The following is a 61,572-nucleotide window of genomic DNA, read 5'->3' as shown; positions in this document are numbered from 1 at the left end:
AGACAAAACTCTTCAACATTCAAGCTTCTAACAAGTCCAAATCCACCAAATCAAGTGCTTAAGTTAGTTCTACTCCATAAAAACTTTGCTCCTTGTGATAGTAAGTGTGTTGGTGAACTTTGTTTGAAGGATTAAGGTGTTCAACATCCTCCTCTCTCTTGTTTCTTGGTAAGTGAAGCTTGAAACACCCTACTACACCTAATGATGCTTATGTTGTGCTTACTAGTGATAAGAGTGCTGAAATTTCTGGTTTTTATCTTGGTTGGAATTGATTTGGTGAAGTTTTCCATTTTATGATGATTTTTCTGGTTTAATTGGATTATGATGGTGTGGTTGTTTGTGATGATTGGCAATGGACTATAATGGCTCTAGTGGATGTGAAATGTGGTTCAATGCAATCAATTTGGGATTTGGTGTGAAATTGAAAAGTTAGGGTTCTTAATTCCCCAATTCTGTCCGGTTTTTGATCATAGGGTTAGAGGCCGAATTAGACTTTGCTCAAAACATGAAAGTTGTAGGTATTGATGTGTTTGAGGTGCCTGTAACATTTCAGGGCATTTGGGTTAATGTAGAATGAGTTATGACGAAATTACTGTAGCTGTTCTGCTGTGGACAGAATGCGAAAACTGCGATAGTAATTGGCCATTTTGACTGGAATTGGTTGGGATTTTGGAGTTGGTGTCTTCTGATGAAATGTAGCTGAATGTCTTAGCTAACTTATGTCTTTGGAATTTCGGCAATTGGACTTGTATAGACTGAGATATACTGATTACAGTTTTTGGTGATTTGCAAACCTGTTTTGGTATTTCTGGTTTAGTATTTTGCAATTTTGACCTAGTTAAGCTAGGAACTGGATTGAGTGCCCTTCTACATTGTTGTAGCCCTGTTTCATAGCTTCGAAATGGTGGGTCTTACACCCCCAACCGATAACCGTAGGGAATTTGACGCCATTACCGCATTATAAGATCAAACACGGTTTTTCTATCGAGGCTTAAGTTAAGGCCATATCTTAATTTCTGGTTTGCTATCATGCCTACTTATGCATGTGAAACCCTATTGGGGTTGTGTTTAGCATTGTTTGGTGACTCGTTCTCGAGTCTCATTGTATGTGTTCCATGTTCTAGGGCTTGAAGGTAGTGCTCGACGGCTTGGTGATCGTGGTACATGAAATACCACTTACTTGCTTGGTGAGTATACTACTCACTTGATGGATTACTATGTGGCTTGTTAAATGTTATGTGATGCCTTAATGGCTTACTTGGATATTGAAATTGATCAAGGTGAGGGGGTACTTGACCGCCCTCACCTCTTTTGATATTGTCACTGATTGGTTACCACTTTATTGCATTACTGAACTTGATATATTGGTTGGCGAATTCCATTTCATGGAAACTGAATTGATGTCGTTTGGATGATGTCCAACGGCCATACTGCATTACTGAGCTCAACCCCGTTTGGTAGTCAATTGGATCGAGCCGGCGAGGGCTTGGTCGTGACGATTGAATTGCCACGGGGACTGTACTGGGGAACCTTGTGGTAATGAGACCCTTGGTTCCGGTAAACTCGAGTCTTACCAAAAGCTACTGAAATGGAGTGCGGGCCCGGTTGGGGTATGTTGGTGGAAGGAATGGAAGTAAAGAGTTGTCTACGGTTTGGTTTTATAACATTGACGGAGAGTCAATGAGGTTGGTTCAAGATTTCAAGCGTGGAAACGGGCTCTTGAGAGCCGACCGTATCCTTTTACCGTTTTGCTTCATTGCTTATTTGAGCCCTTTAAATGAAGGTTCATTCTTATATGACTTTGATTGCTTATTGGGTGGTATACCACTGGGCTTTGGCTCATTCCGTGTTATTTGTTTTCCTTACAGGAATATACTTGCTTTTGAAAATGGACTGGATAGTCAATTGCCATACTGAGCTTGTAAATGTCTTTTGTATCGCTCTTGAAGTGAAACCCTAATGTATAACGGGTTCATTTCCTTTTGTTAGGCAAATCGAATGTGTACTTCTTAATGAATGGTTTTGGCATGCTATTATGGTTGTAAATGTTGATTTCCATTGTATATATATGTTTATATGTTAAATTGATGTTTGGATGAACTTCGGAGCGATTCGGCTTTCAAACGGCAAAAGAAAATTTTGAACGAAAAGGCTCTGGACTGAATCCGGATTCTGACGTGTCCTGCACTATTCATCTTCGGCGCAAAGTTTCATTTTTTTTTTATTTTTATGATTTTGACTTGTTTGCGTGAAATGGTATGTTCCGGAACGTTATAGAACGACGTAAACTGTACCGTAGTCCTGGCGAGAGCTGGGCAGGCAGTCCGCTAACCCCTTTGGTTCGCCTTAGGGGAAGGTGGGGCTGTCACAGTTCAACTAGGTGTAGTTCAATTTTGGTTTGATTTGGTGCAAGAATTTGGAGTAGAAAGTGATGGAGCAAGGCTGGTTCTTTTCTTTCCCTTGGCCGGCTGTTCTTGGAGTGAGGAGAGGGAGTGTTTGTTCAAATAAAGCTTTCTTAAGAACCTTTAATGTGTGGCCCAAGTTGGTGCAAAAGTCAACTCTTCAATAGTGCGCGTACGCGCGCGTTTTGTGCTGGATTCTTCTCGCGTTCATTTCACTAGTGCACTAAACCTTTAATGCACTCATAATCATATTAATATTATTTACTCTTAATTGTCCCAAAATAAGGGTCTAAAGTCCCTCAATTAAATCGCGCGTGTAAAAACGCGTATCTTCAAATTAAGCGCGTTAAAGCGAAACTTCCAAGAAATTCTTATAACGGTGGTACTAATAACTATCACTTGAGTATTTAAACATAAAATACCTATCTTAAGTCCATCTTACAAGTCTCTAATTTTCCAAGCTTATTGTATTCTCGAATCGATTATTGACCCCAATTGCGTATTCACTATTTTCAATTAACGAGTTTCCAAAAATTAAATTTTGAAACGAGTCACTTTAAAAATATAACGAAGCTATAATTCCATGTAATTAGGTCTAAAGTGGTTAAAAAAAATAATATTCGGATTAAATGGGTAGTTAAATATTTAAATAACTCGAAGTGGAATTTTAAAATAATAAAAATTTTGTAAGACATCACATATATTACTTATTATTTTATTTATTTTTTCTCCTTTTTGGCCCTTTTCTACTTGTCCCTATTCTTTATATTTTTAAATTTTCTCCATTCTCTCATGTAAATAACTGTTATCTTCTCTTTGTTATTAATATCTATATATTAACTAATGTTCTTAAGCTTATTCTTTATTTATTCAACCTTTTTTTTTTGTTTTGGAAGTAATAATGATCATAAAGTCTCTGCTATAACAAAGTATATGTTATCTACGTGAATAGACTATTTCATATATTACTTAAATCAATATGTCTAGAGAATAAAATAAAATAATTTTTAATAACAATAGTATAAAAGTCAAATCTTAATGACATAGTGATTAATCAACTATACATAAAAAATTATTTTCTTTATTTTTTGGGGTAAATTTTAAATGTTAAGTAATTTAATATTCTAGTTCACTAATATCTTTTTAAATAGTGAAATTGCCAGTAATATATACTTTTTGATTGTGACATGCATATATCAATTTTTTACACTATACAATTTGTTTTAAATTTTTTAATAGTATAAATAAATAAAACAAGAATGGAATTATAAATAAAAGATAATTACAATATTATATTAAGCATATAAATTAGTGATACTAATAGGAAAGATAAACCAAAACGTGACATGAGAGAAGTGAAAAAAAATAAAAAAATAAAAGAAAGTAGTGGAAAAAGAGAAAGATAAAACAAATAGCAAGGGCATTTTTATCTTAAAATGTCAAAGCAAAACTAAATGTAAAATTTAGGGGGGTTTAGTGGATTTTATTTGTGAAGCCATTAGATTGTCTATATATTTCTGTAAAATTTATTTTTGCTTATATTGCAAGTTCTTTGTGAGTGTAGAACAGTCGCCATGTGGCTTAAACTTTGTGCTGATTAGCTAAGTGCGCTGAATACTGTATACTCTGAGTTGTGCAATTCAGCCTTGTGTCAATTGCTATTCAAATTTTTATCACAGATTTCATTGTTTGAAAATAAATTTCCCATATATGTTTGGTTACTAAGAAAAATATTGAGAGAATATAGAAAGTTAATGACAGTTATTAGCAATTATTAAAACTTCTGTGAGTAACCAACCGTTTTTCTTCAAAATCCTACAAATTTTGCAAGACACAAAATGCATGAAAATGCGAGAAAAATTTTCAAAATTCTTGCCAACCAAACATGCAAGAATAGCGTATAGCACTGACTTGTGCTATTCAGCCTTTTGTCAATTGCTATTCAAATTTTGATCACAGATTTCACAGTTTGAAATTCGAGTCCAATGACAAGTTTTGTTGATACAACAAAGGATATAACAAATTTGATACAATAGAAGTTACAACAGCTTTACCATGCAGGCACATGATACATCTAGACTGCCTGCCTAAAAGGGATAAAGCATCACAACAGGTAAGAAATTTGGGATGACAGCATGTAAGATATTCCGAGTGTCATGTGAGTTCAAAATATTTGTTAATGCAACAAGAAATAAAAATAAACAAAAAGCCTGTCTGCTCTATGGAATTGATATACATTTTAGTAAGTAACAAATTCTTGGCTCAACCCAAAAAAAAAGGTGTCATGAACAAGGTTCTTGTAGTAATATTTTTTCCCCCTCTGATTTTGACAATCAAAGTAAGCTGCTTTCATTTGTCATATCCTTTAATGCAAATTCCCTTGCTAGTCAAGTTGTTCATTGTCCACTAAACAAAAATATTCTTTTCCTTTAAACAAACTGGCTTCAATTTGTTTTGGTGTCAGTCAAAATTTTATTTCTAACGAACTGGCTACAATTTGTTAAGATACTCCTAATCGCCTTTTTATCTTACATAGTCCTGTTCTAAAAGAATGTTACAGTAATTTTTTTTAACAAAACTCGGGAAGAAAAAACAAATTCGAATTAAGCCACGGGGGATACCAATTATCGTAAATTGGACAATTTCAGGTTGCAAAACAAATATAGGGTAGATTTTATTTCAGACACATTTATGACATTTTCCGTAAGGGAGATGAACAATCAAAGTACATTTCTAATAGTACATAAGAAATGTTGCAAAAAAGCTGGTAGACAAACATTGGTTAATATACTTCCTCCGTCCCATATTTCTCATCTATGATGACAAATATTTTGAAACATTCGGAAATGGAAAGCTACGGAGGGAATAACAGTTTTGTTGCTACTCGGATACAAACTGATCGAGATACTCATCGAGTGCGGTGCATTTCACATCGGGATAGAGCTCCGTTGCCTCCACGCCAAAAGAAGCCTCGATCTCAAAGTTGGCCATTTGTCCCTTCACAGAAAGAGTGTATAACAGAGACAGGATGGATTTTGATGGCATTGAAGCCTCTGCATGAGATACAAGAAAAGAAACCACTTTAATTAAAACTGTAGAATAGGTGAAATTAGTACTAGACGACTATTGTATGAAAAAAAAAAATTCTGAATTGCACGGGATTTTTTGAGGAATAAGCAGCTCGTGCACTTTGTTTCTCTTTGTTAAGTAGCAGACCTCGGATTTTCTCAAGGACTTCCTTCTCTGGAAGGTAAATCTTTTCGAGGGTCTGGCCAATTTTCCTTTCCCACAATGATACTATTTCGTTGCAGGACAGACTGTTGGCAGGTGATCTGAGGTACACAATCTTGTTCAGGGTCCTAGGATCATCTGCTGCTTTAATGGTGTATGCAGCTATATTTTCTTCCTCCGAGAAAAAAACTGCAACGAAACAAAAAATGGAAGAAAAATTAAGAACGGTGATCTCTAAAACATGACACTAAACCAATCAAAAAAATGGAAGCGGGCAAAGCTTCTTTTGGATACCTTTTGGATTTCCATCACCAAGAATGACAATTTTGTCTCTGGGAGGACTTGCAGAGAGAGAGCCTCCAAAGGGGTTAAGGAAATAATTCAAATAACCAGCAAAAACATTACATACTAAATAAGTGTAAGGTATCCCTTCAGCTTCAACAGCTCTGCGGATCTCAGCTTTGGTTCTGTATAAGCTTGCGGCATGCTCAACAACGCCATGCAAACGATCCGCATCATATCCAAACTCAGAAGGTAGAAATCTCTGAAACCGAATACAGCTCTTTGTTTAGGAACTTGTGGGTTGACAGGGATAACGAAAAGAATTTGTTCAACAGCCAGCAGAGATTGGATCAAGAAAAAGAAAAAGGAATGTATAAAACTGCATTGTGCTTACTTTGATGTTACCAGCTTCTTTAATTGCTGCAATTATCTTAACTTGATGAGCCACGAAATCTGCCCCGACTGTCGAGATCACTATATCAACTTGTTTGATTGCATCTACCAACCGCTGATGATCGTGTAGATCTGCCTGTTCAGTTCATACGTCAGTGTCTATAATTTCTTGAGAAGAATTGAAATAGTGCTTAGACAATGGGAAAAAGATACAACAACACACATAAAGAAATCCGACTCCCAAACTCTTGAAGCTCTCTAGGATGGCTGCCCTTTTAGGATCTGAAATTGTGTTTTCTCGGATCAATGCAAAAGTTGGGTGCCCTGCTTTTGCACTTGCCTCCACTAGGTATTTGCCAATGTATCCGGTGCCGCCAATGATCAAAATCTTGCTTTTCACAGCCATTTCCAACTCTAGGATAGTAAACTACTGTTGCAAATTGGATACAATCTGTAATTTGATGAGTTGAAGAGATGCAGAATGTGCTTAGTGACCATAGGCTGCAGCTCCGTGCAAGATTAATTTATAGAGGAAAAAATATTGAAAATGACAGCCCTGTCGCTGCCGTTTCCTTTTGATGCTCTATTGGCCTCTAAAATTTCTAAAATGCTCCGAGGATTAATCCTGTACTCTATGGATTCTTATCGGCAAATGTCAACATAAGTTGGTTCATTTGATAAAGGCGATCACTTCCTTACGAAGAGTTACATGTTCAAATTTTGCTATCGATATAATAACTGTGTTGGTGGGTGATCTATAGAAACCTTGTAAGCAACCTATGGTCAGTCCTAGGATATGTGTGGTCGAAATCAAGCTGAGCGCCCAAACTTTTTTCTTAAAAAAAATAATGGGAAGCATGCGCAAATGCACATGTCATCAAATATTTGAAAGGAAAAAACAAAAAAGTCACATTCAACTTTCGATTCTTGGTTCTACAATATCTTGTAAGGTCATGTAAGGTCAGAAATTATCTTGTAAGATAATATCTTGTAAGGTTAGAAATTAGAATTAAGGTCAGAAATTATCTTGTATGATAATATCTTCTAAGGTAAGGTCAGAAATTATCTTGTAAGATAATATATTGTAAGGTCAGAAATTAGTATTATCTTGTAAGCACTACAAGAATTTTGGTCATCAGTGATAACTACTTTTCGTCACAAATAATCAAAAAGTCGTCACTGATGACCATTATTGACAACATTTCAGTTGTCGCAAGGTCGTCACTGAATCTCCGTCGGTAAAAGTATACAGTGACGACTTTAAAGTCGTCAGTAAATAGAACATTTTTTATGACAATCTATGTCGTCAGTAAAAGATGAAATTATACAGTGACGACTTAGGGTCGTCACTGATTGAAACTTTTTATGACAACATATGTCATCAGTAAAAGCTATAAATCTAGTGACAACACCTTCTCTTGTCAGTGATGCAAGTGATGCATGAAGGGACGATGGTGAGGGCATAGGGGAATTAGTGACGACTTTGTTGTCAATAAACCCCTGATCAACTGTGACAACATTCCCTTATCAATAGACAGTTTTGATTGAGTGACAATAACAATTGTCAATAAAGACATCCTGCCTAGAAAAATACTACTCATTTACAACACCTTACACATGACTTTCCTACTACAATAATATCTAAAAAATGAAAATATCAGCAATGTTTAATAAATAACAAATGTAGGCACCGTTACAATAGAATATGCCAAAATAATATATTAAATATTCAAATGTCATAAATAAGTGCAACATCATAGTACAAATAGTTTCATAAGTTTGAGTAGAACAAATACTACTCATATACGTCAAGGCTGCACTAAAAAACATATTCCTCCCAAAACATTTCCTACGCTTCTGAAACATTTTCTAAACTTAAGACAGCACTATAACCACAGTTTTTGAGCCGACATGTAAGCCGTACTGCTAATCTTCTTCGAAACCTCCAAAATGAGCAATATATCTGCAATAAAGTAGTAAAGTTATTAGTAAAGTTATCAGGTGACAAAAGCAAAACAGTCTCTAATTGCTAAATAAACAACAAAAGTAACAAGCATTCACTAATCTGATACCACCGTAATGAATGCAGCAATTGCAGCAGAAATAGAGTGATAAGGGGGAGAGAAACTAGACTTGAGGAAGAAGAAAGAGAGATATTATTCAAAATGATTTTTCCATGTTGCCCAATCCAGATTTCTGCATTCTTATACAGCTCAAGAATAACAAAATAACTACTTGATTGTTGACTCAGCACAACAGTCTAACTAACAAGGAAGATTCCCTTTAACTACTTGAAGGAAATACATTTCGCATGTACTAAACTGGTATTCTTCAAGTGAAATACTATACTAGAAATACATTAATTCTTCAAGTTGAAACTGACAATCCACTGCAGAGAGACCAAACAGTACTATACTGGTATTAAAGGCTAGACGGACACAAATTAATGGAAGGGGAGAAGATGGAGAAGGGGAGAGTATGTGTAACAGGTGAGCAAGGAGGACTAGGTAGGTAGGTGGCAGTTCTTCTCATGGCTGGTAAGACATAACACATTTGTTTACCCCAATGAAGAAAAAGCAATATTTAGAACTGAAGTCTGTAGAGCTGAATCGGATTCCACCCTGCATGCCATCCGGAGGATTGTAAATGGATTGATGGTCTGTGGAAAAAAAAATTAGTGCACAGGAGTGTGTGTAGGAGGAAAGAGTTGGTGGATTGGATTGATGATCCGAATTTGATTGCTGAAGACATCGGTGGGGTAGAAAAATCTTGTTTCTGCAAATTTTGCCTGGATGTCAAGAAATGATATGTTTTGCTGCAATGGATGGAAACAGGGAAAAACTGGGAACTGTGATAATTGCAGGCCTTTTCTACTACACAAGATGCCTTGGTTGACTACCAAAGAACGAGGAGTGTTAACGGTTGTAAAGAGGAGGTTTGTCACAAATGAAGACCAATTTTGGCATCAGCAATGTTTCTTTAATCTGTCAAAATACTGTCAAAGATGAATAAATCTTCTGTTTTGTTCGTCCATCACTACTATACTACCACTCTGCTATACAAGAGGAATATTCCTTTTAGAATAGTCACGTAATCAAATCAGTAATCTTACAATACAAGTCAGCGATTGATAAAATGTTCACGTAATCAAATGCAGTATTCTCCCAACCCAACACAAGTCGGAGATTGATTAAATTGTTCACTTAACACTTGGGACTGTATATCTTGTTCCGTCAAAAGTTTTTAGCTAACTCATTGGCCATGAAAAGTTTTTAGCTAACTCATTGGCCAAATGACAATAATAATCTTTTCTATTCTTTAGCCCTTCTGTGCTCCTCAAATTAATATCATGAAACAGAAACACTATTGAAGCTTTTTTTTTTTGTGTAATGTTATTGTTTCATGATAACAAAACTATGATAAAGCCACAAATGTACTCCCAGGATCAAAACACCATCTGATTAGAACCTTGTGTTGACAGAAGTAATTCTTAAATGTCCCTCCTCAGTCTTGATTTTTTGCAACATGGTGAAAGACCTGCGAAATCTGCCTTAGGCCACTTTGCAAGTCAGATCTTCATAGCTTATAGTAATTTTATACCAGCTATCCTAATTGCACAGCAAGAGAATCAAGTATTTGGAGCAACTATGAATTTCAGCAACCCACGATGACTAACGAATCATGCGGCAGCTTCTTCTCTACCATTTCAGCATGCATGGGACAGAATTTATAAGCCCCAATGGAGCATGTAGATACACCAACTAATGCCCCAAGACTCAAACCGAGTCACTCAGGACCAAACAAACAAAATCATAATACAAAACCAGAGTTCCAGTAGCTGCTTTTCCCCACAAAAAAAAAATCCATGGCCGAAACAATTTACTCTAAAAAAAAATCAGAAACAAACATTGATTTAAGTACCAAAACTGATGAATTAGGCTTCTGGAGCAGATCATAAATGACAGAAGTGACACAAGACAACCTTATTGACATTCGAAACAATACGTCAGCCAACCAAAAGAGAAAACAAAAGAACTGCTGCAACCAACCTAACTCACTGACTTGTCCGATTTCTTTCAAACGTACAAATGCAACAAAACCATCTTTCAACAAAGAATTTTCGGCTAGACATTACATCGAACAGATTGGGGGTATTAAAAGTTTCATCAGATTTTTGTTCAAATTGAAGTCAATCAGCCCCAAAATTTATCAGAAATCAAGACATTCAACTCAATCAACATATGCAGCATGTGTATTCAAAAATGAAGCCAATTAACAGGAGAATCACACTGGATGAAGCCACGGCAGACCCATTTCACACTCTTGAGAAGAACTGAAATTTAAATAGAAAACTTACAGAGCTCTTGACGATGAAGATCCACGGGCGATGATGGTGGGTTCCGTGAGCGTGCGGCGAGCTTCAATTCCTCCGCCAAGTCCCTCTTCTTTCTCTTAGCCTCTAGCTCCCTGATTGTATCAGCGTAGTTCCACCCAACTTCAGACGATAGCCGACCCAGCAAACAGTACTTGTGACCAGCCTGGAGCCTCAAAACCTTGAGAGCATCAGGGATAACCATCCTCTTGGTTTTATCATAAGGCGGAGGTACTCCCTCGTACACCTTCAACCTCGCCAGGGCAGCTGCTCCTCTCTTGATTTTATGCGGAATCATCCCTCGGATGGTGCGTCAGAGGATTCTAGAAGGGGCGCAGAAATGGATAGGGCTATGGGAAGGTTTGGTGTTCATGCACTTGCGGAGGAATCGGAGGCACTTCATTTTCTAGCGAACGAGACCGTCGGAGAGGCAGATCTCCTCTCATCGGACCACCACCACTTTTAACCGACCTCCTCTCTTTTTTTTACTTTTATCCGCACCCTTTAATAAGGAGAAATTGAGCTGCATCAGTGCCACAGTGGCTGGCGGGCCCTAGGCTGGTGGCGTGCCAGGCGGTGAGGAGCTCAGAAACGATGGCAATGGGGCCGGGCGTGCGGTGGTGGAAGTGGTGGGACGGTGTAATTGGTCATCGTGGCGATGACCGACCGCGAAAGCTCAGGCGGTGACATGGAAATTGACGGCAAGAATTCTGGGCTTATTTAGGAATTCATGATCAAGGACCGTTTTGAAAAAATTTGGATGGATCGAGTTGAGGAAGATTGGGAATTTTTATTTTGGGATTTTGGGTTTGGAATTTTCATTCTCTCCTTGTCGGTCTTCTCTCTCTGCTCTTAGCCGACTTCCCTTGCCTTTATTTTTCTCTTCAATTTCGATTTTTCTCTTCTACCCCAGAGCTCCCCCCTTAATCTTGTGTGCCGCCCCTGCTTTTTTTGTTGTTTGCCCTGAAAACTAACCCTAAAATGAAAAGCCAAGATTTCATTCTCAAAAAAGGTCCATGTGTCTTATTCTTGTCCCTTTGATTTTTCTTTCTTTTTACTTTTTTTTCTTTTTCAAAACCCTAGAATCAAAACAAACAAAATAAAATTAAATGATTAAAGTTTAATTAAATGATAAAAATGACTTAAAAATAAAAGACTAAAAGTAAATGAAATGAATCAAAAAATAAAAGTACCAGTAAACAAAAATACCTTAAAAATTTGGTGTCTACAATGCCCATAAAAAGTTGGTACTTTGAATAGATAATGCTCATTTGCCCATAAACTACACTCCCTGAAGGCTATTTTGTTAATTACTTTGTAGTACTTTGTTATTCCTTTGCTAATACTACTTGGCATATAGTACAAAGGATAAATCTGGCATAAATTTCTTATTCCATTGATAAAAAGACCTGCCTGCCTTATAACTATTGTAATGAAAGATATATCTTTAGAGTTTATAACAAATTATTACTTAAGTTTGAGAAAATTATAAAATATTTATGCATAGTTTATCAAGATACTATTCACAATTTCCTAATAAAAAAATAGGGGCTAAATTGTAAAAGCTACGGTGCCATAATAGAAATAATAAAATTGGTGTATTACATATGGGTGTTAAATTGCAAAAGTTAGAGTGCCATAGTAGAATTAATGAAATTAGTGAATTACATATGAGGCTAAATTACAAAAGTTAGGGAGTAATAATAGAATAAAAGAAATCGGTGTACTACATATGGGGCTAAATTGTAAAAGTTAAGGTATCATAATGGAATTTTTTACAACATTTGGGGCTAAATCGCAAAAGTTAGGGTGGCACAGTAGAATTAATGAAAGTGACTTAGAAATAAGTACTTTAAACAGTGACGATTAATTCTTGTCACTAAATCTGAATCGGTAGAGTGACAGTGACGATATTAGAAGTTGTCACTATATAGATCATTTTAGTGACAACTTTTTCAAGGTCGTCACTGAAGATTTAGTTGCTTTGAGCAATTATGACAACTTTTCTTGTCGTCACTAAACAACCACGTTTTCTGACGACTTTTGTCGTCACTAAAAATGTTGTCACTAATGACAATATTTCTTGCGGTGTAGTTTGTGACGAAAATAATGGGTCGTCACTAAACATTTAGTTGCTTTGATGCAATTGTGACAACTTTAGGTGTCGCGACTAAAGAAGTTCCTTTTGTGACGACTTATTGTTATCACTAAAAATTGTTGTCACTAATAAATTTTTTTTTAGTGATCAGTGACGACAACTAAAAGTCGTCTGTAAATAGTCCAAGCAATAGTGACGATGTTCTTAATGTCGTCACTATTGTGTGTTCTAAACACTCCCTCACTCTTGCTAAATCTTGGCGGGAATTTACTAGTGACGACTTTTCTAAGTCGTCACAAATGAGTTGGCTCCCATTAGAGGTTTGTGACGAGTTAGAAAGTCGTCAATAAAGGATCCACTTTTGTGACAACTTTTTTTCGTCACAGAGAAAAGTTGTCACTGATGACCAATTTTCTTGTAGTGAAGGTCATAAATTAGCTGGACATGACATGGTTGCCCAATGGAAAATAAAAAAGAAATCAACTGAAGTTACCAAATGCTATGAACCTTTGGATCAACGATCATGATAATATCAAATCAATTTACTCCTTTTAACAATTTCTCATAATTGTTTGTGAATTTTTTTTTTAAAAAAATGTTGGCATTGAAAAGGGACAATATATCACTGGAAAAGTTATTAAAATTAAATGTGCCCATATTTCTTTAAATGACTGAAAAATGAGATACATACAGAAGTGGTAGATAACAATTGGAAGAGACTCATGCTACGAGTGTAGTGAATCATTAGTTTTAGTGTCAAAGATGGGAAAATTACGCTTTATTCCCCTATGGTTTAGTATTTTTTTTTTTACATAACTCCCCTATGATTTTAAAGCTATATATAGCCCTCTCATAGTTTGGATTAAAGTGTCAAAATGATGAAATTTAAAATCCATAATGAAATCAACTGAAATATCAAAAATATCCCTATGTAAAGTTGAAAATTATTTATTAACCACAGGGGGTTATGTATATATACTGAAAATTATAAGGGGGTTATATGGTAAAACACTAAACCATAAAGGGGTTATATGCTAAAATATAAAAATCATACGAGGTTAGAGTGTCATGCATATTATGTTTATATATTTTGGTCACTCCAATTATTTTAGTTTTTAAACAAAAGTAATTTCGACATTTTTATAGGTTCTGTTACGGATGATCATTTCCATCACTTTGACACTTTAATCCAAATTATAAGGGATTATATATAGTTTTTAAAACTATAGGGGGTTATGTAAAAATTAGCTATATCACGGGAGGGTAAAGTTTAATTTGCCCGTCAAAGATCAATATTTTCTACTAATAGTTGATCTCAGAGCTTATGTATATGTTTGCTATGGCCAAGTTGATTCATATGCTCATTTGATGATTAACTTCTACTTAGTCCACGCTATAACTTCAAGCTGGCTGCTTTTTCAACTACTATTTTGGCATCTCTTTCCTATTTTTAACACCTTAGTGGTTAATATGTCGGATGATTCATAGAGTTTATGAAACCGGCCACAACCAGTAAAATCCAAACTCTAGAACCGATTTACTATTTTTCTTTTTTCTTTTACAATTAAATGTTTGAACTGAGGTTGAACAGTAAACTAAAAACTTATCATTTGCTTCACGAGGAATTTTATGTCTGTTCGAAACAACTATTAGGCATGATCCAAGAATAATAGAAAAGTTTCAAGTGCATATATGAGGATCTCACTTACTAATTTACATGTTAAGTGAAATCCACTTGGCATGTTATATAAAATCAGGTGGAACCCTAGTATGTTCTCATGGAACCTTTTCATTGGTTTGGAAACAATTATTAGGCATGATCGACATAAAATTTTCCTCCATTTCACTTAGCAATTCAAATTTTTTTAAAAAAAAATTGATTAAATCAAGTTGCTCTTCCCCCATGAGCACGATCTTCTGTCTTTCAATTCCTCTTCAATCGATACATGAATATACCATCGGAAATAGTGACTGAACCCTTCCATCCTTCCCTGGCACTCCCTTGCGCTAGCCATGTTTTGATCCATAGACCATGTCAGTATAATCACAAAAAATGTGGATGTATGACAAGCTTCTCAATGTTCAAATGCCCTATATTCACAATTTATTATTGGAATGGTACTCCCAATTCTATGAAGATAATACTATTATTCATAAATTTTAATAAATGTTAGTTTTTGAAAAAAGAAAAACAGAAAAGAGTAGATTCTCAAAACTATCTAACTCCCATAGTTGACTCAAGTCTCGCCATATTCGTTCTATTCATCCCCTAATACCAAACAAACATACCTTTGTTTTTTCTTTTTCAAATTTCAGCTACCAGAAATAATTTTATAAAGCAAGGGGCAAATATTAACTCAAGGAAAAGTCATGCACGAACCAATGGCTCTCTGTGTACTAGCTTATTCCTCTAATCTATATCTATATGTATTGCAGAAGGGGTTTTTAGCAGAGACCCTCTTAATGGCTTCCAAACTTCTCATTCTTTTTTCTAGATTTTTGTATTTATTTTAATACATAAAAGTAGTGGGTTATAACCAACCTGATCTCCAATCAAATTTAAAATTTAAAACATTCCTACTATCTACATCATAAACCGTTTATAGTTTGTTATTTATACTTTAAATCCTTTTTACTCCTTAATTAAAGACAAATGCTCATTCGTATGCTATTTTAATACAATGTTACATTTTTATAATTAAGAAATATTTATCACCAAACTAACCCTATAACCACCCCTACAAATGAGCTTTGCAAATTACAATCATGTTTCAAAAAAATCACAAATGTGCAATTAAATGTAAAGTTGAGGGGTAAAGTGCAACTAGATGTAAAGATACAATGTATTGTATATAACATTTTATTTGTCAAATAGGTACAATGTTAATATACAAATCAAATATTCCAGTGGTAACATGCATCTTAATCTACAGAACAGACATGCACGATTCGTATTTGGTTGTGATGCTTCTTATCTCAGAGAATTACAAAGGAAGGTAGAATTTCTTGATATATGTTTATTTTTATAATGCTATTTATAAACTATTTAAAAAAATACACTAATTTTGAATTTCGCACGTACTTAATTCTCAGGACAATGGTGATAAGTTGTTCAACCAACGAATCAATTCATGCAAAGATCATGCATTTTTATTTGTAGTACGCACTCCACAAAATTCAATAGAATTAATTAAATTACCAATTTTGGCTTTCGTACTAAAAGTTGATTGGTGTGAAGAGTATTCACACCTTCATGCAAGATTATCAAATCGAATGCATAATATTTGTAAGTATTTCATTTTAACAACATTTAATTACATTCATTTTTATTCATATATCATTCATTTTCTAATATAAATTTCTATTATTTTTTCAGGATCTATCTTTTGAAAATAGGGAGTTTTTGAATGATATATACATTCTATCATATTTCAAACTATTGTTAGACAGATATTACATTTTAATTAAGTTGGTACAATTTTTTAACCTTTTTTAATTCACCCTTTTATTTTCATTTTTTTAATAATGTCAGCACTGTGTGTAGCACGGGTATTCACACTAGTAATTAAGTAGGATGTTAACGCTTATACGACAAATTGTAAATGTTAACAATAGTTGTTTGACATATTATAGAACTCAAATAATTGACAAATGTACACATCTTTAGCCTTACACATCTTGTACCGCGGGAGTTCACGTACATTGAACATATAATTCGAAAATGTGTTTATCAGGAAAAATTTTATGGAAATAAAATTATTTGTTATAAAAACTCAAAAGATTGGGTCTCATGGGACTCCGTCGCAGTACCCAAGTATTCTCAATTCTTATTGGGTATTTGCTGGTTCTAGTCTCATATATGTTAAATATTCCCAACTACTCAAAATCTACAGGTTCAATGTTCACAATGCAAACAATAAGAACCTAAAAACAACCCTTCATATTGTGTAACAAAACGGTGCCTATTGGAGTTCTCGTAATAGCAACAAATGAGAGAAGGAAAGTTTAAACCATTCTTTCCCAAATTGGAGTTTTCAAAAGGCAAATATTAATGCTTAGAAGAGGCTCCCCTGTTCCCTCTCCCAGCGTCCCACATCGTTTGTTGAGTGTGTACATGAGTACCATTTAAGTTCCATGGGTGCAACCAAGAGTCAGCAATTGCCTTTTGATTGTATCTTGTGGGGTTAATTTAAGTGCTGTTTGTGAACTTCTTGTCAAAAGAAAAAAAAAAGACCTGTTGGTGAGGTTAAAACGAGAGTGCTCTTTAGTGCTTAGGAAAGGCTCCCCTATTCCCTCTCCCTGCATCCCACATCGTTTGTTGAGTGTGTGTGTGAGTACCACTGGTTGTATCTTGTGGGGTTAATTTAAGTGTTGTTTGTGAACTTCTTGTAAAAAAAAAAAGGCAAATATCAAAAAAAAAGTCTCATGCACTCTTTCTCTTCTTTTTACTGTGTAAAAAGGCAATATTGCCCATTTATTAGTTGTGTCTATTCGTCAACTGCTGCAATTGCCCTAAGGCTTCACTGTTGCTATTAAAGGGTTCCTTTGCCTTTTTCTTCATTATCAAAACCATTCTTTCCCTACCATTGTACATTTTCTAGCAATGGCAAAAGATTAAAATTGCGAGGGCCTACTAGATCACGTGAAACTGGAAGAAATCAATGATATTTGAAAACCACACGCCTGGAAGAATTCTTGAATTTTATCAATTGCTTCTATCTTCCATAGGTAATATTTTTAAACATTGATCTTTTTCATTATTTTTTTTGTTTTATTAGAAGCATATATGTTACGAGTTTGAACATAACAATTCAATATTTTGATTAGAGATCTTTTTTTTGGATAATTTAAGTTATAAAAGATAATATATTTGTAGAAAAGAGGTCAATTTGCAGTAGTATGCCAATATACTGGCTTTTTTTGGATTGCCATTCTCGGGACAAAAATCTCATGTTTTTCGGAAATATTTCCTTGACTCATTTTCAATGATCTTTTTACTTCATGTACATCACATCTAAAAAAGTGTTACAAGATATACCCTTCCAGAAAATGCAATCCAAACAATATACTTCCATGATCAATCATAGTAGTATTATGATTAGGAACCTATTTTTACGGTTAGAATAAAAAAACTAAAAAAGAAAAATAGAACCTAGACAACAAAATCGATTATGTGACTTGACTTTCATGATTACTTGAAATAATTCTAATTAAGGTGAAGATAACTTGTAGTATGTTGGGTAATTTTTTTCAAAGGTCAAAAGGCTGTTTGGGTACAAAAGAATATGAGTACTAAACTATAGGTTTAAATTTAATTTCATTTAAATCAAAAGAAGGGAAGGATTTAAGCCTGTCAATTGGGCCATTTGAAGCGAGGTTTAACAAACTCAGGTTCCGCTTTTATAGTTAGTATAACTTTTGGATTTCGAATTATGAGTTTTGGATTGATAAATGTGAAACTTATACTTGACTTACAAAATATTCAAATTGCGAGTTTAATTCGAACTTAACTTAAGCTCACTTAGAATTCCTTAATTTTCTTAATATAATTACTATAATTATTAAGTTTTAAACTAATTTAATATCCACATGACCACAACATTAAAACTATACAAGAACCGGTAAGAGTTCATTAAAAAATATATAAACCAAGAATTTTTCAACAATAATATATCCAATTAATTCAATGTACATGTAAAATAGTAATAAAATATGATCAACGGTCAATAAATTTTCAAAGATCCTCAATTTGCTCATACTAAGATTTGTCCTTCTAAATCTTTTGACATAATTTTGTATATTTAATATTCCTTATATATATTGACAAATAACTCATAAGTATTATTATTATATATTTAGATATATAATTATATATATATCAAAATATGAATATATTATATATAATTATATATATAGGCATATTAAAGGGTCGAACCTATATTGGGTTTGATCCTAATAAGGCCCAAACTCTGCTCACATTTAATTTGGGATTATACACAATTTCAACCAACTCAATGAAAAGCCTGGCTCATTAGATTTTTTTTAAGAATCGAGTTCAAGCTGACCAGATCCCATTGATAGTCCTAAAAGGATTGCCTCCTCTACAAAAAAAAAAAAAAAATCAGTTTTTGCCGCGCATCCAATATGTGATAAAAAGTACTTTAAACCGTGGAAAATAGTATTTGCCACAAATTTGCAACGGTTTTGGAGGCGTCTTGTATACAGCTGTCGCAAATGCTTTGCAATAGTTCTGGATCCGTGATAAATACTTTTTACCACAGAAAAATCACAGTTTTACATTCATCATAAAAGAACTGTGATATATATCATTGACTATTTACCACAGTTTTTAACATGGTTCGAAACTGTTACCAATACTTTTTTGCAACAAATTGCAGCCACGGTTTGGAAAGCATTGAGAAAGGTCTTTGTCATGGACTAATTTCACAGTTTTGGTTCTATGGAGAAAGTTTCTAATTAATCATCCTAATTTCCAATGTTGTCTAAAGAAGGGCAAATTATATTTTATCCCCGTATTTTTTTAAATAACCCCCCTATGGTTTCAAAAGCTATACATAACCCCCTCATGGTTTGGATTAAAGTGTCAAAGTAACAGAAATAGTCATTTGTAATGGAACGTCTAAAAATTTCTAAATTACCCTTATAAATATATGACACACTAACCCTATATGATTTTTATATTTTACCATATAACTCCCTTATAGTTTAATACTTTATCATATAACTCCCTTATGATTTTCAAAATATACAAATATCCCTCCTTGGTTAATAAATAATTTTTAACATTATATAAGGGTATTTTTGATATTTTAGGTGATTCCGTTACGAATGATCATTTGTGTCACTTTGACACTTTGATCCAAACCATTAGGGGGTTATGCATAGCTTTTGAAACCATAGAAGGGTTATGTAAAAAAACATTAAACCACAGGGGGGTAAAGTGAAATTTGCCCTTAAAAGAAATATCAAAAGATAAATGTTTAAGATCTATTGTCATAATTTACACAAGTAAAATAGCTAAAGTTTTTATTAAAAATCTCACAAATAAGTGCGTACAAGTTACCAAAAACATAGCATATATTGCACGATATTATGCCAATCCAAAGTGATTACCATTTGAAAGCTAATACAATGGTCTAACCCTTTAGAAGAACATCTCTAGTACACTAACATTTTGGGACCACCCAATAAAGATTTCATGACTACAAAAAACTTCCAAAAACATCTTAGAACGAATGAGCTGGATGAAGTTTTTTACATTCCCCATCATTACTAATCGTACCCTACAAAACAATGTTAAAACTGTAATTAGTATCACATTATCACCAAAGAAGTTAAAAAAGCACAAAGTCAATATTAAAGTACGTTTAGAATCCAATTCATGAGCCCAAGAAAAAAAAATACTAAGATCTGCTTTGTAGCCACTGTCACAACGCATAATTAAACATTGTTGAAATAATCTACTAGCACAGGCTGCTCAAACTAGTTTGCATAAGCAAGTAAACTTGGTTCAACCAACAACTCGGTTGAAGAAAGATATGCAGCACATATCAAAGTTACCACAATGATTAATCAACCGTGGCAAATAGTAGCATAATTACCACTATTTATTGCTGTGACCAACAAAAGTGTGGTAAGAAGTTTTTTGACATCACGGTTGCTAAAACCATGTCAAAAAGTCACTTTTACACACGAATTGAGAACTATGACAAAAGAAAGTGTGGTAATTGTTCACTTTTTTGGTAGTGCTCAGATTTTTGGGCTAATTCATTTCCCACTCAAAAAGAGTAAGAAAGGGAATTTAGGGATCAGATTATTAGAGTGGGGGCTTGCTTGGTTGGATAGGTTAATTTGGTAATTTTGATTATGACATGTATTTTTTTAGATATTAGGAATATGTGAATTTGCCAAAACTTATGTCTTTAAGAATTTTAAATCTTTCTATTACTACTTCTCAAAATTTTCCAAAGGGAGAAACACAAATTTGATTCTCAATGTTTGACCTATACATCAAACTGGTCTCTAATGTATAGCCAAAACAAATCCGGTCTCTAAATTTTCTGATTTTAACTTTACATTTTTAGTCCCTAATGTTTGAAGTTTCAATCAATATGGTCTCTTAAGTTTCTAGTTATAGTTAAGGGTTTTAAAATGAAAGAAATGTTGTGCATTGAATTAAAGATATAACAAATGTCATCCTAAATTCCTATAAAATTTCATAAAAACACTTTATATCAACATAATAACATCATTGAACTTAAAGAGTTTTATTTTTTTTTGAATAAGTTACAATCAAATGACAATATATACATAATATATAAAATAAAAAAGGAAAATTCTAGTATTAATATAAAATTTATTATCATTCATGCTAGTTCTTGCATGACTTGTGCATATAGGCCTTAAATTATTATAGTTAGGAATTGCAATTATAAAAACTAGCAAACATAAATACTAATATGAAGTGCTTTTACTCATTATGGGTTAATCATCAGTTAATTAGTAATAATATAAAACAATGATCACATATATAATACCAAATTTGAGACCAATTATACCAAAGGGAAGAAGTATATGAGACATTAGTGGCATGAATAAATGAAGTAAAAAATAAAAAGTTTAATAAGAATTGCTAGTACCCATTTAAGACAATTGTGTTGTAATTCGCGTCTTATTATCCTAATACCCTCAATATCACTATTGAAAACTTAAGTGACCAAAATGATTAAAATTTTAAATATTAGGGTCCAAAAGTACAAAGTCAAAATTATTAAATAACAATAATTAAATTTTGACCGTTAGTCATTGTTGATTTTTCATCATTATTGAATGCACCTACTACCGAAAACTTTGAGAACCAAATTTATTTTGATTGGAACATTAGAAACTAATTTAGCACATATGCTAAAAATTGGAGACTGCAACTGCAATTCTCCCTTTTTCCAAAAGAAAAGTCTACACTTTTTTTTTGTCTTATTTTTGTGCACACGTCTGAATTTTTTTTTTAACCTTTGATATCACACGATGGTCCAAACTGACTGACATTAGTTAATAGATTTAGTTGTTAAAATGACTTTGTGAATTGTGAGGGGGGGTAATATGTAGAAAAATTCTGTTTGGTAGAATTTGGGTAAAAGGAAAGTGCGTTTGATAAAATTAAAGTTGAAAACTAAAGTGTGAAGTTTGAATTCTATAAAATTAAGTTGTTGAATTGTTAAGTATTAGGCTCTATTTGATAACTCAATTTAACATTTAAAATTAATGGATTCAGATATTAACATGTTTGGCACATTTGGTAACCAAAAATTGTACAACTAAATTAATTAAATGACGCTGAATTTTTTAGGCAAAATTTACTTCAAAAAATAAAGTTATACTGAATTTTCTAGGCTCCAATGTATCACATTTAGTATTTAATAATTAAATAATTTAATGAAGCCAAACTTTAGATTTATATTTTCATTTTGGAAGCAAATTTTGCCTAGGAAATTCAATGCCACTTAATTAATTTGGACCTTGTTTACTAACCCAATTTAACACTTAAATTTAATGGATTCAAATCTTAATATGTTCACATATGTTTGATAACGAAAATTGAATATTTGAATTAATTAAGTGGTATTGAATTTTTTAGCTAATTTTATCAAATGCACTCTTAAACCGTGGGAAATTGAGTTATCAAAGAGGGCGTAAATCATTTAGTATAAATCACGTTTTATATTAGTAAAGTTAGCGGAAGAACTAGGGCATATAACCTCATTTGCCATACAAATTACGGGCCTGTTTGGAAGCCAGGTTTTTGGACAAGTTTTTTACCTACTAGTTTTTTAACAACTTTTGTTACAGGAACCCAAAAAAACTTCTCAAAGTTTTTTACCTACACACTTAAAATATCCAAAGTACAAAAAAAAAAAAAATTCCCTTTCCCTTTTCTTTTCCTTCCTCCCCCGTCCCAACCTACCACCACCTCCGTTGCCAGCCACCACCTCCGCTGCCAGTTTCGGCGCTGATCACCTCTTCCGGTGCCGGTCTTCTTTTTTTTTCCCCTTTTTCCCTTTCCCCCTCTTCCTCCCCTGCCATCCTTCCCTCTGTCTTTTTTTTTCCTCTCTTCGTCTCCCCCACTCCTCCCTCACCACCCTTCCCCTTCCCCTCTAGCCGATCTGGTCGCGAGACCCAAATCGCACGGGGGAGGGTGAGGGTGGCGGGGGAAGTGGAGGAGGGGGGAGAAGGAAAATTGCCCAAAAACAAAATTTTCATTTCGCTGCTTCATCTGCAGGAAAGAGCAAGGAGAGGAGACGGGAGGAGAGGGAGAGGGAAAATGTGAAAAAAAGAAAGGGGCAGCGGGAAGGGGAACAAGGGAGGGGGAAGGGACAGAGAGGGTGGCGAGGGAGAGGGGGAAGGGGCAGAGGGGGTGGTGGGGGAAGGGCGTGGCGGGGCAAAGGGGGAAGGGGCAGCGAGGGTGGTGGGGAGAGGGGAGGAAAGGGGTGGTGGGCCAGAAGGGGAGGGGTGGTGGCCCAAGGGGGGTGGCGGGCAGAGGGGGAGGAACGGGAAAGGAGTGGCAGGGGAGAAGGGAGGAAAGGGGTGGCGGGGGAGGGAGAGGGAGGGGGGAGAGGAGAAAAGAAAAAAAAAAGAAGAGAGGTGGTGCTGGCGGAGGTACTGGAGGTGGGAGGCAGAGGTAACGGGGAATGGGGAGGGGGAAGGAAGAAGAAGAGAGGAAAGAAAAGAAAAAGGAAAGAAAGAAAAAGAAAAAGAAAGAGAAAGAGAAAAAGAAAGAAAAAAAGAAAAGGAAAAAAAAAATTTCACTTTACAAAAACTTCTACAAAATTTTTCACATTACAAAAACTTCTATAAAAAGGTTTTTCACCTTACAAAAACTTCTACAAAATTTTTTCAAAAACTTCTACATTGCACTACAGTAAAGTTTTAGACAAACTCCCAAAAAACTCAGGTTCTACAATGCATTAACTCAATAATACTGGGAATGAAACACCGATAGACTCAGAAAAGAATGGCGGAAAAACTTGTGAAAGAAAAAACAGAAGAAAAAGCAAAAGAATTGGCAACAGAAGCAATGAAAGTGGAACTGAAAACCAAGGAGGAGCTGAAGCCCTGGGAGCAGCACTCTACTGTGATCACCATTCCTCACTTTGACTACAACGCCCCTCTTCTCTCCTCAGTCATTCCCACTCCGGATTCCTCATCACCTGCCCCATCAGTAAGGCCTCTCATCCCATCTCTTCTGTCCAGAAAGCTATGTTATATTTTTTTGGCTATTTTTGTACTTTATTGGCATTTATTTATGTAATTTGCATCTGGGTTTCTGAAAATTTTCAATTTGATTGTTTGGGATAGTCTGGGCAGTGTGGTGATTGATAAAAATGCTTCCTTTGTTATGTAGAGAGGGAGAAGAGTGCAACAAAAGAAGCCATGTCAATTCTTGAAAAGGTAATGAATTCTGCTAGTTTTGTCTCTTGTCCGTTCTCTGGAATAATGTCAAAATCAGGAAATTTTAGACATAAAGAAAATTCATGCTGACTTGAGAATCAAGACAGTTAAATTGGTTTAGTGAACTTGGTTTTATGGGATTCTTAAATTCTGGGAAAGGTTGGGAACTTGGGGTATTTGGAAGTGAATAAGACTGTAGCGAACTTGAATTACTGGTATAATGTGTTCACTGCTATAATTGTTTTGGTTTAAGATGAAAGTAGCAATGTTACGGGATTGGTTGCTAAAGAAAGAGATGTTCGAAAGATTAAGCATAAGTAAACGGCGAATGGGACGGCGACTAATTGATAAAACTGAGGAAGTTTGGAGAAGATAGGCACAAGCATGTTGTGTTGTTCAAATGCATTAGGTATTGAGAGGGGGGTGGTGCAAGCAAACTAAAGTTGTTTACCATTTTAAACGTGATAAATTTTTGGAAATGAAGTGTAATGCTAATGGTCTTCATTTGTGAGAATAATGGCAAAATTATGCATTTAACACTATTTCCATCTGTTGAACTTAGTCTAGGAAAAACGTTTATGATTTTTGGGTTCTAAACTTGATTAAGATTTCGGTTTGCTGACAAACAGAAGGATAAGATGTCAATTATCCTGCCAATAGGTTATTAACATATGAGTCTAGTAGCTGGTTTCAAATTTTTTTGCATATGATCTTCCACTTCATCCATTTATTTGTAGCCGGTGCATTTTTAGGTCACAGATTTCTATGGTTTAGTCCTTGTTTACCAGTCTTATTCAACTTGTTTTGCTTACACTCTGTCATTTGTCACTTGGTTCAATCGAGTGACTGCTTAAGTCTGCTGTGCCTTCTTGAGTAAATGACATGATTCGACATCCAAAATGCATCACTGGTTAAATTCTTTATCACTCACAGCTCTCCAGTATATATATATGAGTTACCAATTTCTTTGAATTTGAAGAGGCTTATGGATACATAGTAACCTTAGCTTAAGCTTGAGCACTTAACTCATACAGGTTAGGCACAAATTCATCTTACTAATACAGAACCTTTGGGTTGTTTTCTTTGAAAATAAATCAGAAACAATAGATAGAAGATATGCAATATTTTCTGGCATAAGAAAATTTTTTTAAATATAAAAGTGTTAGCCCCGATGCAACCAAATACAACCAAAATACTCAACCAGACAAGTAGTCAAGTAAATACAATGACAAAGAATATAAGCAATTTTAAAGCACAAAAATAGAGTAACAATAAAGTAAAAGAAATTCAAACCAATCAAACTCCCAAGCTTCTTCCAAACTTGGAGTTGAATCCACCAAATAGCTTCTTTAATTGATGGTAGTGCTAACCAACTTGTACAAGTGAAGGCTCACTCCTTCCTCATCCCAAACATACTTTGGTTGAGCAAAGGAATTTTACTACTCTCCAAGTAAACCCTCAACTAGCTACAATTGAAAGCTTACCCACTCAATTAAGAACTACTTTATACAAGTGAGGCAACCTTTATCAAGGTTTTACCACTCCAAGTGATAGGTTCACCTTCACCAAGGTTTTACTCCTCCTAGAGAGTAACATTCACTTGAGCAACCTCACAACCTAACTTTCCCAACCCCTTATACAACCAACAAAGAATATTTCTACTCAAAGATCTCACTTGCAAGCTTGTATTTAGTGTTGGCAAAAGTCTATGTCTTCTTGTGTTTTGGGGTATTTATAGAAGGTGAGAAATGGCTCCAAAAGGCTCTCCAACGGTTAAATATTAAATGCTGTCGAAACTAGCCGTTGGCCTGTCGGACGTCCGAACCATGCGTCCGAACCACCTATCGGACGTCCGAACCATTTGTTCTGCGTCCGAACCCTGCGTCCGATAGAAGTCAGAATGTTCAACTTTCATTCTTTTTGTGTCGGACGGCCGAAGCAATGAATGAGCGTCCGATCCAAGCGTCCGAAGAGTATTGTCGTTTGTCGGACGTCCGATCCTCTATCGAGCGTCTAATCCTCTACGTCCGAACCTTCATATTTCTTAACTTCTCTTTGATTCAAATCTTTTCGATTCTCTTTTGGATCAATGACCTGTTCTAACAAATTTCTCACATAAAAACATTAGTCCAAATCTACATTTTGGTTTGTTAATCATCAAAACCAAGGACTGATCAATCAAGGTCAACAATCTCCCCCTTTTTGATGATGACAAACAAAATGAAGATTTCTTTGATCAAATAAGTTCAAATAAAACTCCCCCTTAGAAAATGCCAACATACAAAGAAATTTCAATAAATCCTACTCCCCTTTTTGGCATCAATCAAAAAGCAAACTCCTCCTTTATTTTTCAAATCAAGACCATATTGAATGTCAAAACTTTCAAATGTACTTTCAACCATTTAGCACTTTTTGGATCAAATCTTCATGATGTACCTAAGTATGAGAAATTTCATTTGGTATTTTTTCTTTATAGGGTCCTTGGGAGTTAGTACAACATGATCTAGCAATCCACATGGATTTCATACCTTTTTTCATATTTTTCTTTACATAGCAATCATTTTGCATATGTCCAAATTGGCAACAAAAGTGACACATGATAGAAGTATTTTGCACATAAGTGGATTTAATGCAACTAATTTTCTTACTTCTTATCATAGCAAACTTATTTGTGCCTTGAAAAGATTTGCTTTCTTTTGTTTGAGAAAACTTTTGTTTTTCATTTTGGAGAAACTCGTTCAAGTCATTAATTCTTTTCTTTAACAAATTTTGTTCCTCCAACATTTTTTCATAAAACTTTGTTTTCTCTTCCAACTTCCTTTTCAAATTATTTTTGCAATCAAAAACACCTTTTTGATTTTTCAAATCATCATTTTCCATTCTCAAACATTTGTTTTCTTGAAAAAGTTTGGAGTTTTCTTCCAACAAATCATTTATTTTTGTTTTCAAATCTTTATTTTTAGCATAAGATTCTCTCAAACTTTTATGCATTTTAATCATAAGAATTTGCACATCATCATCTTCATTATCTTCATCACTAGAAGAGTGATAAGAATTTACCTCATCTTCTCCAAAGGCCATTAGTGCCATTTGGGCCAACTCTTCTTTTTCTCTTTTTGAATTGCATTCATCCCATGTAATTTTGCAATCTCCTCTTGAACTTCTCTTGTTGAAGATCTTCTTGAAACTTTTGATGTGAGGAGTTATATCATTGTCCACTTCCATGTTTTCATTACCCATGAAGGATGGGTTATCCCCCACTTGAGATGCTTTAAAAGCTATGCCTCTCTTATACATTCTTGCATTTTCTTCCTCTTGCACTTTGAATTTCAGCTTTAATTCATAAGAGGTTAGGGAATTCACAAGAGATTCAATGGACATAGAATTTAAATCCTTTGCCTCTTCTATAGCATTTATTTTGTTTTCCCATTCTTTTGGTAAGGCATTCAAAATCTTTCTATTTTTCTCACCCAAAGAATATTCTTTTCCAAGCAATTTAAGATCTTGAATAATGTCACAAAATCTACTACACATCTTATCAACATTTTCAAGAGGATGCATTTTGAAAAATTCATATTGAGAAACAAGCAAAGATTTCTTTTGTTCTTTAATATCTTGGTTACCTTCATAAAATTCACACAATTTATCCCAAATATCTTTAGCTGATTTACAACCTTTAATTCTACTAGATTCATTTACATCTAATGCATTGCACAATATATACATGGCCTTGGCATTCAAAGAAAGGTATCTCTTATCTTTTTCATTCGATTCTTATCTAGTCTTTAATCTATTCAAATTAGTGGTAGAGTCAACTATTCTAGCTTCATAAGGACCATCTTCTACCACATACCATAATTCAATATAAACGGATTGTAAGAAAATCATCATTCTTTGTTTCCACATGCTAAAATGAGAACCATTAAACATAGGTGGTCTATCAATAGATTGCCCTTCTAAAAAAGAAACATTTATGGTTGCCATGATCTTTACTCTAAGCGGTTAAGCTTAATCTCTAGGAGACCAAGCTCTGATACCAATTGTTAGCCCCGATGCAACCAAATACAACCAAAATACTCAACCAGACAAGTAGTCAAGTAAATACAATGACAAAGAATATAAGCAATTTTAAAGCACAAAAATAGAGTAACAATAAAGTAAAAGAAATTCAAACCAATCAAACTCCCAAACTTCTTCCAAACTTGGAGTTGAATCCACCAAATAGCTTCTTCAATCGATGGTAGTGCTAACCAACTTGTACAAGTGAAGGCTCACTCCTTCCTCACCCCAAACATACTTTGGTTGAGCAAAGGAATTTTACTACTCTCCAAGTAAACCCTCAACTAGCTACAATTGAAAGTTTACCCACTCAATTAAGAACTATTTTATACAAGTGAGGCAACCTTTATCAAGGTTTTACCACTCCAAGTGATAGGTTCACCTTCACCAAGGTTTTACTCCTCCTAGAGAGTAACCTTCACTTGAGCAACCTCACAACCTAACTTTCCCAACCCGTTATACAACCAACAAAGAATATTTCTACTCAAAGATCTCACTTGCAAGCTTGTATTTAGTGTTGGCAAAAGTCTATGTCTTCTTGTGTTTTGGGGTATTTATAGAAGGTGAGAAATGGCTCCAAAAGGCTCTCCAACGGTTAAATATTAAATGCTGTCGAAACTAGCCGTTGGCCTGTCGGACGTCCGAACCATGCGTCCGAACCACCTATCGGACGTCCGAACCATTTGTTCTGCGTCCGAACCCTGCGTCCGATAGAAGTCAGAATGTTCAACTTTCATTCTTTTTGTGTCGGACGGCCGAAGCAATGAATGAGCGTCCGATCCAAGCGTCCGAAGAGTATCGTCGTTTGTCGGACGTCCGATCCTCTATCGAGCGTCCGATCCTCTACGTCCGAACCTTCATATTTCTTAACTTCTCTTTGATTCAAATCTTTTCGATTCTCTTTTGGATCAATGACCTGTTCTAACAAATTTCTCACATAAAAACATTAGTCCAAATCTACATTTTGGTTTGTTAATCATCAAAACCAAGGACTGATCAACCAAGGTCAACAAAAAGTAATTTAATAAGTGTATCATTATATTTCTCTAAAGAATGACATGGTCTTAAGTGATCATATTTCTGGAAGGAGAAGACCGTTAGTCCAATTTTGTTAGGCATTTGAGACATCAGATATTATATGCATGAAATATATAGCTAATCGCCAATCATCTATTTTGAGTTCTCAAGAAATAGATATATAAGCTTCAGTTTTTCTTTTAACATTAAAAAGGCATTCTTCATTGCAACAGCTTTGGATAATTGTCTTTTATTCATACCTAAAGGGACTTGTATATGCATGAGATGTTGCACTCTTCTAGGGCCCAAATAATAAGTGGACAATTTAGAGTTAGGTTAAAATCTTGTGGCAGACAACTTGTTTGGAATTGTTTTTGGATATATTTACACCAGAAGCCAAGCGTTGCTGAGGCTTATCACCATGTGACAGAAATGAATGAGTTTCAGTTATATTTGAAGTCCTCTCCAATGCCTGTATCATTTTTATTTCTTGGACCTCTCTTGTTGCAAAAGGAAGACAAATGATGAACCAACTTGGAGAATGGGGAGGTGTGCATCTGGTGCTTGCAAGATTCTATTCTTTTGACTTCACGGAGTTTTTATAAAAGCTGTGTGCTGAAATAGGGCTTCAAACTGATGTTGGTATATTGATACATTATGCATTCCATTCTTTTTTTATGAATGCCATCAATATTCACGATTGATGCAACCAATGAAGAGTTTAAGGGAAGAGTAAATTTTAATATTCTTGAGAACTTGGCTGAAGATCCAATTTACCCACTTTGAAGAATGGGTAATCTTTTTGGGATCTCGTGTATTTATTAAAAATTTAAATTCTATGTATTTCAGTAGACTTAAAATTTATGGTGCTTTAGTAGCTTATGGGTATTTTACGTGTTATGGGTATTGGGTAAACTGATAGTGGACACTTCGGCCGTTGTTTGAGACCGTAGGCTTATTCATTGACTTTGATGGAAGGGTTTTTAATTGAAATGTTGGGATTCATCACCTCAATTTCCTGTCATAAGATATTCTGGTCCCCCAGGCTCAGCTGAAGCCCGGTACATATTGCATGTACTATTGTACACACACCCACAGACCCAGGTTTGTTAGGCCATCCGTGAAGGAGTTATTTAAGTTATTCATTGGTGAATTTTTTGTGCATCTTTGTCTTGGAAGTGATGTCCTAAACCTTTGTGTCATATGTGGCTTTCTTCCTGACTTTTTACTCTCATCTTCCATTGCATGTGGTTGTTTCTTTTCCTGTCCTTGAATATACACCAATGAGGAAGTAAGAGTTCAACCTATCTTCCCCACTGTCAAATAACATTCAGTGTTAAAAGCTTGTGTTCAAATTTTGTATGAATGAGTTTGCTGCTTTTAAGACTATTAGTTAAAAGAGTTCAGGACATTTTTTACTGATCTGCAGCCTGTGTAAGTCAGAAGCTATTTTAATGTGCTTCTAATGGATTTCAAAAGCTGGGGAAGTGCTTTGTTATCTGGACATGGGTCATAAGCTTGAAGCATGCTCTATGTTGTTGGAATAGTGAGTTGCTGAATTTGTGCACTAAATAGGGCTCTAGGATACAATTGCTGCAGAAAATTAGAACAGAAGTAAGGAAGAAGAAATTTAGAAACCGTTGCATCCATGGGGATACTATTTTGTACCAATTCTCCTTTTCAAACTGCCAACATAGAGATCTGATACATCAGTCCTACAATGGACAACCTTGCATATTCTCCAAATCTTATGTTATTTTCATATGCATCAATAACTTTCTGTATTCGTCTACTTCCATTAGTTGCAAGTATAGAAGACTTTTATATCCTGATTGTTGATTGACACCTGAAGAATTCCATGAGAACAGAAATATCTGCGACCAATTGAACTATTGACTTCTAAAGATGAGAATCCCTCTGAATCCTCCTATGGAGATAAGAGAATTATGCGTCAAATATAGATAATCTTTTCTTGCTGGTGGTGATCTATTGTCTTTCCTTACCTTTTCTTTTCATTAATTTTTTACAAAATTTGATTGACTTTTAGCACTTTTGATCTTAGAAGAATGCTTCTTTCTACAACTTTTTTGCTAACCCGGTTCTATCTTGATAGCTGTATTAGTTTATGAAATCTTGGTTAAAAAAGTGACAATTAGCACAAGGATAATCAAAAATTGATTGTACAATAGATGGTCTAAGGGCAGAATACTCGAGCTTGGGAGCAATTCTGACATAATTGTTTGATATGATTGTTAGCAGAGAAATTGCAGTTTAATGAAATGTAATTCTTGAAGACAATAGCCTATGGCTTTTATATACTTATGCTACTGAACTTGTGCAGAATCAGCATGCATGATATTTCTTCACCATCTTTTTTTTTTTGTTTATAGATGATCTGATTGATTCATCCAATTTCATATTTCTGAACTATCTCAATGGGAAACCTACTTGCAGATAATGCAAATTAACATGCGTGATGACCTGCAAATCTACAAAGAAAATGAAGAGGGTGGGGATTTGTCTGTAAGAACAGGTAATGCGACTTGTATGCATCAAAAAATAAGAACAAGTTTATTAAAACAACAAGAGCCAGAATCTAATGGAAAATTCTGAACTTTTTTTGTCAGTGGCTGTTTGGCTTCTTTACCTTTTGGTTCTGAGCCAGAGATTCCACAACTAGCGCAAATTTTGCACCATGGCATGTCCTGCTTGAAATGGTTATATTTTTCATGGCAATATTGAGTGTTGTGACCGGCTTGATTGAGAAATTCATCTTCACGGGCTTAGGAAGAGGGCAAGAAGCATTGATGGTCAACTTCACTATCCTGCTCATCCTCCTTTTTGGAGTATCTGTTGGTTTCACTGTTCTTCTTCCAAGAAGTTATTAAAGAAGTAGTCATTGGAAAATCTTGTAATGTTTGGTTATATTTATATATAGTTTGGCCCAATAATGCAGCTAGACTAAACATTTTGTTAGAGTAATGATTCCCATGTTTGTTACAAGTGTTCTCAGTATTTGAATAGTTTATTTGGTCAAATAGTTCTTTTAAAACCTGCATTTTATGCATGAGATTTGTGACATTGGCATATGAACTTTTTTGGGACTATTGGAGCAGAAAAATGACCATCATTTGTGTGTAGTAAAAAGTAAGGGTGTGCAAACTCGAAAAATTTTGATTTCGAAACCGATTTCAAATTGAATTCGGAATTTCGAATTCAGAATTTTGGTAATTCAGAACTGAAATCGGTAATTCCGTTTTCGAATTGGTCGAATTCGAAAATAAAAATTTTAAAATCAGAATTACCGATTTCGAATTGGGATATTCGAATTAGGAAATTCGAATTCGATTTCTAATAATAATATTTAAATATAATTATAATATAATAGTTTTTAACATAATAAGTTTACTAATTGAAATCGAGCTTCCGAGTTCCGACAAATTGAGCTTCCCTATCTGCAAAAACCTAATTTCTCTTAACTCACCTTGAGCTTCCGCCGCGCCGCCTCTTCCTTCATCGCCTCTTCGTCACTGTCTTCGTCACCACTTGACTCACCGAGTCATCGACAAAGCTTACTCTCTCTCACTCTCTTTCACCGACTCAGTTTACTCTCTCACCGACACCCCTACTCACCGCTTCCATCGCCTCTTTCACCTCAGAGATTTCACTCGTGATTTGCATCACACCTGAAATTGAACACCGGTGTTGATTTGTCAAGCCGAAATGTTTGACTTGTGTATGGCAAAATTTTTGTCCCACATCAGATGCTGCGTAAGGAAGTTTTTTACTTCCATCCCACATCACAGTAGACAGCAGGAAAGGTTCCTTCGGTAAGCCTATAAATATAGGAGGCGTATGAAGGAATAAATCGCACCACTCAAGAGAGTATTATATGGGCTATTAATTTCTTGAGTCATCTAACCCATTTAGTCAAATATTTTAGGCTCGCTTGTTTTGAATTTATGAATATTTTATAAACTCTTTTGTAAGTGCCTATTGGCCTAAGAACCACTTTCTTACGGCTTTTGTATTTCTTTTTCATAGTAGAAATATTGCCCCTCCTCCGCCCGTGGACGTAGGTCAATTTGACCGAACCACATAAATCTTCTGTGTATTTTATTTGCTTTGTTATTTATCTTTATTGGGTTGCCACAACCCTTTTATATGGTCGATTTTACCGCCTAATTATTATATGGCCGGTGTCTACCGCCTATCTTATTATATGGTCGGTTATACCGCCTAATTTATGCTAACTTTTGTTGGTTTATTCCTGGGCTAGTCCTAACAAACTGTTATCAGAGTTGGTTGTTATATTTTGTAAGACAGGTTCATCTGGTGGGGCCCCCTCACTTTGTGGGGCCCGTTCATCCCGTGGGGTCCACTCACCTTGTGGGGCCCGTTCATCTCGTGGGGCCCGCTCACGAGACTTGCATATTTGTTTAATTAGTTTTTGAGACAAACTTCAAGTTATAGATTTTGTGGCAACAATGACGATAACAAAGACGGTTGTCGCGAAATTCGACAAGAATGTCAACTTCGGGATGTGGCAGCTCAAGATGGAAGCCATTCTTGTTCAAGACGGAATTGATTTGGCAATTCAGGGAATCTAGAAAAAGCCAGAAGATGTAAAGGATGCGGATTTCGCCGATATGGATAAAAAAGCCAGATCCAGCATAATCATAAATCTCTCCGATGAGGTATTGCATGAGGTAGCAACGGAGATTTCGGCCAAAGCTATGTGGGACAAGCTTAAGGCCTTGTATATGAAGAAGACAGTTGAGAATCGACTATATTTGAAGCAGAGCCTGCATATGCTTCGGATGTCTGAAGGTACTTCTATACTCTCCCATCTTGATAAATTTGATTCCATTATTATGGATTTGGAAAATATAGATTCGAAAATTGATGATGAAGATCAGGCCCTATTACTTTTGTGTTCCCTTCCCCCGTCCTTTAAGCATTTCCGTAATACTATGATTTATGAAAAGGAAACAATTTCATATCGAAAAATTAAATCTGCATTAAAATCTAAAGAGCAGATAGATAGGGATATTATTAGGAAAACTAGTGGGAGTCAAGTCGATGGCTTGTTTGTTCGAGGTAGATCTGAAAAGAGAAACACATAAAATAGAAGTAGATCCAAATCTAAACATAAAAATGTGGTGTGCAATTATTGTAAAAAGAAGGGTCATGTTATCTCTGATTGCTTTAAATTGAAAAATAAAGAAAAGCAAAAAGTGAAATTTGTTGAGAAAAATATTGAATCTGCTGAAACTAGTATAGCAGCTGATGAGAATGATGGAACCATTTTCTGTGCAACGGAAAGTATTTTTAGGTCTAACAATGAGTGGATTTTATATTCGGGTTGTTCATATCATATGTTTCCCAATAGGGACTGGTTTTCAACATATGAATCAACTGAAGGTGGAGTTGTCTTAATGAGTAACAACGCCGTTTGTAAAGTTATTGGTAAAGGTACAACCCGGATTAAAATGTACGATGGTATTGTGAGGACACTCACAAATGTTAGACATGTTCCAGATTTGAAGCAAAATCTCATCTCTTTAGGCACTCTTGAGTCTATTGGGTGCAGGTATTCAGGTGGAGATGAAATTCTCAAAATCACTCGAGGTGCTCTTGCTGCTATGAAGGCACACAGATCTGGTACTTTATATATTTTGCAGGGATCTACTGTTACAGGTGCTGCTGCTGTTTCAACATCATCTTTGTCAGATACAGACATCACCAAATTATGGCATATGGGATTGGGGCACATGAGCGAAAAAGATTTGGGCATACTAAGCAAAAGAGGACTTTTTTGTGGACAAAGTACCGGGTCATTGGAATTCTGTGAACATTGTATTTTTGGAAAGCAGAAAAGAGTTAGTTTCAGTTCACCAGCAATTCACAAGACAAAAGGTACTCTTGATTACATTCATTCAGATCTATGGGGTCCTTCTCGTGCTCCTTCTAAAGGTGGTGTCAGGTACATGTTGACTTTCATTGATAATTATTCAAGGAAAGTTTGGGTATATTTTCTTAAACATAAAAATAATGTTTTTCTAATTTTCAAGCAATGAAAAGTTTTGATTGAGAAACAAACAGGAAAACATATTAAGCGGTTGAGAACAGATAATGGCGTGAAATTTTGTGGAGGTAAATTTGATAGATTTTGCAAAAATGAAGGAATTGTTTGGCATCACATCGTCAGGATGACACCTCAACAAAATGATGTGGCCGAACGTATGAATAAAACACTTTTGGAGAGAGAAAGATGTATGATCTCCAATGCAGGGTTGACAAACGACTTTTGGGCAGAGACGATCAATATGACCTGTTATATTGTCAACCGTTCTCCTTCTGCATCTCTTGATTTCAAAACTCTTGAGAAAATTTGGTCAGGTACTCCTGCTGATTACTCCAATTTAAAAGTTTTTGGATGTCCAGTATACATGCACATGAATGATGAAAAATTGGAGGTTAGGGCTAAAAAGTGCATTTTTCTCGGGTATGTTTCTGGGGTGAAATGATACAGATTTTGGTGTCCTGATCCTAAATCTCCAAAATTTGTAATCAGTAGAGATGTTACTTTTGATGAATTGTCTATGTTATCTTCCAAGAAGGAGTCTTTTAGTCCTTGTACTACTGATAGTACACAGAAGCAGGTGGAGCTTGATATTGGCAGTTCTGGTCATTCTCAGTCCAAATCTTCTATTCAGCAAGTGTCAGTAGATGCAGCTGAATCTACTATTGAAGATAGTTTAGAAGAAGAAGAGTATTCCATAGCCAAAGATAGAACAAGGAGAGACATTCGACCACCACAAAGATATACAAATTTAGTTGCATATGTTTTGTCTGTTGCAGAAGAAACTGATACAGTTGGTGAGCCTTCCACCTATTCAGAAGTAGTTTCTTGTGATGATTTTATAAAATGGTTGATTGCGATGAATGAAGAAATTGAATCCCTTCATTAGAATGGAACTTGGGTTCTTGTAAAGCCGCCGTCAAATAAGAAAATAGTTGGTTGCAAGTGGGTCTTCAAGAAAAAGGAAGGTATTCCAGGGGTTGAAAATATAAGGTATAAAGCACGATTGGTTGCAAAGGGTTATAGTCAGGTACAAGGTGTTGATTTTAATGATGTATTCTTACCTGTTGTTAAACGTAACTCTATTCGTGTTTTGTTTGCTTTAGTTTCCATGTATGATTTGGAGTTAGAGCAACTTGATGTTAAGACAACTTTCTTGCATGGTGAACTTGAAGAACAAATTTATATGAAACAACCCCAGGGTTTTGAGATTGAAGGTAAGGAAGACCATGTTTGCTTGTTGAAGAAATCCTTATATGGATTGAAACAGTCTACAAGGCAATGGTATAAAAGGTTTGATTCCTTTATATTGGGTCATGGTTATTTAAGGAGCATGAATGATAGTTGTGTTTACTTCCGGAAGTTAAATGATGGTTCTTTCATTTATTTGCTGCTTTATGTTGATGACATGTTCATTGTTGCTAAGAATTTGTCAGAAATTCACACTTTGAAACTGCAGTTAAATAGTAAATTTGAAATGAAAGATTTAGGAGCAGCTAAGAAAATTCTTGACATGGATATCAAGAGAGATCGAGGAGTAGGGAAGTTATTTTTGACTCAAAAAAATTACCTTGAAAAAGTCTTAAAGCGTTTTGGCATGAAAGATGCTAAACCAGTATCTACTCCTCTTGCTAGCCATTTTCGGCTATCTGCTGCTCAATCACCACAATCAGATGAAGAGAAAGATTATATGGCACGGGTTCCTTATTCCAGTGCAGTCGGCAGTGTTATGTATGCAATGATTTGTACTCGTCTAGATATCTCACATGCAGTCAGTGTTGTTAGTAGATATATGTCTTGCCTTGAAAAAACACATTGACAGGCTGTGAAGTGGATTTTAAGATACTTGCGAGGTACTTCAAATGCATGTTTGGAGTTTGGAAAAAATAATAACACTTTGGTTGATTTTGTAGACTTAGACTACGCTGGGGATCTTGACAGGAGAAGATCACTTTCAGGTTATGTATTTTGCATTGGCGGTTGTGCTGTCAGTTGGAAAGCTACTCTACAACCTGTCATAGTTTTGTCTACTATAGAGGCAGAATATATGGCTGTGACCGAGGTAATCAAAGAAGCCTTGTGGTTGAAGAATTTATTTAGTGAGCTAAGTCTGCATCAAGGTGTTACTGATATTCACTGTGATAGTCAAAGTGCCATACACTTAACTAAAGATCAGATGTATCATGAGAGGACGGAACACATTGATGTGAAATATCACTTTATTCGGAACATCATTGCTGAAGGAAAGGTCCTTATTCAGAAAATCAATACCAAGGACAATCCAGCTGACATGTTTACGAAGCCTCTGCCAGTTTACAAGTTCAAGTAGTGCTTGGACTTGATTGGTGTGCATTGTTTGTGATATGGCCCATTGGGGCTTATGTGGAGAAAGTGGAGCAGTTTTATTATTGTTGATGGTGGAACTAAAAATTATGCCAAGGTGAAGATTTGTTGATTTGTCAAGCCGAAATGTTTGACTTGTGTGTGGCAAAAGTTTTGTCCCACGTCAGATGCTGCGTAAGAAAGTTTTTTTCTTCCATCCCACATCGCAACAAACAGCAGGAAAGATTCCTTCTGTAAGCCTATAAATATAGGAGGCGTATGAAGGAATAAATCGCACCACTCAAGAGAATATTATATGGGCTATTAATTTCTTGAGTCATCTAACCCATTTAGTCAAATATTTTAGGTTCTCTTGTTTTTAGTTTAGAAATATTTTCTAAACTCTTTTGTAAGTGCCTATTGGCTTAGGAACCACTTTCCTACGGTTTTTGTATTTTTTCTTCATAGTAGAAATATTGCTCCTCCTCCGCCCGTGGACGTAGGTCAATTTGACCGAACCACGTAAATCTTCTGTGTCTTTTATTTGCTTTGTTAGTTGTCTTTATTGAGTTGCCACAACCCTTTTATATGATCAGTTTTACCGCCTAATTATTATATGGCCGGTGTCTACCGCCTATCTATTAAATGGTCGGTTATACCGTCTAATTTGTGCTAACTTTTGTTGGTTTATTCCTGGCCCAGTCCTAACAAACAGTTCTTCAAGCCCGACAGAGACAGACACTATCAGCCTTCATATTCAAGACTGTCGGACAATTTGAGGTACGCCAGTGCTTTTACTCACCTTTTTCAGCTATGTTTCTTACGCCAGTGATTTTTCATCAATAATTTCAATGGCATGCTCAATCCTTATTTTTTCTTAGTTAAATGCATTCTTTGGGTACTAATACGCACAAAAAATGGTTTTGAGTGTTAATTAACAAATTGTATTATTTGACCTTTTTAATTTCTTTGTTTCTTCTTCTCCCTGACATACACGGAGCAACAGAGGTGCAACAGAGGTGCTGAACTTTTGTTTTTCACTTATGTGTTTTCCAGGCACATCTTGAAAACCATCCAGCAGGCAGGCGCCATTATACATTTTTGTGCACTGTATGTGTTTTCTGTTCATGCTTCTGGCTGTGAACATTAAATCTGTCAAAAGACAGTTTGCCCGTTTCTAAATTTATATATGACAATGTAAATTAGGGTGTTTGCCTATTTTTAAGTTGATTAGTCGTGGAATATGTGAATGTGCTGAAGGTGTTCTATGACTTTCAGTTACAATTGGCATTTGTTTGTGCTCTTTCTGAGATCTCTGAAGCTCAGCACTCAGCAGGGTTGAACTTTAATAGATAGAAGATAATGATTAGATGTGTTCATGACATGTTCGTGGATTAAATTGGTGTTAATGATTCTGGTTAACAACCTGTTTTGGTTGGAGGAGGAACGGCTTTCAAATCTCCTCTTAAATAGAGACGAAATTAAGTTTATTTCAAGAGGAGAGAGGGCCAAAAAAAAAATTCGGTGAATTCAAAATCCACCGTATTCCGAATTCAATTCGGTCGGGAAAACTGAAGCCAAAATTTCAAAAATTTTCGATTTCAAACTTCCGAATTATTGCTTTCGATTTCGATGCACACCCCTAGTAAAAAGGGGCTCAGTTTTGGACTGAACGAAAACTGTTTATGCAGGTTTGAAAATAAGCTATTAGCTAGTATATCAAGTTGATGGTTGGAACAACAAAATCTTGCCCCCTTCAATCTGCAATTTGGCTTTGTCAAATCAGTAAACTGTCGAGTTAATTCAGAATATTTCTTAAAGCTCTATAAAAATCAGTTTATGTACTTGTCAAGGAATGAACCATAAGCTTGTGAACATTTTTCAGTACTTGAGACCAATGAGCATTAAGACCTGATTTACAATATTTTCTTTTCCTGAATCACATTCTTCTCTTTGAATTCGGCCTAGTATACAATAGTTCACATACCCTGTTTGCATTATCATCTTTAATCACATAAAACCATCATAATTGAGGAAAATTTGATTTGTTGATTGAAAAGCAAAGAACTATATGGAGATTTTCACCAAAGATGCAGTTGTAACCACGTCTGCAGGCTATCACCAACAGCCAGGAGACCCCGCTACAAATTCCAAAATCAATAACATTGCCAGAAAGACATACTTTCCACTCACAGAGTTTCTAATCTACACACAGGACTTCAAATCCATATGTGAGCCCACGAGTTCTATAAAAGCTTGTTCATTTAATTAAACTGTAACAATACAAAATTGCATTAGACTGATCCCATAGAATTATCCCTGCCAAGAATTGCAAAATTAGAAAGTAATCAACATCACTTCGCTCTAAACATCTGTTCTGACTAAAATGGTGCTGCAAATCTACCTATAGCACACGAACTTGGGAAAGAAATTCAAGATATGAAAGCCACTCTACAGTCAGACTTCGGCCACACCAAATAGTACAACTTGTGTCTGAAGTATCAGTAGCGTAACTTTTTTTCCGTATCATATTTTGTCGATATAAACTACACATGTATGAAAGATCAGCATGAGATAAAACAAAGTTCATTACCTTTGCAACAGCAAGTGAGCTTAAGAACATATTACAACACAATTCAGGTGACTCAATGAACAGAAGAGAACCAGCTTAAAAGTTCCTGTCAATTTCCAATGCCAAACGTACTAGTGCATGTTGATTACTCACAGTAAACCAGTTCATTGGCAGCTCTAACACATAACAGATTTATGTGAACAAGTATACAAACTCTGAAAAAGTAAAGTGCGGTTGTAAAACAAAGCAAAGTAAAAGAATGAAAGAAGTGTGATTGGATCATAACCCGGAATAGATGCTAAAATCCAGATCAACTATGAAATGAAGACCAGAAATTCAGCACTACCAAGAAGAATGAAACAAAAAAACTCGCATTCACCAACCTTTCATATATAATCTGCACAGAAGTATTTTGAGAACGTACGCTAAGAGCTGCCTTCTAAAACATAAAAAAAAATCCCTCCTCCTTCATCCGGACTTGGGACCGGCTGTGTGATGTATTGTGTCAACACAGGTGGAGTTAAAAAACTTCATGTCTCTAGTGTCAAGCATGATAAGCCATCTCTTCACGATCATAGACAAGTCACCTTGGACAATGAATATCCCCTATGCCATTGAATGCGAGGAAAAATTGACGAATACTCCCACTCAAAAACATGTAGAGCAGGCTGTATCAAATAACAATAATTGGTTAATTCCCAGTCTTCAGCATGTGTGAGGGATGAAATGTCATCTAGCCTAGTAAAGGGAATTTGTTCAAGCATAACAATTTGATATGAATTCAACACTAATTGGCCCATATGACAATTATATTAAAGAAAGATGGTGTGCTCACAGGAGTTGGGTTAAAAACGTCCAAAAGACTCATCTTAACTTTCCATCCGCAACCAAGTTTTTTGGTTTAAAATCCCAATATACCTAAAAGTCGAAGGTCCAAGTGAGATTTAGGATTGTTCACCAGAGCCAGGGCGTTAACAATGGTAACGACAGTGGTTGGCCTGCACTATAGTTGCGGTGGTTCCCCCCATTGTCCCTCGCTGTGTGAGTGCAAGGACTTGGCTACAGCTTGTTAATAGATTTTGTTTTTCGACTGCAAAGCTGTCCCTCTTGTGGCAATTGCAATCCCAATTTTTTTCAGAAGCACCTTTTTTTTAACAAAAGCCTCATGTGATTAATCAAACCTACAGAAAATGCCTTTATGGTTTCAAATCTTACGATCTAGTATCTCGTGGTTTTGAATTAATGTGAAAATCGGCAAAAAATTATTTAAATTAATGAGTTTGAGGTTGTTTGACATGTAAAATAAATTTTTTTAAATCAAATTTTTAGCTGATATACCTATTAAACACCTTAGAACTCATAAAATTTTCAAAAAACAACCCAAAACTCCCAAATACAACTCACCTTTATTTCTATATATAAAATAAATAAATAAAAATTCTCAAATAAAACTCACTTTGTTTCTATACATAAAATAAATAAATAGAAACTTCCAAATACAACTTATCTTATTCATGTGCACAAAATAAATAAATAAATAAAAACTACATGTAACCATAGGGGGCTTTTCCATAGATTGGTTTAATCACAAGGGATTTTTCCGTTAGTTTGCTTAATAGGATGGTTGTTAGAACGTGTTTTAGTGCTTATATATATATATTAGGATAATTGTATTATTTTGTCTACCTCCGCTAGTTTTGACGATTTTCGTTGCTGTCTCAAATTAGTTCAAATCATGAGAGGTCAAAATGTATGGTATGAAATCATAAAGGACTTTTCCGTAGGTTAACTTAACCATAGGGGACTTTTTTGTATTTTACCCTACTTTTAAAGATTGAACTATTTCATTTTTTTCCTATTTTATTAGAAGCATATATGTTACAAGTTTGAACATAACAATTCAATATTTTGATTAGAGATCTTTTTTTGGGATAGTTTAAGTTATAAAAATAATATATTTATAGAAAGAGGTCAATTTGCAGTAGTATGCCAATATACTAGATTTTTTTTGGATTGCTATTCTCTGGTAAAAAATCTCATGTTTTTTTGGGAATATTCCATTGATACATTTTTCAATGATTTTTTTACTTCATATAAATCACATCTAAAGAAGTGTTACAATATACCCTTCCAAGAAAATGCAATCCAAACGATATACTTCCATGATCAATCATAGTAGTATTGTGATTAGGAACCTTTTTTGCAGTTAGAATAAAAAAATAAAAAAGAAAAACAGAACCTAGACAACAAAATCGATTATGTGACTTGACTTTCATGATTACTTGACATAATTCTAATCTAGGTGAAGGTAACTTGTAGTATTTTCGGTAATTTTTTTCAAAGGTCAAAAGGCAGTTTGGGTAAAAAAGAATATGAGTACTAAACTATAGGTTTAAATTTAAATTCATTTGAATCAAAAAAGGGTAGGATTTAGGCTTGTCATTGGGCTATCTGAAGTGAGATTTAACAAACTCAGATTTGGCTCATATAGTTAGCACCATTTTTGGATTTCGAATTATGAGATTTGAAGTGATAAACATGAAACTCATACTTGACTCACAAAATATTCGGATTATAAGTTTAATTCTGACTTAACTCAAGCTCACTTATAACTCCTTAATTCCTTAATATAATTACTATAATTATTAAGTTTTAAACTAATTTAATATCCATAGAACCACAACATTAAAACTATATAGGAACCAGTAACAGTTCATTAAAAAGTATATAAAACCAAGAATTTTTCAACAATCATATATCCAATTAATTTAATGCACATTAAAAATAGTAATAAAACATTATCAACAGTCAATACATCTTCAAAGGTCCTCAATTTGCTCATCCTAAGATTTGTCTTTCTAATTCTTTTGACATAATTTTGTATATTTAATATTCCTTATATACATATATGTATTTTTACAAATAACTCATAAGTATTAGTATTATATATTTAGATATATAATTATATATATATATATCAAAATATGAATATATTATATATAATTATATAGATAGATGCATATTAAAGGGTTGAACCTATATTGAATTTGACCCTAATAAGATTCAAACTCTACTCACATTTAATTCGGGACTAATATTTAGACCCAAATTTAACCCAACTCAGTGAAAGTTTATGCTCATTAAACTTTTTCTTGGAGCCGAGTTCAAACTAACTCGGCCCAAGTAATAGTCCTAGAAGGATTGCCTCATATTTTGTGCTAATTCATTCCCTCCCAAAATGAGTAAGAAAGGGAATTTGGGATCAGATAATTAGAGTGGGGCTTTGCTAAGTTGGACAGGTTAAATTGGTGATTTTGATTATGTGTGTTTTATTAGATATTAGGAATTTGTGAATTTGCCAAAACTTGTATGTCTTTAAGAATTTTAAATCTTTCTATTACTACTTCTCAACATTTTTCCAAAGGGAGAAGCACAAATTTGACTCTCAGTGTTTGACCTGTATATCAAACTGGTCTATAATGTATTAGCAAAACAAATATGGTCTCTAAATTTTCTGATTTTAACTTTACATTTTTAGTCCCTAATGTTTGAAGTTTCAATCAATATGGCCTCTTATGTTTCTTGATATAGTTAGGGGTTTAAAATGGAAAAAAAGTGTGAATTGAATTAAAGATATGACAAATGTCATCCTAAACCATATAAAATTTCATAAAAACACTTACATCAACATAATAACATCGTTAAACTTAAAGAGTTTTATTTTTTTTAATAAGTAACAATTAAATGACAATATATACATAATATATAAAATAAAAAGGGAAAATTATAGTATTAATATAAAATTTATTATCATTCATGCTAGTTCTTGCATGGCTTGTGCATATAGACCTTAAATTGTTATAGTTAGGAATTGTAATTATAAAATCTAGCAAACATAAACACTAATATGAAGTGTTTTTACTCAATATGGGTTAATTATCAATTAATTACTAACAGTATAAAACAATAATTACATATATAATGCCAAATTTGAGACCAATTATACCAAAGGAAAGAAGTATATGAGACATTAGTGGCATGAATAAGTGAAGTAAAAGATAAAAAGTTTAATTAGAATTGCTTGTACCCATTTAAGATAATTGTGCTGCAATTTGCATCTTATTTTATTCTAATACCCTCAATATCACAATGGAAAACTTAACTGACTAAAATGATTAAATATTTAAACATTATGGTCCAAAAGTACAAAATAAAATTGTTAAATAACAGTAATTAAATTTTGACTGTTAGTCATAGTTAACTTTTCGTCATTGTTGAATGTACCTACTACCAAAAATTTTAAGAACCAAATTTATTTTGGTCAAAACATTAGAGACTAATTTAGCACATATGCTAAAAATTGGAGACTAAAATTACAATTCTCCATTTTTATAAAAGAAAAGTCTACACCTTTTTTTTGTTTTATTTTTGTGCACACATGTGATTTTTTTCACCTTTGATATCACACAACGGTCCAAACCGACTGACATTAGTTAATAGATTCAATTGTTAAAATGACTTTGTGAATTGTGAGGGTGGTAATATGTAGAAAAATTCTATTTGGTAGAATTTGGGTAAAAGGAAGGTGCGTTTGATAAAATTAAAATTTGAAAACTAAAGTTTGAAGTTTGAATTCCATTAAGTTAAGTTGTTGAATTGTTAAGTTTTTGGCCCTATTTGATAACCCAATTCAGCACTTAAAGTTAATGGATTTAGATAATAACATGTTTAGACGCATTTGATAATCAAAAATTGCACATCTGAATTAATTAAATAACACTGAATTTTCTAAACAAAACTTGCTCCAAAAAAGTTTGGTAAAGTTAGTAACGTAGTTCAAAGTTTTGCTTTTTTTTTAAAAATTTCAAATTTTTGCAAAATTTCCTAGTGTTTAAATGGGTAAATCATAAGCTTTCCGTTGAGTTGTTCTATGCTATACCTTACTATTTGAATTAGGACCATGCATATGGTTTTACATATTAAAAGTGATCAAGGACATGAGATAGGATTTGCATAGATGGAGCTTAGTCGTGACAAGTGTCGAGCATGTACAATAATAAATATTTACTCGAGTAAAATATAAATTTTGTATATAGTGGTGAGTAGGATCAAATCCATAGTAACTAGAAAAAATTCGTTTCTTCTAGAGCCCAGAGTACGAGTAATTTTTATAAAATTGAGAATATTAAACAACTCGAATAAAAAGGACGAAATTACAATTAATTGAAATTGAATCAATAATAAACAAACTCTACCAAGAAATAACTTCAGAGATGGTTCACTCAATTAATCACTGATGCAATAATAATTTCATTTACTCACTGATAAGTAAGTTATAACTGTCAAACAAGCGATGACAATCAATTTCTCTTTACGGTATTGGTGATTAAGATACGACCGTTAACCACTATCCTATTCAAGAAATAACCCTAAATACGACTTTAGATCTATGTTTTCAGAATCGGACCGGGTATCGACTCGATCGAGCTTAGGGGTCAGGGATCAATGGGTTCAACCAGGTTCGATCGGGGTTCAACCGGATGATGTCATAAATAAAAATAATTTAAAAATTAAAATATTATATGTAAAATACCTAATAACATGTTAATATTAATAAAGATATATTCATATATATATATATTTGATGTTTCCAATATATTTAACAGGAAAATACAAAAAATTAGAACAATCAAGTAGCAATTTATATTATTTAATGAGCATTAACAAGTTTAGAATTAAAATTATGAACTTAATTGAAAAATAACACCAAACTTTAAGACAACATTTACAAAGTATGAAATATTTGAGGTATATTAATAATTTTTAACAACCTAGGAGTCAAAACATAATATTAAAAATATTTACCTTTCAAAAAAAAGTAAAAAGAAAAAGAGTCTCTTGATTTAATCTTGTTGGTGGGATGGGACTGTGCGGGAGTAAATTCCCAAAAAGAGGGAGTTTTTAATCTAACTTCCCAGAGTGGTGATTTTTTAGTCTCTTCCCAAAGGGTGAAAAACGCATTCAAGGAATGCGTCTTTTCAAATAAAAACGTAATTTTCAAATACGTCATTTTAATTTTCATAAATTTATTTAAATAGGAAAAATTGGTTAAATAACGCATTAGTGGAATGCGTTTTTTAACAAGAAAACGCATTTCGACAATGCGCTATTGTTTAAGAAACGCATTAGATGAATGCATTTTTCGTTTATCAATATGTACCACTTTTTTTCATTTCTTTGATCTTGACTTGGGTTATGTAAGCTTTTTTTTTAAATATTATCTTATTATTTTATCGAAGTTATTATTAATTTAGCTCACTAACACAAGTCAAGATCCAAAAAATTTGTTATTTCATAGTTGTTATTAATTTATCTGGTATAGATTTCATTTCAAGTTTGCAAAAGGCTTAAAGGTTTTTGAACTTTGGATTTTACATATGCATGCACATATTTTATATCTTAAATGTTGGTAATTTGTCTTAAAAACCGTAACACTTTTTCTAAAGAAAATTTTACGATTCATAAAAAGTTAATCCTAAATGTTTAGTGTAAAAATATGATGGCCGAAAATGAGTTAGAATAATCACATATCTTGAAAATTTTAATCAAAGGGAAAATTGCGGAACTCCTCTGAGGTTGCTGACACTAGCACTCACCTATTTGTAAATAAAATTAAAAATGCGTTACACAAATATTTTTACAAAAGGGAAGCTAGTAGCTTTTGTATTTAATATAAATTAAGTATTTGAAAGTGAAAAAAAAATTACCCACAACATACCAGTTCTTTATTGGTTTCTTCCATTATATGAATAAAGTACTAGCTATTTATAAGCATTTTACTCTGAATCATTTAATTTATGTTAAATTTATAAATATTTAAAAGTAAACTTCAAAAAGTGTTACACTAATATTATTACGAAAGGGAAACTAGTAGGTTTAATATTTAATAAAAATTAAATACGTGAAAGTAAAAAAAGAAATTACCCACTTTTTACCAGCTCTTTACGGGTTTCTTTTATTACATGAATAAAGTACTAGCTATGGGGGTAGGCATTTTACTATGAATCATATAATTTATGTTAAATATATAAATGTTTGTAAGTAAAATTTAAAAAGTGCTATATTAACATTTTTACGAAAGGAAAACTAGTAGGTTTTGTATTTAACATAAATTAAATATGTGAAAGTAAAAAAAAAAGAAATTGCCCATAACATACCAGCTCTTTAGAGGTTTCCTCTATTACATGAACAAAGTACTAGCTATTTATGAGTATTTTATTCTGAATCATTTAAATTATCTTAAATATACAAATGGTTATAAGTAAAATTCAAAAAGTGTTACTCTCATATTTTTACGAAAGGGAAACTAATAGGTACTGTATTTAACATAAATTAATTATATGAAAGTGACACTCACAAGTAATTTAATTATTTAATTAGTTACTTAATTTGTTGACAAGAAACAAGTTTCTTTTGCAAAATTTATTCATTAAGTTTCTCCAAATAATTAGAGTATAAAGGTAAATTTTCACATTCTTTTATTCGCAATAGGCCCCAATTTCCTTCTAGGGGAGGGTAGTGCTATTTCTTAAATCATAAAAGAGGTGAGTGCCATAATCTTGGTGAACTTGCGATTTTGAGGGGTAGAACCAGCATCCCAACACAATTTCTTTAGATGCGTGTTACGAAACTTTGTGTTAAAATTACTCCTAACATGTCGCAAGCAAAGTCGATGAACAGCATATGGGGTTTGCCAAAGCCTCTGCAATCTAATTGCATTTAATATTCCTTTATGACGATCAGAAATCAGGCAAACTTGTCTTCTTTAAAGTACACGACGTGGTAAATATGGGCGGAGCAAAATTCTTACATTCTCAAATCATGCTCGTGCTTTTGTAATTTCATAAAAGTAATTCAATATGCATCCATTTCATAAACCCTAAATTTGAAATTTTAATGTATTAAACTTGACAATAGGCCTAAATTAGCTCACCAGTTTCCCAATCACCACTCTTGCTCTTATGTTGGCTGCGAATGTGGTATAAGATGTACAAAAAAATTGAATGGGTGGTGTGTTTTGTTTGGCCCTTGAAGAAGTTAGGGTAGAAAGAGAGGGATTGAGGGGAAATAGTTCTTAGTACCGGGGACTAGAATAGACTCCTAAATATGTTATTAATAAACGCATTTCCGAAGAGAACTTTTAAACTAGCGCATTCCACTAATGCGTTATTTAACCAATTTTTTCTATTTAAATAAATTTATGATAATTAAAATAACGTACTTGCAGATTGCGTTTTTATTTGAAAAAACACATTTTTTGGATGCGTTTTTCATCATTTGGGAAGAGATTCAAAAATTACCACCCTTTGGGAAGTTAGATTAAAAACTCCATCTTTTTGGGAATTTACTCAACCATGCGGTGGTGGATGGCGGGACCTAAGCGTATTGACTGGAAACGTGGCACATGGTCAACGGCTTTGGGTTTGGCAGGTCCTTCACACCCGGTTCTTATTTTTTCGGTCAAATCGGGTCAAACCCGATTTTTGACCTGGTTTGACCGAGTTTTAAATTTTCCGGTTTTTAGAGTTAACTCGGACCGGACAATTGGTCGGTTCCCGGTTTTCCTGGCCAGTCCGGTCCGAGTTTAAAAACAGAGCTTTGGAGTTCAAATTTTTAATTGTTTTAACAATTAGAGAAGCTATGTTCTAACCAAATAACATGTTACGAGAGTTATGAATTATTTTAAATTAACCAATATATTCCCCTAATACAAATCCAATCATGTCAGTTATCATTAATTTAAAGAAATTAAACAATTACAGATTTAACTGCTCTAATTGATTTGAGGTTATTAGATTAACTCAAATACCGAACGCTTGATATTCAAATAACATAATAGACATAAGAAATTAAACCAGGGAACATACAAATACCCTAAATAAAAGAAATAATTGTAATCATAATTTTAGTTGAACTAAATCCTCCGTTATTTCTTGATTAGAATGAAAAGCTTAGTTCATCTCCACCAAAGAAATCGCACGGGAAATACTAGAAGTAATTTCCACGGTCATTCTTCAAATATGTGATGAAGTCCAGAGGAAAAGAAAAATAAAAGAACATTGTTTCGTATTTCTTCTTACGAGAAAAGCAAAGAGTCTCGCATTAATCTAGCTTTTTTACGAAAGAAAAGAATGACAACGATGATATTTTGTTGCTTCGTTCCCTGTCTCTGCCACAACTACTACTCCTTAACAAACCCCGTTTTCTTAGGGCTTCAAATTGAATGTTTTCTTAGGACATTCTATTCACGACTGATGTAAACAATAAAGTGTTTAAGGGAAGATTAGATTTACACAATCATGGGAACTTCGCTAAATATTGAGTTTACCTACTTCGAACAATGGCTAACCTTTTTAGGATCTTGAGGAAGAAGAGAAGCAATCCTCTGAAGTCTCGAAGAAAGTTGACATTCCTCCTCCTTTTCCTGGCAGGTTTACAAAAGCTGAAAAGGAAGAATCTAAGAAAGAGATTCTGGACACCTTCAGGAAAGTGGAGATCAATATTCCTTTGTTGGATGCTATTAGGCAATTGCCTAAATATGCTAAATTTTTGAAGGACTTATGCACTAATCGCAATAAGTTGAGTCTGGATGACAAGGTGAAGGTGGGGGAGAATGTCTCAGCGATTTTTCAAAGGAAGTTGCCCCAAAAATTCAAGGATCCAGGTATGTTTACTATACCATGCATAATTGGCAATCAAAGAATTGAAAAAAGCATGCTTGACTTAGGTGCTTCAATAAATGTCATGCCTCTTTCAATTTTTAAAGTTTTGAATTTAGGACCCCTCAAAGAAACTAGGGTAATCATTCAACTAGCAGATAGGTCTAATGTCTACCCTGAGGGTCGAGTTGAAGATGTTCTAGTAAAGGTCAATGAATTCATTTTTCCTGTGGATTTTTACATTGTTGATATGAATGATGAATACTCTACTAATTCAGCAGTGATTCTTTTGGGTAGACCCTTCATGAGTACAGCAAGGACTAAAATAGATATACATGAAGGGACTTTATCTGTGGAATTTGATGGAGAGAAGATCACTTTCAATATTTTTGATGCAATGAAGCATCCTGTGGATACTGAATCTGTAAGTTTTGTTGGCATGACTAACACCATTGTGCAAGAGAATTTTGAACAGAATTTCATGGGGGACAAGTTGGACTTTGTCTTACAATAAGGCAAGACCAATTTGGAAGTGGACGACATGGAGGAGGAGGAAGTCATAGAAGCTATCATGTCCTTACATTCACTACATCCGCTTCCAGGCTGGTTTGAAAATTCTTTTCTACCATTACCCACTTCTAATGAAAGAATTTTACCTTCTGTTCAACAGGCACCTAATGTGGAATTAAAGGAACTGCCCGAGCATTTGAAATATGCTTACTTGGGACATAACAAGACTTTACCTGTAATCATTGCCAATGATTTAACTGCGTTGCAAGAAGAGAGGCTCTTACGGGTCTTACGGGAATTTAAACCAGCAATTGGATGGACGTTAGCAGAAATCAAAGGCATCAATCCATCCATTTGCATGCATCACATCCGTTTGGAGTCGGACGCAAAATCCGTGAGAGAGCATCAATGCAAGCTCAATCCCGCAATGAAAGAGGTGGTGATGAAAGAGATTCTCAAACTCTTAGAATTAGGAATTATTTTTCCTATTTCTGACAGCCAGTGGGTAAGTCCAATCCATGTTGTTCCCAAGAAGACTAGAATCACATTGGTGAAAAATGAAAAGAATGAGTTAGTGCCAATGAGATTGCAAAATGGGTGGAGAATGTGCATTGACTTTGGGAAGTTAAATGCCGCAACTAGGAAAGACCACTTTCCACTCCCATTTATTGATGAAATGCTTGAGAGCTTGGCAGGTAAGTGTTTCTTTTGCTTTTTAGATGATTACTCTGGATATTATCAAATTATTGTTGCTCAAGAGGACCAACATAAAACCACTTTTACTTGCCCTTTTGGAACTTTTGCATATCGCCGTATGCCTTTTGGTTTGTGTAATGCTCCTGGAACATTTCAAAGATGCACGATGAGTATTTTCTCTGATATGATTGATAATAGCATTGAAATTTTCAGGGATGATTTTACATTATATGGTGATTCTTTTGATCAGTGCCTAGACCATTTAACAAAGGTTTTGAAAAGATGCATTGAAACAAACTTGGTTCTTAATTATGAAAAATGTCATTTCATGGTTAAGAAAGGCATAGTTTTGGGCCATGTTGTTTCATCAAGGGGTATTGAGGTAGATAAGGCTAAAATTGATTTGATCACTAGTCTATCTTACCCTACTAATGTCAAGGATATTCATAGTTTTCTAGGCCATGCAGGTTTTTACAAGCGTTTCATAAAAGACTTTTCAAAAATGGCTCAACCGTTGTCTCGCCTGCTTCAAAAGGAGATGCCATTCAACTTTGGAGATGATTGCAAATTGTCCTTTGACACACTCAAGGGTATGTTGACCACGACACCAATCATCGAACCCCCAGACTGGAAGTTATCCTTTGAACTCATGTGTGACGCCAATCAGTATGCCGTAGGAGCTGTGCTTGGACAGCGGAGTGGGAAGTGTAGTCACGTGATATACTATGCGTCAAAAATATTGACACCAGCTCAATGCAACTACACCACCACGGAGAAGGAGCTTCTAGCTATTGTTTTCGCTTTTTAGAAATTTAGATCATATCCATTGGGGTCAAAAGTAACGGTTTACTCTAATCATGCAGCTTTGAAGTATCTCCTGTCAAAAAAGGAGTCCAAGCCAAGACTCATTCGTTGGGTGCTCTTGCTGCAAGAATTTGACTGGGAGATCAAGGATCGGAGAGGGTGGATAATTCAGTAGCTGATCATTTGAGTAGGTTGATAAGAGAAGAAAAAGCAGTTCCCATATCTGAGGTATTTCCTGATGAACTTCTTTTCTATCTCAAAGGTAAGGAAACTTGGTATGCAGATATTGTGAACTTTTTGGTCCGTCATAAATTTCTTATTGGCATGAGTAAGAGTAAGAGGGATAAGATAGTCCATAATTCTAGATACTATATTTGGGACGAGCCATATCTATGGAAAATAGGCTCTGATCAAATTATTCGTAGATGTGTACCTGAAAGTGAAACTCCTTCTATCCTTGCTCATTGTCATAATTATGCATGTGGGGGCCATTTTGGACCTAAGAGAACTGCTAGAAAAATCCTTGATTGTGACTTTTATTGGGAAACAATGTTTCGTAATGCTTATACATTTTGTAAAAGTTGTGAAAAATGTCAAAATTTTGGAAGTTTGTCTCATAGGGATGAAATGCCTCAAGTGCCTATGTTATTTTGTGAAGTGTTTGATGTTTGGGGTATGGATTTTATGGGACCTTTTCCTAGCTCTTTTGAATTTTTGTATATTCTGTTAGCAGTTGACTATGTATCAGAATGGGTAGAAGCAAAGGCTATCCGGACTAATGATTCTCAAGTTTTTGTAGGATTTCTCAAATCCCACATTTTTAGTAGGTTCGGGGTGTCGAGAGCCATCATCAGTGATCAAGGTACCCATTTCTGCAATCGCACCATTGCAGCTCTCATGAGAAAATATGGAGTGCACCATCGTGTGAGTACAACATATCATCCTCATTCCACTCCAAGGGCAAGCTGAGAAGAGGAAGGTGGAAGAGGAAGAAGAGAAGCAATCCTCTGAAGTCTCGAAGAAAGTTGACATTCCACCTTCTTTTCCTGGCAGGTTTACAAAAGCTGAAAAGGAAGAATATGAGAGAGAGATTTTGAACACCTTCAGGAAAGTGGAGATCAATATTCCTTTATTGGATGCCATTAGGTAATTGCCTAAATATGCAAAATTTTTGAAGGGCTTATGCAATAATCGCAATAAGTTGAGTCTGGATGACAAGGTGAAGGTGAGGGAGAATGTCTTAGCGATTTTTCAAAGAAAGTTGTCTCAGAAATGCAAGGATCCAGGTATGTTTACTATACCATGCATAATTGGCAATCAAAGAATTGAAAAAAACATGTTTGACTTAGGTGCTTCAATAAATGTCATGCCTCTTTCAATTATTAAAGTTTTGAATTTAGGACCCCTCAAAGAAACTAGGGTAATCATTCAACTAGCAGATAGGTCTAATGTCTACCCTGAGGGCCTAGTTGAAGATGTTCTAGTAAAGGTCAATGAATTCATTTTTCCTGTGGATTTTTACATTGTTGATATGAATGATGAATACTCTACTAATTTAGCAGTGATTCTTTTAGGTAGACCTTTCATGAGTACAGCAAGGACTAAAATAGATATACATGAAGGGACTTTATCTGTGGAATTTGATGGAGAGAATGTCACTTTCAATATTTTTGATGCAATGAAGCATCCTGTGGATACTGAATCTGTAAGTTTTGTTGGCATGACTAACACCATTGTGCAACATTGGGAAACCTTGATTGTGGCTTTTATTGGGAAACATTGTTTCGTGATGCTTATGCATTTTGTAAAAGCTGTGAAAAATGTCAAAAATTTGGAAGTTTGTCTCATAGGGATGAAATGCCTCAAGTGCCTATGTTATTTTGTGAAGTGTTTGATGTTTGGGATATGGACTTTATGGGACCTTTTCCTAACTCTTTTGGATTTTTGTATATTCTGTTAGCAGTTGACTATGTATCGAAATGGGTAGAAGCAAAGGCTACCCGGACTAATGATCCTCAATTTGTTGTAGGATTTCTCAAATCCCACATTTTTAGTAGGTTCGGGGTGCCGAGAGCCATCATCAGTGATCAAGGTACCCATTTCTGCAATCGCACCATTGCAGCTCTCATGAGAAAATATGGAGTGCACCATCGTGTGAGTACAACATATCATTTTCAGACCAATGGGCAAGCTAAAGTCTCCAATCGAGAGATCAAGAGCATATTGGAGAAAACGGTTAACCCCAACCGTAAGGATTGGAGTTTGTGATTGGATGATGCTTTGTGGGCATATCGAACGGCGTATAAAACGCCCATTGGAATGTTCCCATATAGGTTGGTGTTTGGTAAGATGTGTCATTTACCTGTGGCTATTGAGTATCGTGCATTCTGGACAGTCAAGCAATGCAATTTGCATACGGATAGAGATGGCAAAGACAGAAAGCTCCAACTCCAGGAGTTGGAGGAAATTCGTCTTGAAGCATATGACAATGCACGTTTGTACAAAGAGCGTACCAAGCAGTTTCATGACCGCCTATTGCATGCGAAATACTTTTCCCTAGGACAAAAGGTACTCTTGTTCAATTCACGGTTGAAATTCATGCCAGGTAAGTTAAAATCCCGTTGGATTGGACCATATGTGGTAGTCAATGTTTTTCCCAATGGTGTGGTTGAAATCCAGAGTTTAGAGACTAATAAGAGTTTTACAGTTAATGGTCATCGTTTAAAACCGTTTGTTGATGTTTCAGACATTGGCACTGTGGAAGAGGTACACTTGATAAATCCTATCTATGCCTAATTGCTCACTGTGGAGTCGTCTAGCCAAAGACGTTAAAGAAAAGCGCTGCTTGGAAGGCAACCCAAGGGTCGTGGGTGTGTTCAGTGACGTTTTCTTTTAGGTGGGGAGCAAAATTTCGTGAACAGAAAACTTCATCTTATAAGGTGTGCCCACGCCTTATATTAACAGCCCATCGACATTCTTACAATAGTGATGGACAAAGGACTTACGCTTCCAAGGCATGCCCACGCTCTACAGGGCCGTGTCCGATGCCCAGTTCCAAGAAATTGGCGACCTCTTGACCTTCGGCTCCAAGGCTTGCCCACGCCGCACAACAGATAGTGCTAGTCATACTGTATGACATTGGACAGAAGACTCTTGCTTACAAGGCGTGCCCATGCCAGCCTATCCGTCCCAAACTACTACTAACGATGCCTTCTTCGCCCACATCGGTTTTTCGCCGCCTCATCCTCCTCCCCCATAGTGCTCTCGTACCCTCGTTGGCCCTCAGGGAAGCTCCATTTCCTTTCTTTTTACTTTGTATTTTTCTTTACTCCATTGAGGACAATGTAGATTTCTGGTGTGTGGGGAGTAGTTTTACCTTTTAGGTTTGATAGATAGTTTTAGCTCTTTTTGTTTGTTAGTCTTGTAGGTTTGATAGCGTGATATATAAAAAAAAATGAAAAAATAGAAAAAAAATAGGTGATGAGTTGGTTGACCTCAAAGTGAAAATATCTGGAACCTGATGCTATGATGATGATTGCAATTACTTTACAGGCATGAGCAATGTATTATGTGGTTGAATGTCTTATTTTCTTGATAATGGAATTGAATAAGGAAATTTGCAAGGCTTGGCTATTAATATCCTGTTGTGAGCTGTTGAGCTAATGAGCATTTCATTGTTAACTGCTCTATTTTTTTTCATTGAGTGATATCATACATGATTTGATTGTTCTAAAACTTGCTTTGTTATACATGTCAAGACCACATTCCTGAGTTTGATGCATTAAAATGCAAGGGCACTTAGGTTAACCATTTTTGACTTTCTAAAGACCAACCCTAATCAGATCTCCCCTAATTGGCCACGGTTGAGTCTAAACCTTTTCTTTGTTTAATAACTCATTTTGTCACCCCTAAACCTCTTGTGTTCAAAACCTTTTTGTGTCCATCCCGTGTCAAAGGAATGCCTTGATTTCAGTACATGATGATTTCGAATTGGGTTGAAAGGAGACAACTGAAGTTAGCAGGTGTGTCTATATGTAGTTGTGCGTATTTGAAAAAAAAAAAGAAGAGAGAAGACTATGGGCGAAAAAAAAATGAGTAAAAAAAAAAGAGAGAACAAAAAAAAAAGGGAAGGAAAAAAGAGATGTAAGAGTGCTTTTGTCCAGGTGTGTTTTGTTGGGATAATTGGGTGAAATTCTTTGTTGTGCTTGCACGTGTTATTTCTTGAGAAATTTATGGGTGCGCGTGGGAAAAACCATTGGAATGAAGAAGAAAAGTGGAAGTCATGCAATGGGTCAACGGCATTTTCTTTGACCTAATGAGCCTAAATTACCTATTTGACCCTACACGTACCTAAGCCCCATTACAACCCTCATCAAGCCCCTTTGATTTTTGCATTAAATTTGGACTTAGTGGTGGTGATGTGATATATTAGCAAGCATATGGTAACATCATTTTATTGTGTGGCGAGAGTAACCCTTTGTATTTCATGTCGGTGTGGTGAGTAGTCATATACCATTCTATAAGAGAGGGTTAAGGCTTGCAATTTCTGAATTTGATAACACTGTTAGAAAGGATAGGACATTTATACTCGCATGGTGGACTGCTACATGTGTGTAACTGTGATTGTATCTCTAAGCTTTGAGATGCTTGAGGACAAGCATTGTCTTGATGTGGGGGGATTTGATAGGGCGATAATTGAGTGTTTATTACATTGGTATTTGATCTTAATTTTAATCACTTATTGTGCAAGACATTGGATTTCTAACCAGATTTGGTATTTGTGTTACTTGCAGGCGAAGTGGTATTAAAAGTGACAAAAAGAGGCAAATTCCAGAAGACTAGGCATTTTCTGGCGTGCCCACGCCAGACAAGGTAGAGCTGCGTGAAAAAGCCGGATTGCGGGTCCTATTCCTGGGGCCACCGCCTTTCCTTGGAGCCATACTTTAAACTTACGTGGGATTGGGAAACCTTGGAGGGAAGACTTTTTGGCAACACTTCAATAAGGGAAATAAGAAGAAGAAACCTGGAATCCTTTTGGAACACGAATTCTACTTGGGAAAGCACGTGGGTGGCGGCGAAGCTTTAAAAGAAAACAGCGAATAGACTAGGGTATCTTTTTGTCTTGGCACTATCGTCCTTCTTTTCGGGGTGGCGACATTAGTCAGAGAAGGGTGATTTTTTTTTACTGTTGCCCTGCAAACAATTCTACTCCATCGAAAAGCCTTGCATTGTTTAATCGTTATGAGGCAAGGCTAATTTCTTTATCTAGTTGAGGAATAAATCGAGGATTGGGGCACCATAACTGTGAGATCGTTTTAATTGCTTATTTTAAATTTATAAGTTCATGGGTATTTGATTATTCTCTATTTTTCCCTGAGTTATTATTGTTTAGATTTATTGAATAATTAGGCCTGTTATTCGATTGTCTAAATAATTGATAGCCAATTAGGATGTTGGCGCGTCGCCTTTAAGCATCTTGATTAGTGGCAAACGAGACAATTGCACCGCCTCGCAAGAAGTCTAATTTGGATCGTGGGGATAATTAATCTAGTCTAAATAAATCAGCATGTGTGTTTGTCATCTAGAATTGGGTCTTTCTAATTCCTAATGCTGTGGCTACATTAAATCCTGTGAGCGTTTCTGGGGTTGTCTAGTCGCAAGAGGGTAGTTTATGAGCGTCTCTTGACTACCATAAAATTAAGGAAAGATTGGTGGTTGGGCGCGTCGCTTGACCACTATAACCAGTTTATTCGTGAGTATATGAATTGTCCCTTGTATCTGTGATCAGTTGTGTGTTTCGTTGCCAAGATTAATTCCTTGACTAGGTTGTTTTAATTAATTGTTATTTGTGTAATTTGGTTCCCGCTATCTTACTCAACTTTGAATTTCAGTTTTTATTCCTTTTTAATTAGTTGGTACTATTGCTAAAATTCCCCCCCCCCATTTTCCTATGTGATTTGCCTACCAGTTCCTTGAGGAGACGACCCTATTTGCCCTGTTTACAAATTAAATTTGAGATTGTGTTGGTTGGCAATTAGGCTGTTATTTTTAACTTTATTTTTGGAGGTTTGACACCCACCAATATCTCTTTGTAACCTTATCAATTCTTATTTCCTATGCCTACATTACATATAGCCTCTAATATATTGATTTCAAGTATCAAATTCATAGTTAGGTATTTCCAGTGCAAGCGGTTGGCATATTAAAGCATCGATTTTGGGTTTCCACTCCTCTTGATTATCAGGTACATCTTCTTTCAATATATATATATATATATATTAAAAATGGCATGTTGATCTTCAATTGTAAGAGCTTAGTAACATATCTTGAATTTTTTTTTGTTTTATTTTCTATTTGTTTTGTATGAAGACAAAGGATTTAAACAAGTACTTTCATCGTTATTTTTGTAGGATATTTTCTAACATGTTTGTTAATTGATTTTTGTGATCATATACTACGATGTTTGTTAATTTGCTTGCAGGAAAAATAACCAAAAACAAAAGGCACTGGAAAGTAATGCGATATAAATATAAGAGACATAAATATCTCTATTAGATATATCTGCAAATTCATTAGTTAATTAAAAGACTTTGGCTGTTTACTTAATTATAATCTTTACCTATTGTTATACACAACCTTGAATGCGATAAATCATTTATTTTTTTATACTTAGTTATCCTACTTTGCTATCATGCAGTGATAATGAAAAATCAATAAATGCTGATTTGCACGGACAAATCGAGGAGAATGTTCCAATAGAAAAAAACAAAAACAAGTTTCTAAAGAGTAGAATGTTATTTGATACTATTTACTGCACTTTTTATTTATTTTCAAGTTTTTGAATGTTATGGTATTGTTGAGTGTTATTTTTTCTATTTTTGAATTATTATTCACTGAATTAGATGTTCAAATTTATATTAGAAGAATACTTTACATTACAATGCGCACATAGTAATATACTTAAGACAAGTTATAATAGATTATACATTAAATATGTATTTTATATCGACATTTTTATAAATTGACTAAATAGTTTATTATTTTTCGACGATTCCGTTCGTTGAACGGGTACAAAACTAGTTACAAACTATTACCAACATAGTGTGTAGCTCTGACTTGTGCTATTCCGCCTTGTGTCAATTGGTATGCAAATTTTGATCACAGATTTCACAGTTTGAAAAGTTTTGTTGATTCAACATAGGATATAACCAATTGATACAAGAAAAGATACAACAGCGTTACCATGCAGGCACATGATACATCTAGACTGCCAGCCTAAAAGGGGTAAAGCATCACAACAGGTTAGAAATTCGGGATGACAACAGGTAAGATATTCCGAGTGTCATGTGTGTTCAAAATATTTGTTAATGCAACAATAAATAAAAATAAACAAAAAGCCTGTCTGCTGTATGGAATTCATATACATTTTAGTAAGTAACAAATTCTTGGCTCAACCAAAAAAAAAAAAAGGGGACATGAACAAGGTTCTTGTAGTAATATTTTTTTTCCCTCTGATTTTGACAATCAAAGTAAGCTGCTTTCATTTGTGGTATCCTTTAATCATTTTTTTGTCTAAAGTTTATTGACAGAGATTGTTACTTTTCTTGTAAATTTTTTTAAGTGATGGAGCCTTAATCAAAACTCTGATAGTCTAGTGTTGATTTTTTTTTAGTGCCAATAAAAATTTTATTTCTAAACAAATGGGCTACAATTTGTTAAGATACCCCTAATCACCTTTTTGTCTTACATAACCTGCTCTAAAAGAATGTTATAGTAATATTTTTTTCACAAAACTCAGGAAGAAAAAACAAATTCAAATGAAGCCACGGGAGATATCAAATATCTTAAATTGGACAATTTCAGGTTGCAAAACAAGTATAGGGTAGATTTTATTTCAGGCACATTTATGACATTTTCCGTAAGGGAGATGAACAATCAAAGCACATTTCTAATAGTACATAAGAAATGTTGCACAAAAGATGGTATCATGGTAGACAAACATTGGTTAATGTACTACTTCCATCCCATATTTCTCGTTTACGATGACAAATATTTTGTGACATTCCAAAATGGAAAGCTGCGGAGGGAATTATAGTTTTGTTGCTACTCTGATACAAACTGATTGAGGTACTCATCAAGTGCGGTGCATTTTACATCGGGATAGACATCCGTTGCCTCCATGCCAAGAGAAGCCTCGATCTCAAAGTTGGCCATTTCTCCCTTCACAAGAACCGTGTATCCCAGAGACAGGATGAATTTTAATGGCATTGAAGCCTCTGCATGAGATACAAGAAAAGAAACCAATTTAATTAAAACTGTAGAATAGATGCAATTAGTACTAGACGACTATTGTATCAAAAAAAAATTTTCCGGATTGCACAGGATTTTTTGAGGAAGAAGCAGCTTGTGCACTTAGTTTCTCTTTGTTAAGTAGCAGACCCTGGATTTTCTCAAGGACTTCCTTCTCTGGAAGGTAAATCTTTTCGAGGGTCTGGCCAATTTTCCTTTCCCACAATGATACTATTTCGTTGTAGGACAGAGTGTTGGCAGGTGGTCTAAGGTACACAATCTTGTTCAGGGTCCTTGGATCATCTGCTGCTTTAATGATGTATGCAGCTATGTCTTCTTGCTTCGAGAAAACGACTGCAACGAAACACAAAATGGAAGAAAAGTTAAGAACGATGATCTCTAAAACATGACAGTAAACCAATCAAAAAAATGGAAGCGGACAAAGCTTCTTTTGGATACCTTTTGGATTTCCATCATCAAGAATGACAATTTTGTCTCTGGGAGGACTTGCAGAGCTAGAGTCTCCAAAGGGGTTAAGGAAATAATTCAAATAACCAGCAAAACCATTAGATACTAAATAAGTGTAAGGTATCCCTTCAGCCTCGACAGCTCTGCGGATCTCAACTTTGGTTCTGTATAATCTAGCGGCAGGCTCAACAAAGCCATGCAAACGATCCACATCATTTCCAAACTCAGAAGGTAAAAATCTCTGGAACGAAATATAGCTCTTTGTCAACATGTGGGTTGACAGGGATAATGAAAAAAATTTGTCCAACAGCCAGCAGAGATCGGATCAAGAAAAAGAAAAAGGAATGTATAAAACTGCATTGTGCTTACTTTGATGTTACCAGCTTCTTTAATTGCTGCAATTATCTTAACTTGATGAGCTACCAAATCTCCCCCGACTGTCGAGATCACTATATCAACTTGTTTGATTGCATTTACCAACTGCTGATGATCGTGTAGATCTCCCTGTTCAGTTCACACGTCAGTTTCTATAATTTCTTGAGAAGAATTGAAATAGTGCTTAGACAATGGGAAAAAGATACGACAACACACATAAAGAAATGCGACTCCCAAACTCTTGAAGCTCTCTATGATGGCTGCCCTTTTAGGATCTGAAATTGTGTTTTCTAGGACCAATGCAAAAGTTGGGTGCCCTGCTTTTGCACCTGCCTCCACTATGTATTTGCCAATATATCCGGTGCCGCCAATGATCAAAATCTTGCTTTTCACATCGATTTCTGCAACGGAT

At 34.8% G+C, this 61,572-nt stretch overlaps 4 protein-coding genes across 6 annotated transcripts in view; 1 reads left to right on the top strand and 3 right to left on the bottom strand.

Moving 5' to 3' along the window:
* Positions 1 to 5,074: 5,074 nt before the first annotated feature.
* On the bottom strand, positions 5,075 to 6,869 carry LOC113752952 (isoflavone reductase homolog PCBER-like). Its single transcript, XM_027297011.1, has 5 exons — positions 6,532 to 6,869; positions 6,310 to 6,444; positions 5,928 to 6,177; positions 5,619 to 5,822; positions 5,075 to 5,455 (listed from the first exon to the last, which is right to left on the bottom strand). The coding sequence occupies exons 1-5, from the start codon at positions 6,712 to 6,714 to the stop codon at positions 5,283 to 5,285; spliced, it is 945 nt and encodes a 314-aa protein (XP_027152812.1). The 5' UTR covers positions 6,715 to 6,869; the 3' UTR covers positions 5,075 to 5,282.
* Positions 6,870 to 8,029: 1,160 nt separating this feature from the next.
* Positions 8,030 to 11,593, bottom strand: LOC113753631 (60S ribosomal protein L13a-2-like). The gene is made up of 2 exons (XM_027297832.1): positions 10,666 to 11,593; positions 8,030 to 8,271 (listed from the first exon to the last, which is right to left on the bottom strand). The coding sequence occupies exons 1-2, from the start codon at positions 10,976 to 10,978 to the stop codon at positions 8,195 to 8,197; spliced, it is 390 nt and encodes a 129-aa protein (XP_027153633.1). The 5' UTR covers positions 10,979 to 11,593; the 3' UTR covers positions 8,030 to 8,194.
* A 12,262-nt stretch (positions 11,594 to 23,855) lies between these two features.
* On the top strand, positions 23,856 to 32,144 carry LOC113754335. Of its 3 annotated transcripts, none has more exons than XR_003465171.1 (3): positions 23,856 to 24,014; positions 24,198 to 24,244; positions 29,751 to 30,007. XR_003465171.1 is itself a non-coding variant. In XM_027298721.1 (3 exons), the coding sequence occupies exons 1-3, from the start codon at positions 23,871 to 23,873 to the stop codon at positions 32,060 to 32,062; spliced, it is 306 nt and encodes a 101-aa protein (XP_027154522.1). In that variant the 5' UTR covers positions 23,856 to 23,870; the 3' UTR covers positions 32,063 to 32,144. The 3 variants fall into 3 exon arrangements, 2 of the variants coding, with proteins under 2 accessions (XP_027154522.1, XP_027154523.1); XM_027298721.1 differs by lacking the exon at positions 29,751 to 30,007 and adding an exon at positions 31,948 to 32,144; XM_027298722.1 differs by having other exon boundaries at positions 29,834 to 30,007.
* A 27,987-nt stretch (positions 32,145 to 60,131) lies between these two features.
* LOC113752220 (isoflavone reductase homolog PCBER-like) overlaps positions 60,132 to 61,572 on the bottom strand; it is a 3,228-nt gene continuing 1,787 nt past the window's right edge. The window contains exons 2-6 of the mRNA XM_027296346.1: positions 61,377 to 61,561; positions 61,155 to 61,289; positions 60,777 to 61,026; positions 60,468 to 60,671; positions 60,132 to 60,304 (exon numbers count right to left, since the gene is read on the bottom strand). Coding sequence (XP_027152147.1) covers positions 60,132 to 60,304; positions 60,468 to 60,671; positions 60,777 to 61,026; positions 61,155 to 61,289; positions 61,377 to 61,561 — 947 coding nt within the window. The remainder of the gene's footprint in view (positions 60,305 to 60,467; positions 60,672 to 60,776; positions 61,027 to 61,154; positions 61,290 to 61,376; positions 61,562 to 61,572) is intronic.

Source organism: Coffea eugenioides, chromosome 11, assembly GCF_003713205.1.
Source record: "Coffea eugenioides isolate CCC68of chromosome 11, Ceug_1.0, whole genome shotgun sequence".
Classification (NCBI taxonomy): Eukaryota; Viridiplantae; Streptophyta; class Magnoliopsida; order Gentianales; family Rubiaceae; genus Coffea; species Coffea eugenioides.
Note: the sequence above shows the minus strand (reverse complement) of the source record. Positions and strands in the feature narration are given on the sequence as shown.

Excerpts from the sequence above, each read along its gene's own strand:
- LOC113752952 (XM_027297011.1), bottom strand. The coding sequence starts at position 6,714 with ATGGCTGTGAAAAGCAAGATTTTGATCATTGGCGGCACCGGATACATT. Across the intron at positions 5,823-5,927 it reads TGGTGATGGAAATCCAAAAG|TTTTTTTCTCGGAGGAAGAA; the intron begins GTATCCAAAAGA and ends GTTTCGTTGCAG. Across the intron at positions 5,456-5,618 it reads AGTCCTTGAGAAAATCCGAG|AGGCTTCAATGCCATCAAAA; the intron begins GTCTGCTACTTA and ends TATCTCATGCAG.
- LOC113753631 (XM_027297832.1), bottom strand. The coding sequence starts at position 10,978 with ATGATTCCGCATAAAATCAAGAGAGGAGCAGCTGCCCTGGCGAGGTTG. Across the intron at positions 8,272-10,665 it reads TCTTCATCGTCAAGAGCTCT|ATATATTGCTCATTTTGGAG; the intron begins GTAAGTTTTCTA and ends ACTTTATTGCAG.
- LOC113754335 (XM_027298721.1), top strand. The coding sequence starts at position 23,871 with ATGAAAGTGGAACTGAAAACCAAGGAGGAGCTGAAGCCCTGGGAGCAG. Across the intron at positions 24,015-24,197 it reads CCTCATCACCTGCCCCATCA|AGAGGGAGAAGAGTGCAACA; the intron begins GTAAGGCCTCTC and ends TTTGTTATGTAG. Across the intron at positions 24,245-31,947 it reads CCATGTCAATTCTTGAAAAG|TGGCTGTTTGGCTTCTTTAC; the intron begins GTAATGAATTCT and ends TTTTTTTGTCAG.